The 72089-nt window shown below is 41.3% G+C and overlaps 2 protein-coding genes and 1 pseudogene across 3 annotated transcripts; 2 read left to right on the plus strand and 1 right to left on the minus strand.

The window, feature by feature from the left end:
* Positions 1–5774: 5774 nt before the first annotated feature.
* LOC124141391 lies at positions 5775–7949 on the plus strand. Its single transcript, XM_046509399.2, has 3 exons — positions 5775–6115; positions 6653–7049; positions 7459–7949. Exons 1-3 carry the CDS (start codon positions 5830–5832, stop codon positions 7904–7906), a joined length of 1131 nt encoding a protein of 376 aa, XP_046365355.2. The 5' UTR covers positions 5775–5829; the 3' UTR covers positions 7907–7949.
* Positions 7950–14119: 6170 nt separating this feature from the next.
* LOC124141327 (complement C1q tumor necrosis factor-related protein 7-like) lies at positions 14120–16280 on the plus strand. 2 transcript variants are annotated; one of them, XM_046509302.2, is made up of 2 exons: positions 14120–14464; positions 14994–15432. In XM_046509302.2, exons 1-2 carry the CDS (start codon positions 14167–14169, stop codon positions 15263–15265), a joined length of 570 nt encoding a protein of 189 aa, XP_046365258.2. In that variant the 5' UTR covers positions 14120–14166; the 3' UTR covers positions 15266–15432. The 2 variants fall into 2 exon arrangements, with proteins under 2 accessions (XP_046365258.2, XP_046365257.2); XM_046509301.2 differs by lacking the exon at positions 14994–15432 and adding an exon at positions 15848–16280 and having other exon boundaries at positions 14126–14464.
* Positions 16281–27719: 11439 nt separating this feature from the next.
* Positions 27720–28936, minus strand: LOC124141392 (annotated as a pseudogene).
* Between the last annotated feature and the right edge of the window lie 43153 nt (positions 28937–72089).

Raw genomic sequence — 72089 nt, forward strand, 5'->3', positions numbered from 1 at the left:
CGCACACCCACATCCAACCATCACACCCACATCCAACCAACACATCCACATCCAACCCTCACATCCACATCCAACCCTAACATCCACATCCAAACCTCACATCCACATCCAACCCTCACATCTACATCCAACCCGCACACCCACATCCAACCATCACACCCACATCCAACCCACACAGCCACATCCAACCATCTCAACCACATCCACTCCTCACATCCAACCCTCACATCCAACCCCACAACCACATCCAACCCTCAAACCCACATTCAGCACTCACATCCACATCCAACCCTCACATCCATATCAAACCCCACAACCACATCCAACCCTCAAACCCACATTCAGCACTCACATCCACATCCAACCCTCACATCCAACCCCACAACCACATCCAACCCTCAAACCCACATTCAGCACTCACATCCACATCCAACCCTCACATCCATATCAAACCCCACAACCACATCCAACCCTCAAACCCACATTCAGCACTCACATCCACATCCAACCCTCACATCCAACCCCACAACCACATCCAACCCTCAAACCCACATTCAGCACTCACATCCACATCCAACCCTCACATCCACATCCAACCCTCACATCCATATCCAACCCTCACATCCACATCCAACCCTCACCAACCACTTACATCCACATGCAACCCGAACACCGACATCCAACACTCACACCCTCATCCAGCACTCACGCCCACATCCAGCACTCACACCCACATCCAGCCATCACTTCCACATCCACACCTCACACCCACATCGAATCCCACATCCACATTCAGCACTCACATCCACAACCAACCCGCACACCAACCTCCAACCAACACACCCACATCTAACCCTCACATCCATATCCAACCCTCACATCCACATCCAACCCTCACCAACCACTTACATCCACATGCAACCCGAACACCCACATCCAACAGTCACATCCACGTCCACTCCTCACATCCACACCCAACACTAACACCAACATCCAGCACTCACACCCACATCCAGAACTCACACCCACATCCAGCAGTCACATCCACATCCAGCACTCACACCCACATCCAGCCATCACTTCCACATCCACACCTCACACCCACATCGAATCCCACATCCACATTCAGCACTCACATCCACAACCAACCCGCACACCAACATCCAACCAACACACCCACATCCAACCCTCACATCCACATCCAACCCTAACATCCACATCCAAACCTCACATCCACATCCAACCCACACATCCACATCCAACAATAACACCCACATCCAACCCTCACATCCACATCCAACCCTTACATCAACATCCAGCCCACACATCCACATCCAACCCTCACACCCACATCCAACCATCAGTTCCACATTAAACCCTCAAATCCACATCTAACCCGCACACCCAAATCCAACCATCACATCCACATCCAACCCACACATCCACATCCAACCCTCAAACCCACATCCAACCCACACACCCACATCTAGCACTCACGCACATACACAGCCCACACATCCACATCCAACACTCACATCCACGTCCACTCCTCACATCCACACCCAACACTAACACCAACATCAAGCACTCACACCCACATCCAGCAGTCACATAAACATCCAGCACTCACACCCACATCCAGCCATCACTTCCACATCCACACCTCACACCCACATCGAATCCCACATCCACATTCAGCACTCACATCCACAACCAACCCGCACACCAACATCCAACCAACACACAAAAATCCAACCCTCACAACCTAACATCCACATCCAACCCACACATCCACATTCAACCATCACATCCACATCCACTCCTCACATCCACATCAAACCCTCACATCCAACCCCACAACCACATCCAACCCTAAAACCCAGATTCAGCACTCACATCCACATCCAGCCCTCACATCCACATCCAACCCTCACATCCATATCCAACCCCACAACCACATCCAACCCTCACATCCGACCTCACAACCACATCCAACCCTCAAACCCACATTCAGCCCTCACATCCACATCCAACCCCCACATACATATCCAACCCCACAACCACATCCAACCCTCACCAACCACTTACATCCACATGCATCCCGAACACCCACATCCAACACTCACATCCACGTCCACTCCTCACATCCACACCCAACACTAACACCAACATCCAGCACTCACACCCACATCCAGAACTCACACCCACATCCAGCAGTCACATCCACATCCAGCACTCACACCCACATCCAGCCATCACTTCCACATCCACACCTCACACCCACATCGAATCCCACATCCGCATTCAGCACTCACATCCACAACCAACCCGCACACCAACATCCAACCAACACACCCACATCCAACCCTCACATCCACATCCAACCCTAACATCCACATCCAAACCTCACATCCACATCCAACCCACACATCCACATCCAACAATAACACCCACATCCAACCCTCACATCCACATCCAACCCTTACATCAACATCCAGCCCACACATCCACATCCAACCCTCACACCCACATCCAACCATCAGTTCCACATTAAACCCTCAAATCCACATCTAACCCGCACACCCAAATCCAACCATCACACCCACATCCAACCCACACATCCACATCCAACCCTCAAACCCACATCCAACCCTCACGTCCACATCTAGCACTCACGCACATACACAGCCCACACATCCACATCCAACCCTCACATCTACATCCAACCCGCACACCCACATCCAACCATCACACCCACATCCAACCAACACATCCACATCCAACCCTCAAACCCACATCCAACCCTCACACCCACATCTAGCACTCACGCACATACACAGCCCACACATCCACATCCAACCCTCAGATCTACATCCAACCCGCACACCCACATCCAACCATCACACCCACATCCAACCCACACAGCCACATCCAACCATCTCAACCACATCCACTCCTCACATCCAACCCTCACATCCAACCCCACAACCACATCCAACCTTCAAACCCACATTCAGCACTCACATCCACATCCAACCATCACATCCACATCCAACCCTCACATCCATATCAAACCCCACAACGACATCCAACCATCACATCCAACCCCACAACCACATCCAACCCTCAAACCCACATTCAGCACTCACATCCACATCCAACCCTCACATCCACATCCAACCCTCACATCCATATCCAACCCTCACATCCACATCCAACCCTCACCAACCACTTACATCCACATGCAACCCGAACACCCACATCCAACACTCACATCCACGTCCACTCCTCACATCCACACCCAACACTAACACCCACATCCAGCGCTCACACCCACATCCAGCACTCACACCCACATCCAACAGTCACATCCACATCCAGCACTCACACCCACATCCAGCCATCACTTCCACATCCACACCTCACACCCATATCGAATCCCACATCCACATTCAGCACTCGCATCCACAACCAACCCGCACACCAACATCCAACCAACACACCCACATCCAACCATCACATCCACATCCAACCCTCACATCCACATCCAAACCTCACATCCACATCCAACCCAAACATCCACATCCAACCATCTCAACCACATCCACTCCTCACATCCACATCCAACCCTCACATCCAACCCCACAACCACATCCAACCCTCAAACCCACATTCAGCACTCACATCCACATCCAACCCTCACATCCATATCAAACCCCACAACCACATCCAACCCTCAAACCCACATTCAGCACTCACATCCACATCCAACCCTCACATCCAACCCCACAACCATATCCAACCCTCAAACCCACATTCAGCACTCACATCCACATCCAACCCTCACATCCACATCCAACCCTCACATCCATATCCAACCCTCACATCCACATCCAACCCTCACCAACCACTTACATCCACATGCAACCCGAACACCGACATCCAACACTCACACCCTCATCCAGCACTCACGCCCACATCCAGCACTCACACCCACATCCAGCCATCACTTCCACATCCACACCTCACACCCACATCGAATCCCACATCCACATTCAGCACTCACATCCACAACCAACCCGCACACCAACCTCCAACCAACACACCCACATCTAACCCTCACATCCATATCCAACCCTCACATCCACATCCAACCCTCACCAACCACTTACATCCACATGCAACCCGAACACCCACATCCAACACTCACATCCACGTCCACTCCTCACATCCACACCCAACACTAACACCAACATCAAGCACTCACACCCACATCCAGCACTCACACCCACATCCAGCAGTCACATCCACATCCAGCACTCACACCCACATCCAGCCATCACTTCCACATCCACACCTCACACCCACATCGAATCCCACATCCACATTCAGCACTCACATCCACAACCAACCCGCACACCAACATCCAACCAACACCAAAATCCAACCCTCACAACCTCACATCCACATCCAACCCACACATCCACATTCAACCATCACATCCACATCCACTCCTCACATCCACATCAAACCCTCACATCCAACCCCACAACCAGATCCAACCCTCAAACCAAGATTCAGCACTCACATCCACATCCAACCCTCACATCCACATCCAACCCTCACATCCATATCCAACCCCACAACCACATCCAACCCTCACCAACCACTTACATCCACATGCATCCCGAACACCCACATCCAACACTCACTTCCACGTCCACTCCTCACATCCACACCCAACACTAACACCAACATCCAGCACTCACACCCACATCCAGCACTCACACCCACATCCAGCAGTCACAATCACATCCAGCACTCACACCCACATCCAGCCATCACTTCCACATCCACACCTCACACCCACATCGAATCCCACATCCACATTCAGCACTCACATCCACAACCAACCCGCACACCAACATCCAACCAACACACCCACATCCAACCCTCACATCAACATCCAACCCTAACATCCACATCCAAACCTCACATCCACATCCAACCCACACATCCACATCTAACCCGCACACCCAAATCCAACCATCACACCCACATCCAACCCACACATCCACATCCAACCCTCAAACCCACATCCAACCCTCACACCCACATCCAGCACTCACGCACATACACAGCCCACACATCCACATTCAACCCTCACATCTACATCCAACCCGCACACCCACATCCAACCATCACACCCACATCCAACCAACACATCCACATCCAACCCTCAAACCCACATCCAACCCTCACACCCACATCCAGCACTCACGCACATACACAGCCCACACATTCACATCCAACCCTCACACCCACATCCAACCATAACACCCACACCCGGCGCTCACATCCATATCCGACCCTCACACCAACATTCAAACCTCACACCCACATCCAGCACTCACATTCACATCCAACCCTCACACCCACATCTAAACCCTCACACCCACATCCAACCCTCAAACCCACACCCAGCACTCACATCCACATCCAACCCTCACATCAACAACCAATTCACAGAACCACATCCAATCCTCACACGCACATTAAAACGTTAGTTCCAGTTTCTTCGAACCAGTGAAGAAATACTAAAAGGACTGATACTTGATTCTTAAGACTCACAATTCACTTTCTTTCAGAAAACACGAACTGTGTTATCATGTGACATCAGTCTTGGTCGCACGCGTGCATTTTTTAAATCTTTTTAGTGAAGTTGAAGTACAGCATAATCAGACAGGAGTGTCACCAGGTCAACACTTTGACATTGATAACCTTACAATAGGCGCACCCCATACAACAAACAATCCTGAAGGTACATATATGCCCAGAGAGCAAAAGAGCAGGACGACACCTAGATTATTATATCCACGTCGAGGTACCATGTCTTTGGGAGCTTTATTTGTGTGTCTTTTGCAACCATGGTCGCTTTCTGGACTTATTATGCCAAGTACAGATACGTCAAGTTTGCTAAATGACGTCGCCTCTCTGAAACAGAGTGTGGCAAGTCTTCAGTCGACCACCAGGCAGTTGCAGAAAGATCTACAGTCAACTAAAAGTGATTTGCACTCGGCTAAAGACCAGGTTTCAAAGTTGTCCAAAAATGTTGGTGAGTTATCGTTTACACTTAATTACATAAAAGAAAGCTTAATCATTTAATATTTTAAGACACAAGTGAGGCCAAGTTTCCTTACGAGCACGAGAACATTAACCTATAACCAACAATCGATTAACTACTACTTCTTTTCAAGACTTAACTGAGCAAATGATTGTGCCTCATATGACATGAAAAGAATATAATCCATAAAGAATATTTTGACATTAGGGCCCTGAAATGCTGAAATGTGTTTCATATATATACTCAGACAATCAACACGTTTCACTTATGGAAATTCGGCATTTCTTGAATCTTATTGTTATTAAGTACATACATGATAGACATCATAATCAATGTTAGCATACTAAAAGATTTGGTAATATAATTTGCATCATAAGTAATGTTGTTATAACAAGAGTCAAAGGATAGAATGCTGGTGGTGGTGGTGGTGGAGGTGGTTTGTGTGGAGGGGGTGTCATGCTATTTACATTAGATTTGATAGTATAGAATTGTTATCAGACTCTATCATTCACTTAACTTTTAATGCAGCATCCAAACTCAGAGATGTGGCATTCCACGTCAGCAAACCTGCCCCTGACCAAACAACCTACACTCCTCTGACATTCGGCACCATCCTCTACAACTCTGGTTCAGGCTATAACTTCACCTCAGGAGTGTTCACAGTACCAGTGTCAGGGACCTACATGTTCTGGACTCAGATAGAAATCAATGAGTCAGACGCTTACATGAATGTTTGGATTATGACGGCAGGGAAAGAAGATATTCTGGCCACCGGTTGGGTGTTAACAGACTCGACTATCGATGACGCTGCTGCTTCTGCTAAGGCTGTCAGACGCCTGAAAAGGGGCGAGGAGGTGTGGGTGGAGATAACGGTGAAACACACACTAGTTGAAAATGCCGCATCATACTTTGGTGGCGTCCTGCTGTCAGTTCACTAAGCACAAGTCTACATTAAAGCATTATGACTGCAAAGGTGTGTGTGATTACCTGTTCCAAAGTCATTCAGACCTGAATAGGTCCCCAGCAAATTGTATTGAACCTAAGAGGCAACCCAATGGATTGGCTGGTCAGAGTCAGGGCTTTAGTTGATTGCGTGTCAACCCGACGGTGTTGATTAATGTTCACAATATCAATTACTGTGTTATCCATCAATTGTAAACCATTTGTATTGTAATTTTCAGTATCATAACTGATAACATTACAATCATGGAATAGGAAATGAAATTAGGATGCAGGAGAATATTCTACATCAGGGTCGGGCTAGGGTGCTGGTGGTGGTGACGATGTGTGTGGACGGAGTGTCATGAAAACAGTTTTTGTGACACTCTTGTTAGGATATTTACATCATATTTGACTGTCTTTATCATTCACTTAATTTTTAATGCAGCATCCAAAACCAGAGATGTGGCATTCCAAGTAAGCAGGCCTGTCCCTGATCAAACAACCTACACTCCTCTGACATTCGGCACCACCCACTACAACTCTGGTTCAGGCTATAATTCCACCTCAGGGAAGTTCACAGTACCAGTTTCAGGGACCTACTTGTTCTGGACTCAGATAGAAATGTATGATGCAAACTCTCAAATGAAGGTTTGGATCATGTCGAAGGGGCTTATCCTGGCCGCTGGCTGGGTGTTAACAGACTCAAATATTGACGACGCCACTGCCGATGCTCAGGTTGTCAAAAATTTGACGACTGGCGACGAGGTGTTGGTAGAGATAACGGAAAAACACAAACTAAATGAAAATGACGGATCATACTTTGGTGGCGTCCTGCTGTAAATTGACTGACCCAAAGTCTACAATTAAACGTTATGACTGCAAAGGTTAAATGTGTGATGATTACCTGTCCCTGATCCTGTCACTGCCGGTTGGGATTCCGAGATGGTATAGGTATAGATTTAGAAATGGTTCGGGGACTCGGACTGAGTGTGACGTTAAAGAACAATCCTCAAAACAGAGAGTGAATCGGTGTTAAACAGACAAAGCAAGCTGAAAGATTAATACCTTGCTACATAGATAGGATCTCGGGTTGGTTGAATCCGGGGCTCGAACCCACAATATTCAAATCAAGGCAGGGAACGAAATTTAAAAGCTTAGGTTACTATTGCCAAATGGATTCATCATCATCTTCTGGATTACATTCCTCGGTAACCTTATTATACTTTGTTGTTTTCAATCGAACATAGACAAGACAATCCAGTGAGTGATATTGTGAGCAACTATCCACGCCAACAGGGCACATTGACACGCATTCAACCAAGTCAATGAGCCCAACCTTCCGATTCAGTTGGTCGCCTCTTACGAAAAGCATATGTTGCTTTGGACAAAATTAAACACAGAATCCCCGCCGTGTCTTGTCGCAATGAATATGTCTGTTAGAAATATTTACTCATAATAAATAAGCCACGTGAAGATCCGGGGTAGAATAGGTCTTCAGCAACCCATGCTTGCCTTAAAATTGGACTATGGTTGTCGTAAGAGGCGACTATACTTGTTGTAAGAGGCGACCTACGGGATCGGGTGGTCAGGCACGTTGACTTGGTTGATGCATGTCATCGTATCCCAATTGCCTGGACCGATGCCCATGTATAAATCACTGGATTGTCTGGTCCAGGCTCGATTATTTACAGACCGCCGTCATATAGCTGGAATATTGGTTATTCGATGCTGATGTATTTGATACAGTAATCTTTGTTGTTTTGGACCTTACGTTCGCAGTGTTTCGTCGACTGTTTCATCCTGGTTGGTTGGTTGGTTTGTTGTCTAACGCCGCACTCAGCAATATTCTCTGAAGCCTGTGAGTGTCTGTAAATAATCGAGTCTGGACCAGACAATCCTGTGATTTATATCATGAGCATCGATCCACGCAATTGGAATCGATGACATGTATCAACCACGTCAGCGAGCGTTTTATCCTGGTAATGTTTTGATAACGTTTGTAATTATTTTGCTGAAATCAAATTTCAAGTGTATACCCTGCAGTATATAACTGGCGTCAATTCCTTTTGACAAGCGCAGAAATCCATCGACCTACTCTACGCTGTGAAACTTCATTTGAGTTGATACCCTACTGACATAAGCGGCACAACGCCGAAACTGCTGGATAAGACATTTCAGTCAATATGTGACGTTTTTTTTAATGAAATTTAAGTTATTCATTTGGATGTCATGAAACACGTCAACACATAATTATATAGTATTACTTTGACAATTAAACACACATTTTCTCTACAATGAACAGATCATACACAATGAAGAAATGAATATTATCGATTTCATCGAAGAAAATATATTATCCACAAACATTCTTGAAATACTATGCTCAATATTATTGGGGAAAAAAAGAAATTGTCTGCCAGAAAAATTACATTGTTGAAATGTTTCTTTTAGGAAAAAAATCGTTTGGCTCTAAGTTTAATTAAAGTGAGTGAGTATGGTTTTACGCCGCTTTTAGCAATATTCCAGCAATATCACGGCGGGGGACACCAGTAATGGGCTTCACCCATTGTGCCCATGTCGGGAATCGAACCCAGGTCTTCGGCGTGACGAGCGAACGCTTTAACCACTAGGCTACCCGACCGCCCCAGTTTAATTTAAAAATATATGTGACAAAAGCTGTAGCTGAAAACAAATATATGGTCTCTTTACAATCTCAGAAAAGAGCCAAGTTCAGTTGTCAAAACAGTTCAGTTTTCAACTTTGTACACCACCATCCCGCATGACAAACTTGAGCAAATGCCATCTGGAGTCGGCTGAGAAATACTAGACTTCCTCGTTGATAAAATCTGTGTAAAATGTGGGTAAAAGACATTTAGGCAAGTAGAAACATCCCCATGGCTTACTGTTTCATTATGCATATAAATCGGAGTTTCTCCTTGGATTGGTAAAGAATTTGGTCAAGAAATTTAACTTGACCTTCAGCTACATCGATGATCTGATATCAAAAAGCCAATTCACTTCCACTGATTTACCCACCAGAATTAGAAATAAAGGAGACCAGTGATACCGCCTCATCTGTATCATATTTAGATATCTAAATACAGATTCAGAGTGACAAAACACTCTCCACATGACTATATGACCTCCTGAACGCAACACGCCGCCTTTAGTTCACCCCTTCGGCGGTAAACACGTTGTCTTCCATCAGCCATAAATATACAGAATCGACTTTCGTCAGTGAAGACAACCCTCTGCCAGTCACGTCGTTGCCAACGTCGTACAGTCCGGGCCCATCTCAATCGCAGACGACGATGTTGCGCTGTCAATAGCTGTCCTCTGTATGGTCTAAAAGCCCTGATTCCATGAGCCCTGAGTCTCCTGGCCACTGTCTGTCGACTGTCAGGAAGCGATTTCGGTCTGCCTGCTCTTGGCCTGTCAGCGGTCCGCCCTGTCTGTCTGTAACGTTGCATCAAGTTAGTAACGGCAACACGGGAGCAACCGAAGGTTCGTCGTGCAATATGGGCGTGAGTGGCTCCCATCTGTACCATACCCGAGGCTAGTTCACGTTGTTCGACTGTGATTCGTGGCATTTCTTTTGAGTTTTTTTATCACTGTGGATGTCTTACTTGCCGTTGCAATCGTTTTATACCCTCACCCGCACGTGCATTTGCAGTTGAGTGAGTGAGTGAGTGATGGAAAAGTCACCATGAGCAGGAGGATAATTGGAGGTGGGAAAACAAAGCACTTTCGTGACTCTCTTTGGACGTTTGGGTGACATAATAATTTCGTGAGATTTTAAGATTAACAGCAGTTCGAGTTCACACAGAGCACGCACTCACCAATTGCTTATATGCCAGACCGAAAATGTTTTCAATGAGTGAACTGTGTTTGTGTGTTTGTTTGTTGTTTAACACCGCACTCAGCAATATTCCAGCTATGTGACAACGGTCTGTAAATTATCGAGTCTGGACCAGACAGTCTAGTGATTGGCATCATGAGCACCGATCCACGTAATTGGAATACAATGATATGCATCAACCAATACAGCGAGCCTGAGCACCCGATCCCGTAAATCGCCTCTTACGACAAGCATAGTCGCCTTTTACGACGTGTTGCTGAAGCCTGTGAGTGCTTATATGTGTGTGTGTGTGTGTGAGTGTGTTTATGTTTCTCTGTGTGTGTGTGTCTGTGTGTGTGTGCGTGCGTGCGTGCGTGCGTGCGTGCGTGTGAGAGCGTGTGTGTGTGTGTGTCTGATGGGGCGCGCCAGGCTTAGCACTCTTCCAGCTGTATAGCGTCTGTACACATATAATCGAGCTGTCGTTTATCTTTATCTCTCTAGCATGTCCTATATTTAAGCGGTGATATTTAGTCTTTTGTTTCACAAGTCTTTTATGTTGATGAATCATGTCACTCTGTCGCTGAGATATTGGTGATACTGAAATGATAGTGCTAAATGAAAAGACACTGATCACTGATACAGATCCTCATACAGATACGTATGCCTATTGGTGGCTGTGGGTATAAGATGTAGGTTAACAGACAACCACATCAAACTCTCAGACCAACATTCAACCAACACACCCACATCCAACCCTCACATCAATATCCAACCCTCACACCCACATCCATCCCCACACCCACATCCAGCCATGATACCCACCACCAACCCTCACACCCACATCCAACCCTCAAACCCACATTCAGCACTCACATCCACATCCAACCCGCACACCCACATCCAACCATCACACCTACATCCAACCCTCAAACCCACATTCATCACTCACATCCACATCCAACCCGAACACCCACACCCAACCATCACACCCACATCCAACCCTCACATCCACATCCAACCCTCACATCCAACCCCACAACCACATCCAACCCTCAAACCCACATTCAGCACTCACATCCACATCCAACCCTCACACCCACATCCAACCATAACATCCACATCCAACCCTCACAACCACATCCAACCCTCACCCACCACTTACATCCACATGCAACCCGAACAACCACATCCAACACTCACATCCACGTCCACTCCTCACATCCAACCCCACACCCACATCCAGCACTCACACCCACATCCAGCACTCACACCCACATCCAGCACTCTCACCCACATCCAACAGTCACATCCACATCCAGCACTCACACCCACACCCAGCCATCACTTCCACATCATCCCCTCACACCCACATCGAATCCCACACCCACATTCAGCGCTCACATCCACAACCAACCCGTACACCAACATCCAACCATCACATCCACATCCAACCGTCACACCCACATCCAACCCTCACATCCACATCCAACCCTCACATCCACATCCAACCCTCACATCCAACCCCACAACCACATCCAACCCTCAAACCCACATTCAGCACTCACATCCACATCCAGCCCTCACATCCACATCCAACCCTCACATCCATATCCAACCCCACAACCACATCCAACCCTCACCAACCACTTACATCCACATGCAACCCGAACACCCACATCCAACACTCACTTCCACGTCCACTCCTCACATCCACACCCAACACTAACACCCACATCCATCACTCACACCCACATCCAGCACTCACACCCACATCCAGCAGTCACATCCAGATCCGGGGCGGTCGGGTAGCCTAGTGGTTAAAGCGTTCGCTCGTCACGCCGAAGACCTGGGTTCGATTCCCGACATGGGTACAATGTGTGAAGCCCATTTCTGGTGTCCCCCGCCGTGATATTGCTGGAATATTGCTAAAAGCGGCGTAAAAACCATACTCACTCACTCACTCACATCCAGATCCAGCACTCACACCCACATTCAGCACTCACATCCACAACCAACCCGCACACCAACATCCAACCAACACACCCACAACCAACCCTCACATCCACATCCAACCCTCACATCCACATCCAAACCTCACATCCACATCCAACCCTCACATCCACATCCAACCCTCACATCTACATCCAACCCACACATCCACATCCAACCCTCACACCAACATCAAGCCATCAGATCCACATCAAACCCTCACATCCACATCCAACCCGCACACCCACATCCAACCATCACACCCACACATCCACATCCAACCCTCAAACCCACATCCAACCCTCACACCCACATCCAGCACTCACGCACATACACAGCACACACATACACATCCAACCCTCACATCTACATCCAGCCCGCACACCAACATCCAACCATCACCCCAACATCCAACCCACACATCCACATCCAACCCTGAAACCCACATCCAACCCTCACACCAACATCCAGCACTCACGCACATACACAGCGCACACATACACATCCAACCCTCACATCTACATCCAACCCGCACACCAACATCCAACCATCACCCCAACATCCAACCCACACATCCACATCCAACCCTGAAACCCACATCCAACCCTCACACCAACATCCAGCACTCACGCACATACACAGCCCACACATTCACATCCAACCCTCACATCTACATCCAACCCTCACACCCACATCCAACCCACACACCCAAATCCAAACCTCACGACCTCATCCAAACCTCACACCCACATCCAACCCTCACACCCACATCCAACCCTCACACCCACACCCGGCGCTCACATCCATATCCGACCCTCACACCAACATTCAAACCTCACACCCACATCCAGCACTCACATTCACATCCAACCCTCACACCCACATCTAAACCCTCACACCCACATCCAACCCTCACACCCACACCCAGCACTCACATCCACATCCAACCCTCACATCAACAACCAATTCACAGAACCACATCCAATCCTCACACGCACATTAAAACGTTGTTTCCAGTTTCTTCGAACCAGTGAAGAAATACTAAAAGGACTGATACTTGATTCTTAAGACTCACAATTCACTTTCTTTCAGAAAACACGAACTGTGTTATCATGTGACATCAGTCTTGGTCGCACGCGTGCATTTTTTAAATCTTTTAAGTGAAGTTGATGTACAGCATAATCAGACAGGAGTGTCACCAGGTCAACACTTTGACATTGATAACCTTACAATAGGCGCACCCCGTACGACATACAATCCTGAAGGTACATACATGCCCAGAGAGCAAAAGAGCAGGACGACACCTAGATTATTATATCCACGTCGAGGCACCATGTCTTTGGGAGCTTTATTTGTATGTCTTTTGCAACCTTGGTCTCTTTCTGGACTTATTATGCCAAATCCAGGAGGAAGTACAAATACGTCAAGTTTGCTAAATGACGTCGCCTCTCTGAAACAGAGTGTGGCAAGTCTTCAGTCGACCACCAGGCAGTTGCAGAAAGATCTACAGTCAACTAAAAGTGATCTGCTATCGGCCAATGAACAGGTTTCAAAGTTGTCCAAAAATGTTGGTGAGTTATCGTTTACACTTGAATCACATAAAAGAAAGCTTAATCATTTAATATTTTAAGACACAAGTGAGGCCAAGTTTCCTTACGAGCACGGGAACATTAACCTATAACCAACAATCGAATAACGACTACTTCTTTTCAAGACTTAACTAAGTAAAGTATTGTGCCGCATATGACATGAAAAGAATATAATCCATAGAGAATATTTTGACATTAGGGCCCTGAAATGCTGAAATGTGTTTCATATATATAAACTCAGACAATCAACACGTTTCACTTATGGAAATTCGGCATTTCTTGAATCTTATTGTTATCCAGTACATAACATAGCCATCATAATCAATGTTAGCATACCAAAAAAATTGGTAATATAATTTGCATCATAAGTGATGTTGTTATCACAGGATAGAATGCTTGTGGTGGTGGTGGTGGAGGTGGTTTGTGTGGAGGGGGTGTCATGCTATTTACATTAGATTTGATAGTATAGAATTGTTATCAGACTCTATCATTCACTTAACTTTTAATGCAGCATCCAAACTCAGAGATGTGGCATTCCACGTCAGCAAACCTGCCCCTGACCAAACAACCTACACTCCTCTGACATTCGGCACCATCCTCTACAACTCTGGTTCAGGCTATAACTCCAAATCAGGAGTGTTCACAGTACCAGTGTCAGGGACCTACATGTTCTGGACTCAGATAGAAATCAATGAGTCAGACGCTTACATGAATGTTTGGATTATGACGGCAGGGAAAGATTCTGGCCACCGGTTGGGTGTTAACAGACTCGACTATCGATGACGCTGCTGCTTGTGCTAAGGCTGTCGGACGCCTGAAAAGGGGCGAGGAGGTGTGGGTGGAGATAACGGTGAAACGCAGACTAGTTGAAAATGACGCATCATACTTTGGTGGCGTCCTGCTGTCAGTTCACTAAGCACAAGTCTACATTAAAGCATTATGACCGCAAAGGTGTGTGTGAGTACCTGTTCCAAAGTCATTCAGACCTGAATAGGTCCTCAGCAAATTGTATTGAACCTAAGAGGCAACCCAATGGATTGGCTGGTCAGAGTCAGGGCTTTAGTTGATTGCGTGTCAACCCGACGGTGTTGATTAATGTTCACAATATCAATTACTGTGTTATCCATCAATTGTAAACCATTTGTATTGTAATTTTCAGTATCATGACTGATAACATTACAATCATGGAATAGGAAATGATATTAGGATGTAGGAGAATATTCTACATCAGGGGCGGGCTAGGGTGCTGGTGGTGGTGACGATGTGTGTGGACGGAGTGTCATGAAATTAGTTTTTGTGACACTCTTGTTAGGCTATTTACATCATATTTGACAGTCTTTATTATCCACTTTACTTTTAATGCAGCATCCAAAACCAGAGATGTGGCATTCCACGTTAGCACACCTGCCGCTGATCAAACAACCTACACTCCTCTGACATTCGGCACCATCCTCTACAACTCAGGTTCAGGCTATAACTCCACCTCAGGGAAGTTCACAGTACCAGTGTCAGGGACCTACATGTTCTGGACTCAGATAGAAATGTATGATTCAAACTCTCAAATGAAGGTTAGGATCATGTCGAAGGGGCTTATCCTGGCCACTGGCTGGGTGTCAACAGACTCTAATATTGACGACGCCATTGCCTCTGCTCAGGCTGTCACACATTTGACGACTGGCAACGAGGTGTGGGTAGAGATAACGGAAAAACACAAACTAGAAAATGACGGATCATTCTTTGGTGGCGTCCTGCTGTTAATTGACTGAGCCCAAGTCTACAATAAAACGTTGACTGCAAAGGTTATATGTGTGATGATTACCTGTCCCTGATCCTGTCAGTGCCGTTTGGGATTCAGAGATAGTATAGGTATAGATTTAGAAAGGTTCGGGGACTCGGACTGAGTGTGACGTTAAAAAACAATCCTCAAAACAGAGAGTGAGTCGGTGTTAAACTGACAAAGCAAGCTGAAAGATTAATACCTTGCTACATAGAAAGGATATCGGGTTGGTTGAATCTGGGGCTCGAACCCACAATATTCAAATCAAGGCAGGGAACGAAATTTAAAAGCTTAGGTTACTATTGCCAAATGGATTCGTCATCATCTTCTGGATTACATTCATCGGTAACCTTATTATACTTTGTTGTTTTTAATCGAACATGGACTAGACAATCATGTGAGTGATATTATGAGCAACTATCCACGCCAACAGGGCACATTGACACGCATTCAACCAAGTCAATGAGCCCAACCTTCCGATTCAGTTGGTCGCCTCTTATGAACAGCATATGTTGCTTTGGACAAAATTGAACACAGAATCCTCGCCGTGTCTTGTCACAATTAATATGTCTGTTAGAAGTATTTACTCATAATAAATAATCCACGTGAAGATCCGGGGTAGAATAGGTCTTCAGCAACCCATGCTTGCCTTAAAATTGGACTATGGTTGTCCTAAGAGGCGACTATGCTTGTCGTAAGAGGGACCTACGGCATCGGATGGTCAGGCGCGTTGACTTGGTTGATGCATGTCATCGTATCACAATTGCGTGGACCGATGCCCATGTATAAATCACTGGATTGTCTGGTCCAGACTCGATTATTTATAGACCGCCGTCATATATCTGGTGATCATGTGTCGATTACACGTGTGGTTTTCATTGTTTCAGGACGATTGATGTACTGATATAAACTTCCGGGCACACACCCATGGATGATTGACGAGAAAATGAAACATACAAGAAAAGGTTTTTCGATGCTGATGTATTTGATACAGTAATCATTGTTGTTTTGGACCTTACGTTCGCAGTGTTTCGTCGACTGTTTCATCCTGGTTGGTTGGTTGGTTTGTTGTCTAACGCCGCACTCAGCAATATTCCAGCTATATGACGGCGGTCTGTAAATAATCAAGTCTGGGCCAGACAAACCAGTGATTGACATCGTGAGCATCGATCCACGCAATTGGAATCGATTACATGCATCAACCAAGTCAGCGAGCGTTTCATCCTGGTAATGTTTTGACAAGCGCAGAAATCCATCGACCTACTCTACGCTGTGAAACTTCATTTGAGTTGATACCCTACTGACATAAGCGGCACAACGCCGAAACTGCTGAATAAGACATTTCAGTCAATATGTGCCGGGTTTTTTAATGAAATCTAAGTTATTCATTTGCATGTCATGAAACACGTCAACACATAATTATATAGTATTACTGTGGCAATTAAACACACTTTTTCACTACAATGAACAGATCATACACAATGAAGAAATGAATATTATCGATTTCATCGAAGAAAATATATTATCCAGAAACATTCTAGAAAATACTATGCTCCATATTATTGGAAAAAAAGAAATTGTCTGCCAGAAGAATTACATTGTTGCAATGTGTCTTTCAGTAAAAAAAATCGTTTGGCTCTTAGTTTAATTTAAAAATATATCTGGCAAAAGCTGTAGCTGAAAACAAATATATGGTCTCTTTATAATCTCAGAAAAGAGCCAAGTTAAGTTGTCAAAACAGTTCAGTTTTCAACTTTGTACACCACCATCCCGCATGACAAACTTGAGCAAATGCCATCTGGAGTCGAGTGAGAAATACTAGACTTCCTCGTTGATAAAATGTGTGTAAAATGTGGGCAAAAGACATTTAGGCAAGTAGAAGCATCCCCATGGCTTACTGTTTCATTATGCTTATGAATCGGAGTTTCTCCTTGGATTTGGTCAAGAATTTGGTCAAGAAATTTAACTTGACCTTCAGCTACATCGATGATCCGATATCAAATAGCCATTTCACTTCCACTGATTTACCCACCAGAATTAGAAATAAAGGAGACCAGTGATGCCACCTCGTCTGTATCATATTTAGATATCTAAATACAGATTCAGAGTGACAAAACACTCTCCACAAGACTATATGACAAGACGGATGACTTCAACTTTCCAATAGTCCTTTTCTTTCATGTCCAGCAATATTCCAGCAGCTCCAGCCTTTGGTGTTTACATTTCACAGCTTTTACGATACAATCAAGCATGTTCTTTCTGACAAGATTTCAGAGAGTCGCGCGATTCTTGCTCAGGAGTTGCTTGATCAAGGTTACAACATTCAAGGTCTCAGTAAAGCTTTCAAAGGAAGACATGTGGAGGACTTTCCAAATTTGAAGCATCAGTGACAATGCTGTCCTATGCAATTCCCTAGTTTGACTTGTCAATGTGTTCCCGTGTTGTTTGTAGGTGAACAATTGACTTGCCTTTGGATGTGTTTGTGACGGGTGCCACAGGTGGGGGTATCCTCATCTTTTTCACCTGGTATCATTACTATTATTCATAAACACATACTCATGATATAGTCAGAATCGTTCAGTCGACTCTGCTTTTGACATCTGAGACCTGCATCACTTGGGGTTTTCCTCCCACATTAAGCTGACACGTCGTGATATAACTGGAATAATGTTAAAAGCGGCGATAAACCTCACACACACACACACACACACACACACACACACACACACACACACACACACACATTTAGAACATCGTTACTAGTTAGCGTTATTATTAGTACTTTAAAAAGAGTATCATTTTAAATTTTGTTGATATTTAACATGGAGATGTGTATTTTATTATTATAAATATATTATTCATTCCATGTTCAGTAAAACAAGTTCAACCAGTTAACTTCTATTCAGTCAAACTAAAAAGTCTCTTTTTCGGTAATGTTTTTGTCTTCTTTCGTGTCTTTCATAATAGAGTACATCTCATTGGTGCCTACAAAGTCTTTTGTACCAGAGTGATTCACTATTTTGAGCAACCAAAGCAACCCATGGATTGGTGAGATATGACTTGCATGAGGAGCTTTTCACATAGGACGAACCATTCCAAGTGTGTTGGAAAAGACATATATCAGATATTAAAGTTGAACAAATCAAATTTCTTGTGATTTTTCCCTCTTTTAAATGTGGCACGTTTGAAACTTTTCACATGCTAATACCATTCAGAAGACTCATAATAGCAGACAAAAGTATTGAATATTTGTTTCGAGCACTCAACACCAACCAATCCAAGCACCATAGTCGATGGTTTCGCATGACAACAGACCAGAGGCAGTGGCAGTTGCGAAAACGACGTACGTACAACTATATTCGATTTGCTTATGGTAGGGCGAGGGTTTGGAGGTGCCGTCATAAACGTTACGCTCAGTGTTATGTACAGGAAGTTGACAGATTTCGAGGCGGAAGTGTCATGGTGTGGGATTCTTTCTGTGGCAATGCACGTTCTAGGCTTCTTGTCATCCGTGGCAACCTCAACGCTGCTGCTTACCGCGACCAGGTACTGGCACCAGAACTTCTACCTTTTATGGCACCACATGGACCCGGTTTCATCTTCCAACACGACAATGCCAGACCCCACACACCAATTGTGACAAGGAATTTCCTTCAGAATGCGGGAGTCAAGGTCTGCCGACCTCAATCCAATCAAACACTTCTGGGATGCTCTTGGCAGAAGTCTGCGCACGCTTCAGAACCAACCACAGAATTTGCAAGATCTTGGCACCATTTTGCAGCAACAATGGCGTCGTCTTCCCAATCATGTGTTCACAAGCATCACAAGGTCCATGCGGAGGCGTTGTGTGTCATCAGATTCTCGTGCTTGGGACTTATGATTTAAACTGTTGATGTTATTACCGAATACCGTAGGTGCATGGAACAAATTATGGTTACCACCGTTAATTAAAATCCTTCTTTCGACATTAATGATTAACAATTACCTTCTCTGATACATTTGTCCGTTGTATATCATATATGGGATTACTTTTAAAAATGTGAAGTTTTTAATTTCACTCAGTATATACAGGAATTTTCAAATGAATAAAAAATAACAGTCTGCCATGTCAATATCTGCACGAAATAAGTCAACAAATACATTGACATCCAACATCTATGTCGGGATTTAGAGGGTGAGATGTGCCCCTAATTGGCTCCCTTGCTTGGGGACCCTTTCTGCTGGTACGGGCTTGGTGTCCCATACTCGCCATAACTGTCTGCTTGATACTGGGAAGTACCTCCCTGTGGTGATCCCCGAGCATGTTTCCTGATCTGCTCAGTGGTCAGATAATCCGCACTCTGCAACAGGTGCTTGTGTTGTGTGTCCTTGACTCGCGCCCCCTGTCCACTCCCAACAGTGCTGTAAGTCGAGAGCGCATGTGGCGGCAATCTTTAGTCTTGTTCCCCCGGCACCGGTGGGATCGGCGTTACAGGTTCATTTTTTACCGGTGGTGTTTTCCCGGAAGAACCCACCTCCTCACTCTACTGGCTCCCCTCTGATCTTGGAGAAAGGTGGTAACGTCTTTGTAGGGTGTCGTCCAACTTCGGATCCAATTGGACCGATGGTCCCCTTTGGACACCGGAAACTATTGCCCTGGACGGCTTGTCTTGCTGCAGACCCGAGTAACTCTTGCCCGGGCCTTGTAGTGTTGGAGCAAGTTGGCCAATAGTATTTTCCTCAAATCCCCTGCTTCTTGTCCATTTTTAGCCTCACATTGACGTCGTCTCTCCATAACTTCCCCCACCCTCAACTGACCCGTGAAGATTCCGGGGTAGAATAGGTCTTCAGCAACCCATACTTGCCGTAAAAGGCGACAGGCGAGTGGTCAGGCTCGCTGACTTGGTTGATACATGTCACCGATCCCAATAGCGTGGATCGATGCTCATGATGTCAATCACTGGATTGTCTGGTCCAGACTCGATTATTTTACAGACCGCCGTCATATAGCTGGAATATTGCTGAGTGCGGCGTTAAACAACAAAACAAAAGAAACAAACAAACTCAACTGTGCCTGGTCCTGTGCCCTACCCCTTTGGTTTTCTTCCTCTCCACCGATATCATATAGGTCCGACCTAATGGCATAATTGAGTCTCACTCCTTTATTCTCCATCCTCCAACAGTGAAGTGAATGCTTTATACAGTGACAAAAACTATCTACAAGAATACAATATTTATCTAGACTAACAAAATACCCTTAATCCTAATGAAAATAACAATACTGTTCCTATAATCCTAATGAAAATAACAATACTGTTCCTATTTTCCCTTACAATAGACCCCTATGCTATTTGTTATGACATATACAAACTCACGAACTTACATGTCCGTGACGAAAATAGGGGACACTCGCGAGGCAATGTAAACAAACATGCGTTGCGAGCTGTCACCAACTGTCACACACACAGGCCCCTGAAGCAGGATAGTAATATACACATGCACAAAAGTTAAGCGCCACCCACCATATTTGTGAGCTGTTACTTTTGGCACTTAATGATGACTATTATAACGAGATGTACGATTGTTATAAGCCGTATATGTAAACCTCATGTGAAGCAAAAGTTGTCCCAAAGCAAGTTTATCTTGTGTTCCAAAAGAATATGAGCAGAAAGGAATTTTACCGAAGATCAGAAATTGAAGGATTAGAAAACATTGAAAAACGTTTTTTGTCATGTCACTGTCATGATATCAGCAGACCATATCAGGTGCCACATAGACACCCTAGGGAGTGCAGAGTGTATCGCAAGACAGAAACGTCAGTAACGTGTGTATGATTCACGGACATTGACTACAGCTTCAATCCTAAGCCTCATACTCATTAAAAGTCGTTGAATGCTTCTCTGAGGCAAACGGATCCATTCTTCATGAAGTGCGGCGAGATTTTGAACTGGGGGATCACGATGTCTGATTTTCCGGCCAAGCATGTCCCAGAGATGCTCAATCGGATTTAAATCCCGACTACAGGCCGGCCAAGGCAGAGTGGCAATAGCTTCTTGACGCAAAAAAGCCAAAACTGTCCGACATCTGTGTGGTCTAGCATTGTCGTCCATGTAAACAGGTCTTGTCTGAAGAGGATGGGTTGTCAAAATGAGGGACTACCACTGGACGGAGAATGGCATCTTGGTATTGTTGGCCATTCAGGTTTCCACGAATTGTCACGAGCGGAAGTTTGCAGCCGAAGGAAACACAACCCTATATCATGACAGACCCCCCGCCACATGCTAAGGTCTGCTGGATGTTCCTTGGTGCAAAACGAGTGTTACGTTGCCTCCAAACACGTATTCGACCATCAACATTTCGTAGCAGCATTCGACACTCGTCAGACCAATGGATCCTTCTCCAGTTGGCCACGTTCCATCGACTACAGGCACAAAACCATATCAGACGATTCCGCATGTGCCTCTCAGTCAGTTGAGAACGTTTTACTGGTCTTCTGGCGTTATAACCAGCCGCTCTGAGGCGACGACTTACGGTCATCGCCGAAAGTCTCTGATGGGTAAACCACTGCAGTCTTAAATCTGTTGAAGTGGCAAATGGATTACGTCTGACTATCCTGAAAAGACGTCTATCCTCTCTGTTAGAGGTCTTTCTTGGCCTACCAGACCTATGCCTGTCATTGACATCATTGGTTTGACCATGTTTGACAATCAAACGAGTGATAACACTGTGATGACGACCCATTTGTCTTGCAGTGGCCCTGCATGACATGCCAGCATTTTTCATGCCTATCACTTGCCATCTTTCAGCGTTCGTTAACTTTCTCCTCACCATGGCTAATTTTCAACCTCTATTGGAAGGGGAATCTCACACAGGGGCAAAATGCAACCACGTGTCTGAAACTTGAATTTCACTATTTATAGGGTAAGGGAACTGCAGCAACACGTAAAGCACGCTTTCCTTGTGGTATCTTGACAAATGTGGGTTCATGAAACTATTGAAGCCTAATTCAGTCATACATCATCATATTTTGTATTTCTGATTCCCACACTTGAAATCAAGAGACTAAGAATATGGTGGCGCATAACTTTTGTGCATGTGTATATTACTGAAACACCGGACCCATATATATAAATAGACAAGGTACGTCACTCGCCATCTTGGCCGGTGTTGACATATACTGAATCGTTTAAAATAAAGGGAAATTAACGTATGTCATGTTCACAATACCCCCCGACCTACCTCCACATACGCACTGCATGTCACAAACCTTCACTTTTTTGCAATTTATTGCCTATATCGGGTGATTTTATCGAGATATTGGCTCAATCGCATCTGTCGGTAACGGAAGTAAACAAAATCTCCGCGCTAAATGGAGTCGAGCGCTCTGATTGATCGGCGCGAAAACTACAACACACGCACGTGTATCATTCATGGAAACTGCCATGCCAGTTTTGAATGGTTATCAACTGTTGGCGTACAAACTAATAGATGAAGGCAATAATCTTGTAGTGTTAGGTTAGGCTGGCACTGGTAAATCAGTTTTAATAAGGGAAACACAGTGTCGTCTCCTAAGTAAAGGCAAAAAAGATTCTGTAGTGGCAAGTACTGGTATTGCAGCCACTCAGTTTTCCAATGCAACAACACTGCACACATGGGGTGGACTGCAAGTTTGCCATTTGACCAATGATGAATTGCTTAAGAAGATATCTCCACGGAAGTTTCAAGATATCAGAGACAAAGAAGTGCTCATAGTTGATGAGACAAGTGCAAAGATTTTTGAGCAGGTAAAGTTTACATTATCATTTTGTAATTTAAGATGTAACTTGATAGCACCAGTATCCATACTTATGACACAAAAGCAGTCATTCAGTGTGGTTTATGTAGTTGTAATTTGAGATCTTTTGTTCAGTAACACAATGTTCAATTAATGTACAACATAACAGACTTACGTCACATTCAGTTGTCAATAACTACATTAGTGAAATAATAACAATTTATCCAAAACATATAATGTGTTAACAACAAACATTTGTTTCATTTTCCACTTTTGTGTTTTCAGCTGGAATTCCTCTGCAGGAGCGTCAGACAGCTGGAGCTCTATTTTGGAGGAATACAAATAGTTTGTGTCGGTGACTGGTTTCAGATCCCACCTGTGCCTATTAAATCCACAAATGACCCAGGCAAGCATCCAGTGTATGGAAGGCTGTTATGAAACATAAGATTGTTTTGACAAAGGTCTTAAGGCAGACTGATTTGCAGCTTATCACAGCCATCAATAAGATGGAGATGGGGACACCTGCAGTTTTGTATGGTACCAACTTTGAGGTTGACTGGCACAATGCTTGTACAAGCTGACAGGAGAGATGACACTCTACAAGTCAGTTGATACTGGAAATGTTGTCAAGTTGAAAAGCCTTACAGCCAAAAAGACATTATTTCTCAAACTTGAATGTCCGGTAATTCTTCTTCGGAATATTGGCAAAGGTTTCATTAATGGCATGCAAGGAATCATCACAAAGCTGGAATCAGATGGACCTACTGTCAAGTTTCAAACTGGATCACTAAAACTTCAGAGAGAAACATTTTTAGTTTTTAATGTGGAAAGAAACTGAAGCTGAGAGGTACCAATATCCTATTGCACCTTCATTTGCAGTGACCATACATAAGGCTCAAGGTTTGACAATTCCTCGCTTAATAGTTGACTGCAAGAATGTTTTCAGTGCTGGTCAAGCAGGTGTTGGCATTTGGCGGGCTGTTAACACTGATGGACTGCAAGTTCTACACTACACACCAAAATCCTGCGAAAGACATCCAGAGGAAGTGTATAACTTTTTCAGCCAGCCTGGACTGCCACTGAGTGATGATGTTTCGTGTTGCAAACATGTATGTAATATTGACAAGATCAAAATTTAGCACTTACAATGATGAAATTAAGTGTCCCTTTTCATATTAAATTACATCATAATCTCCCTTGTGTTCTTCTTAAGGAGTCAAAAGAGCAAAAATTCAATTTCTGCTGTTCATGGACTATGTATAGATATGTATCCAGTATCAACCTGCATATTCAGTATTATTACTGACAGTGTTGTGCGTTCCTACCCTGTTCTAAATATTTTGATTGTTCCATCTAGGTTCCATTTGACTGTGGCCACACTGGTGATGTTGACATGCATGGGGACTTTACAATGCCCTCGGACGACTCAGACTATGATGACTGTGACCTGCAGACGATAGCCACTTGGGAAGATGTATCTGGTGTTCAAGCAGAGGTAATGTGCAACACACACACTTTCAAAGCCAACATGTGACAATATCAGCAGTCATATGCTGCATATGGGCTCTTCAATCATATTACTTATCAAATATACGAATAAACCCTGTCATTGTGGAAAATATGCCTTTCAATTCTTTATTCAGTGGAACATGTAGATTTACCTAGGTACAGTTCTAAGCAGCCATGATTTATATGTAAGAAAAATGTACATATGTCACCCTTTCACCAGGAGTAGTTTCCATCAAGATTAAACTGGGTTCCACTGCATGTCACTTATTTTGTGTTTATTTTTTAAAATGTGAGATATGCTGCAGGAAATATATATTTCTGTTACATACATGTTAGATATATTTCTGTATACAGCCTGTAGAAACACCAGACAGCGTCAGTCATCACTACACTGAAAAAGAAGTGCATTCAATTGTAGATTCTTTTAAAAGTGTCACCACTCCAGGACAACAACAAAAAATGACAGCATTGAATATTTCAAAGGTTTTCCAAAGAAACTGATATCCATTTTTGATGTCCAGCACAGTAAACTGACAGACATGAGGAATGAGGCAACAACAGGTAAAGTTGTGAAAGACCACACAGTTTACCTTCATAACTTCCTTGCCTACATGAAGTCAAAGTCATATGAAGACTGTTGTGAAGCATTATTTGCACCCTTACCAGTTAATAAGCTGCTTGCTGGAAATATGGTCACTCACATCAGAAAGGCTGTCATGAAGGAATCAGAGTGTGCTGAAAAGGGGGAAGGTAGCACAACACCAGAGATTCAAATACCAGTATCCGGACACTGTAAAATTAGATATGTTGGGGGTTTTGCTGTGGCCAAAGTCAAACACAGATACATGAAAATAGTGAGCTATGCCCTAAACTCTTGTATTGTTTTGGATACAAACAGTTATCTCAAGGTGGATCTGTTGAACTCTATTGTGGTTCCCCATTCAGAAATAACTGAAACAACAAAATATCCCACAAGTCTATCAGAGGTGTCCCGCAAACAGAATCTGACCTTTGGTCTTACCAACATTTCTGATGATGCTTTTTCTTGGCACTTGAAAAAAAGAGAATACCCTTGTATACAGACACTAACTGGAAGAAGTACAAATCAGATCTTTTACAGCATATTCACAAAGCTGTGCAATGTGACAAGGACTTACTTGAACAGTTTTGTGCTCTGTTTCGTCAGTTTGATCTGTCCTGGTTTCAATCAGAGCTGAAATCTGAAATGGACATCAGAGATATTTTGTGTGACATTGTTTAGGGAAGTGCTATTCTAACTGAATAGTGTTAGTGTTACAGACGATGAATTCACGAAAAAGCTACTTGATGAACGAGAAAGGAAGAAGACTATGGAACACTGTAAGCAAGCTCTCTTGAACCAGCCATCGAAATCATCCACAACCATTCTCTCCATGGCAGTTCTGCAACAGGATCAAACACCTAGACATGAATGCTCACACTTAAAACTCAAAGCTGCAGTAATGCAGGAAGCAAAACAGCTTTCTTGTTTTACTAAAGAGAAACTGGTTATTTTGGGTTGTGCTTGTGGAATGAAATTGAGCAAACTTATGAAGAAAGACCTATTGATTGCTGCACTGTCTGAACACATCATGTCAGCAGAGGGTTTCACTCATCCGGATAAACTAAGAAGGGGCAGTCAAAACACAGATGAACCTCAAGCCAGTACGAGTCAGTTGAGCACGGATACCGACATGGCTGACAGTCATAAAAAGAAATAGGATCAGAACATTGGCAAGGGAAAAGAAACTGCAAAAGGAAGGGGGAAGGGAAAGGCAAGGAAAAGGGAAGGGAAAGAAGAGTACTTCTGGAAAAGAAATAGAGATTGACCCAGATTTCTGTGGGGAATGTGCAGTCATGTATCACGATGAAGACGAAGAGCCTTGGATTGGTTGCAGCAAGTGTGGCAGATGGTATCATCGATCATGTGTTGGGCTAGCTGATGAGAAGAAATGGGCAGAATTTTCTGAGGAAGATGTTACATGGCATTGTCCAAAGTGTTTATAGCATGATATCAAGACTGATTCCTAGCTAACCTTGTTAGGATACTTACAGAAATATATGTAGTGAGACGCAAATGCTCTAGGAATGATGGATGATAAATTACTAGCTATTAAGGACATTTATTATCTGTGTACTTTAAGTGGAACAATTGACAACATTGTCGGCACTCATTTTACTTACTTTACCATGTTACATTCTAATTTCTTCCACAAATGAGTAAATGGCAATGCACAATCAGCTTGTGACATTTTCCGAGTTGCTGCATTGGCTTTCTTGGAAATGGTGCCTTGGCCAAGTATTATGCTATTGGTAGCCCTCCTTTATTGGTCATAGTTGGGATTGGCTCCAAAACCATGGTACAGTCCACGCTGTTGGGAGAAGTGGTTCTCAATGATGTCACTGTTGATGTACTGTGGTGTCAAACTGATCTTGAGCTGCTGTGTAGTAATGAGGGCAAGTTTGGTAAATCAAGAAATTAGGAACTGGATGTCCTCTCTTGTCTCTCAAGATGCTTTGTAGTTTCCATGTCTTCCCACTTTTTAAACCAGCAAAGAATAACTTTTACCTGCTGAAGTCTAACATCAGTAGGGTTAACTATGGGACGTCTGTCGTTGAAAATGTGGATAAGAGCACTTGTTTGCTCTAGCAGAGACACAGCCCCATCAAGTACAGATGCTCCATCTCCATGGTGCTGCTGGTAGGAACTCATCAGGTTCAACATGTCGGCATCAAGTACCTCCTCAGCTAAGTGGTTTCGCATGATGTCAGCTTTGTTTGGGTGGATGTGATCATTGGAAAGCCTATGGTGAATAGACAGGCCATGTTGCTGATCCCACTCATAACTGTCGATCCACATCTTCCACACAATGGGCTTGCCACTGATAGTTAGCTCCCAGGAATGACATTTTTCAGGTCCACTTTTAAGCAAGCTATTCCGGATCTTCTTAAAGAGATGAAATGGGTCTGCCAGATATATTAAAGGATTGTCACTGAATGGATTGTGGATTTCCATGTCGTGTTGTCCAGGTAACCCTTGAAAGTGCATTTTGATGTAACTCCTGTTAGTAGACGCTCCATCAATAGAGACATACAGTGCATGGAACCCCCATCGTTCAAGCGATGGCATTATGTCCCAGAAGGAAGAGTATATTTGTGGAGCATTGGCCTGGTTGGTTGGGACGTGAGCTATTGGAAAGCGAAATCCTGGGAACCCATGAAATACAAACTGTAATACATGTTTGGCAATGTTTGCAGATCCAGAGCCAGGTGTTCCTGGAATATCTGAAAAGCCACCTTTCTTGACAATTTGTACATCTTCCTGTATTGACATTTCATCCAAAACAAGACCTCCACAATTTCCCTGCTGAGGTATGTTCCTGTGGTGGGCCTCCATGTACATGCATCTTCATTTAGCCCCGCATGTTGTTGTACTACATTTTTGTACCTTAATAACGTGGATACTGACGGCAATATAAGACACCCACTCTTAAGCAAGTTCTCATATGTTTTTGGACTGCGAGTCCACACTGTTAGAGACATTTGTATTACGTCACTATTACTATCCCATCTTCTAGCATTGTTATCTGAAACACTGGAATTTTAGAGTTGGGATTTGATAAGATTCAACTGACTATTGTTTATATGAGGAGGCTCGTTGGTGATAATGTGCTCAACCCTCTCATGAGAGATGCCCACAACACTGGCAATATGTCGAGTGGTCGATCGTCGAGCAGCCATCACCTGTCATGCACCCAGGTAATGTTTTCCAGAATGGTTGCTGTTGAAGGCCTTCCTGGACGCGGGTAATCGTCAAGGCTCTCTCTGCCCCGCTTGAATTCCGCAGCCCATTTCTTTAAAGTGGAAAAGGAAGGGGCATAATCCCCTAAAGTTTTTTGTTTGTTTTTAGTTTGTAGATTTTATTTAGCTTCACTACATTCGACATTTACTTAACTAAATGATTAGAAATTCGGTTCCGTTTCCAATGAGTCATATTCATTGTGAAGGAGTTTTTAATCAGGACATAACATGATATTTTTTATCCGAATTTTGTACCCAACCCTTTAATATTACAAACATTTAATTTAAATAAAAAATGATCTCCTTACTAGGTTTACTACCTCTGTTTCCGTAGTCTACCTGTTTGAAAGTTTAACACTTCTGAGAAGACATGCGCCACATGATCCATGAAATACACAAATTTGCATTTATTTACAATTCCTGACACAATAAGTAAATAAAATTATAGAACTTTGTTTTGTAGTCGTTACGGCTATTTTATTAATATCCATACAAATTAATATTTTATATGTATATCTGCTTATTTGCTGAAAGTGGAAAAGTGTCTAAAACATACGTGATCCAATCATTGTTCTAAATTAATTTTATTTTTTTGCCATTGAATTACCCTGGTATTGTATGGTTGGTTGGTTTAACACCGCTCTCAGCAATATTCCAGCTCTATGACGGCGGTCTGTAAATAATCGAGTCTGGACCAGACAATCCAGTGATTAATATCATGAGCATCGATCCACGCAACTGGGACCGATGACATGCATCAACCAAGTCAGCGAGCCTGACCACCCGATCCTGTTAGTCGCCTTTTACGGCAAGCATGGGTATTGTATGGACATACATGTATATTGTCACGGTTTTGATGCTGGGACTTTCTTACAGGTTAATATCCATTTACATCAATAATAAGAGCGACATGAAATGATTATAAATTCTTGATTATGATATATTGGAATTTAGTGTGGCCTTTAATCTGTAATCTCATTCTCCAACTTTGCAGCTTGTAACACGTATATGTTGTAACGGCAGTGAGATGCTCAAGTGTTTGCTTCTATGGCATTCTTAAAGATAATCATTTTCACATATTCTAATAGTTGATACACATACACATTAGTACATAAATAAAAGTTCTAAAGTACCAAATGTCTTTATCCTTCCATTTTGTACATTCCTTTACCGTATCTGTCAAAACTGTTACATTTCTATTTTTAGTGAAATGGTCCACATTTACATCTTTAGAATACACTTCCCAATCTCTTGAGGTCATGTATAAGCTTTAAAGTCCCAACCGGACTATAAATAGCGCGGTATTTTGCGAGATCTAAGTGTTTGACAGACGTTGCGAGTAATCGGTGACCCAAAATCTTGAATAACAAAAGAACGAGACAACATTCACATCCAAATCTTGGCAAACAGATTTGCCCTACACCAGTCAATGTAACAAAAGTCACACGATATAAAAAAATATTACATTCGATCTGATGTTTGGTCGTAAAAAATCATCGTCTGTGAAACAACTTTGCACAACAGAAGTGGGAGGAGTTAGCCTTCGGTCAGCTGACATCTACTGCGCGAGCGAATCTAATTATAGTAAACCACGTGGCGAACTCGCACATGGCACAACTTCTCGAAGTGTCTGTTTACTTGCAACGACTCGTCATGATATGGCTGAAATATTGCCCATGTGACGTTAAATAATAACTCACTCACTCACTTGCAACGAAACTGCCAAGAAACTACCAAATGGCATTACACAGACGTTAAGTTCAGTACCACAATGAACACATATCCATATACAGTTTACGATTGTTTTATGCAGGTATGTTGTGAAGTTGCAAATGTCAGAATGGAAACTATTTTGACTTGCATTGAAATGTCACATCCGCATGAAACAATATGTGAGTCAGACCCAACAACTTTTGACACGGGAATTCCAAATAAATTTATCTAGATCTAGCTACTGAAGCCTTATAATAGTTTGCTTATATTTCTTTCACATTTATGCACCAAAAGGACAAACACGACAGGTCAGGTCATTGTAAAGGGTGCAGGCTAAAACGGCACCTCAGCCAAACGTCACCGATTTCTCTGGCGAAAACGGCACCGCATTTGGCGTAAACTTTGTAAAAGCGACATTACAAATTAACTTATACAAAATAAATAAAAGTCATAATGTCGACAATATGTGGTTTATTTATACTCAAATCTATAATCTTTGGTGGACATGTTAATAAAACAGTTTACGTTTATACAAAATATGAAGTAATTCTTGATTCTATTTCTACAAATCAGATGATCAATTTGAAATATGTAAAAAGTGCTTGTTTATAGAAATATGCAGGTTATAAATAGTCGATGTTTACTTCAGGAGACGTCTTACCTTTCAACGTATTTAGCGTATTTATCACCACGTATGTTCCACATAATCCATATTTAGAATATACAATGTATTTGAATCCACGAGCGCATGCATGATTCAAAACACAATCAGGCATAATTTCACGGCGCACACTAGTCCGAATTATCATCGACAGTTTCGTACAGTCACGAGTCAACAGTCTTGAAAAGATCCCTCGATGATTCCTCAAAGCATTCCTTCTGTCCAACATCGTACAACAGTTCTTGGATATAGTTTTGAGGACTACCACCACCTACGTCCCCTATAATCCCGATTAGGAATGTTTGGATATAATCCACGAACATGGTTCAAAACACAATGGGGCATAATTTCCCGGCGCACACAAACAACAGTTTCGTCCAAATGGTCACGATTCAACAGTCTTGTCTTCTTGGAAAGATACCTTGGATTCCTCCATGCATTTCGTCTAGCCAACATCGACCAACAGTTCTTGTAAATAGTAGGCATCCTAGTCATTTGCGTTAACTTACATCCTGGTGAATAATAACAGAGCCACTTATAGATATACGATTAAAAAAAAAGATTTTATTGAAAATAAATATCAAAACATACACGCATTACATGAAAATGACTTTGAAAGTGTTGAGAATTAACTGTCAACTTGAATGAAAGGGGGGTAACTCTTGCCTTTGTCTCTTGTTGTGGGCATTTTCACTCACCTGAAAAAAAAAGACAAAAACATATTTAAGTATGGAAATAATGGAAGCTATATTTTCATTTAATATGTTTGCACCTCTATACACACTCAGAATCATTATGAATACACATAAAGTATTATTTAAAGAACACTATAAAAACACCAAACTGTACAAACAAGTCCATGGTCCATCACTGTATGAAGCTCAGGGGCGTCTGCGTCACACAAATATGATATTTCTTTACAACTATTAATGAATGACCTGTTCACCATTACACAGTGACCTCAGAAGAATAGTATTAACTTATGTTATAGCAGTTGATTACTCATGCACCTCCAATGAATGAATATGAATATATTGTTTGGTAAATTATTCAGATAATGTAGGACTTCACATCCCATATAGAATGTAACATAGTATAAATGTTTGTGTAAAAAAATGATAGATTGAAGTACCCATGGCCCATCAATTAGTGCATCCTCTCACCAAAACAGTTACCAAAAAGTGCAATTTTTAAACCTAAAAAAAGGTGCAAATGTCAAGGTGTATATTCACAAATGTTTTTCATATTTATCCCATAGTGAAATTTTTTTGGTGTGTTTCAGAGTCGTTTGAAAGTCATAAAAGAATATACAAGAACCTGTTACCATCGACATTATTTAGTGATACTTGTTTCAGCGTTAGAAATTGGCACTGGTCCTGTGGTCCAAGGCAAACTGCCCAATAATGACTGCATAATTAGCAATAGTAGAAATGTGACCTTTTTTAAGGGATTTGCTATAGATAAAAAATACAAGTGGACTAAAAGTGCTAGTTTCTAACGCCGTTTCCTGTACAGTTTATTCCTTCCTTTATGCCTGTATATCATGTTGATCGTACCTATTTGTATAACAAACCAAGATAATGTAGAAGGAAATGGCAATCAATTTACACTGCAAAAGAAATAAAACGCAAATTGATTTTACATATTATAAATGATAAACGGATGTGAATCTGTTGTTAAAAATTGGCACACATTGTCATTGACGAAGGTTCAGACAGTATATATTAAAGGTGAAGGTCTGGTATTGTGTCCCATGGAAGCAATCATATTGAAATGTGGCCTGGGGAATGTCCACCCATTGTTTCTGCAATGGTTCTGCCAACTGAGGTTCTCTGATTCTGGTCCTTGAGCCATTGCCTTCCTATAAATGTTTGATTGGGTTTCAATCTGGAGACCTCGAGGGCCATGGCAGGACCTGATGTGATTCCTGATAAAAAGCTGTTGTCTGTCTTGCCATGTGAGGTCGTTGTCTTGTTGGAAAATGACGTTCGCTTGTTGCATAATGTGAAGGAAGTGTGGCCGAACAATCGCATCCATGTAAAGTTGTGCTCTTAAATTACCACGAACTTGCACAATGTCTGTTCTACTGGTGTAGGAGATGGCTGTCCACATCACACAAGCACCTCCAAATATGTGAACTTCCTGTATGCAATTTTGTTCAGAAAGTTCCCCGTGACGCCTGTAAACATGATGTGTAACATCCGCACAACGAAGAAAAGAACTTTTCCCCATCACAGTTGTGGCATTTCATGTTGCGGCAGACGATGCAGATCCGTCTATATGACACCTCAAACTTGTGTAGAAAGAATACCTTCAGCGTGTACACAGTTCCTCACTGTCTGGGCTGACATCCTGGTATTTGCGTAGTGGTGGCTGTGCAGCGATAGAAGATAACAGGTTTTGTACATGAGTCCGTATGATTATAACATAGAGCTTAAGCCTTAAAAATGTCAAATTGAGGCTAGTCCTTATACCTGAACTATTGGGCAGTTTGCCAAGGACTACAGGACTAGTGGCAGTTTCTAACGCTGCAGTGTAGGTTCTGTCATGTAAGTGATGTCAACACATCAATCTGTCCTGTGTTCTCGTTGTGATAGTGGTCAACGTGGGAAGGTCACTTGTCCTGTGTGTGGGATAACGGTTCCACAGTCTTGTAATGGTGATTTGTCCACATAGCATCAAACTGGCTACAGCTGAAGATGATTCTCCTGTTGGCAGTTAGCCGATGGCCTTGTTGTGTTCGTCTTCAGTCAGTCGTGGCATTTTCCCTCTGTTCAGCAGCTGTAGAATGGAGATGGCATGCAAAAGATATCCCAAAGTTTTCCGATCACAACAAGTAATGTTGCATGTGCAGGTCACGTTGAAGGGTTTTGGCACAAGCCTCTCACATGGTTGTGTTTTTTCATTTGTTCCATCTATTCTACAGTACCTCATTGTTACCACTGAAAATTAATCCCAATTCAATGGAAATATGGCTATTTCATTTTACTTATTAATGTTGTATGGATGTCAGGAAGGCTGTCACATTTATGATTGGTCATATGTAACTAGTCCGCAGGTCTTTTCAGACTAGAAGGTTGACTAGCATACTGCAGTTGTGGAGGAAACAATTAGCCTAGGCATGGATTAACACACTAGTTAACTATAGTATTGGGACGATACACCGATGCATTGGTGAATCGCGATTTTTTAATTCTCTATACGAGTATCAATCACAATCGCATACGAAGTTAAAAGTATCGATTCTTACCTTAAATGTTTTAAATAAATGTTACACAAAACACTCATTTCTAGTGAAAATAAGTAGTGAAAACTTATTTCTTTTCATCCATTGCACCATCTTTGACAATGCCAACTGTAAATTATTAGTTATTTAGTCATCCTGTCTATGACAAACATGGCTCCAGCACCACAGAAAAGTGCAGATGCAAGTATAGATACATGTATCGTATCGTGAGCAAGGTATTGTGAGCAAGGTATCTTGATACGTATCGGATTGCACACTTGCTGTATCGTCCCATCCCTAGTTAACTATTTGGGGTGAACATATAGTTCTTTCAAATAAAACAAGTACCACATACATATCATATTTGCTTCTTTATGTCTCATTGCTTATGCAATGGTAAGTGCATATTCCTCTCTTCTCAAACATTCATCATGAACACATTTATTGTGAAAAAATGTTCATACTACACTATTTCAATCGTCTCTGTATTTAAGTTGTTATTTACAAGTAAATACCCATGCTGTTAAGTAGAAGACCCATATACCAAAGACGTAACTTGAATATATCTGTGCAGTTGATACCTTTCACTGCACGTTGTTTTTGTGTAATAATATCATTGGTGACAATTATTACACATTGCATGAAAGGAAGTAAGTATGTATCCTTCTGGAAACAATTATATACACATTCAGTGACTCCATATCACTCCAGTGACAAACATTCGTAATATACATTCTATTTACAATGAGGTTAAAGATGAACTAGATCAAGGTGATAGAGATAAATTATATAGTGATCGGAGTTTGCTTTGAACACCCTTATCACATCAGTCAAAAGCAGTATTGCACATTATATATATATACACATTAAAATCGGTGAAGATGAGCAAGATCCAGGTTAAAATATGAGCAAGATGATATAGTGATCGGGGTTCGCTTTGAACACCCTTATCACATCAGTCCAAAGGAGTTCCACACAAAATGAGAATCCAGAGAAGTGTTCACATATTGAAGATGAGCAAGTTTCAGGGTATTCAATAGGCCTAATGATATAGTGATCGGGGTTCGCTTTGAACACCCTTATCACAGGAGCCCAGCATATAATTACAACTAAAATATGGCACCAGGAAAAGTGGTAATTGACAATAAAGTTGAAATAAAAATAAGAGCAGCTTATCAAATTAATTTTTAAGCAAGTCAGCGTTAAACTTCAAAGAATTTTTGTTGAATTGCGTATTAAGCAATGTGATCCCCTCAATAATTGAGTTTACCTGTCTTAGAAGCTCACGATCATGATCTTCATAACTACCTGGCATGGAACATCCTTTGTACCAATTGTACCTTATGACAGAATAGTATGGTACACCAATTAATTTTATGTTGCAGCCCTGGCTAAAGGCATATCTCCTCATGTCCTGGAAAGTACTTATGACCTCACGAGGAACTGAGGTGCCTGGAGTGAGTATACCTATCATTTGGGTAAGTCCAATCTTTTTTGTGATATCACAAGTACCACTCCATACATATATAGCGGTATTCTTTCCATGCTTGTGTATGAGCTGTGGTAGCTCCCTTTTTAGAAGCTGAAACAATGCCTCTGTCCTGCCACCAGCCTTACACAGGTTTCCACTGGAACACCATCAGGATCCTGGACCCTCTCCAACCGGAAACCCTTGCTGTCCGACAGCAACATCGGAAAGTGGTGACACCATTTTTGCGGGGGTGGCCGGACCGGATTGGAGCCAAGATATCTGATGATGTCAGTGGAATCACTTGGGAAAAAACTCATGGTTTATTATGATAAATTTATTAAAAAAAAGTTTCTATTCACTTAAAAGAGATAATTATTAGACTAATCCTCCTATAATGGTAGTTACCTTAATCTTTTCTAATAATATGTGAAGGCACAGGATCTGGAACAAAAACAGAGACAATTAACCTTCCAGTATGCTGTTATCTTAGCTTAGCTTCATAAACGCTATTAATATGTTATAACCTTATGGAATATCTACAAATATAATTAATTTCACTCACCTTTTAAAAACTAGCATGTGACAGCAATATGATGATATCTGAAATATAAAGAAATTGGTGTTTGTTAGCACTGCATGAACGTAAATGATGATATTATTATGGCATGATTAATAAAACCAATCACTTGCATACAATAGTCATTAAGGCTATTCACAATCAATATACTTACACGTGTGTAAAATAACATGACTTTAGTTGTACACCTATTCTGGCATTGTGTATGACATATGACATGTATAATAACATAGAATATACAATGCCTAAATGTTCACAATAATAATTATGAAGGAACAAGGGAAGTGCTAGTGTGTGGGTACGTTAAAGGATAAGCAAACATTCATATTCAATGTGTGTGCAGTATAAATGACCTCGGCCAACATAACCGGTGCTAAATTGAACATGTCCAATGAGGTAATTAATGTGCTTCTCCGAAAATGTGCAAAGTAATAATTGCATATCATTCACCAAATATTTTACTTTAGATTGGAGAGTTGTTTTGTTGATGAGGAGAATTGGGAAAGGAAACAACAATATGCTTTGTGTAATCCAACACCAGGATGATGGCACGAGGTGCAATTTTAATATTATTCCAGTGTTACCTATTAAGAATCAAATACCACATCTCCCTGGTGCCAGTCCTTTTCTATACGAATGGAGCTGATGTCTTCATATCCATCGTATTTAATGGCAAAGGGCATGTAATTCCTTGCATCAGACTCATCATCATCTGCATAGTATGGCATTGCACCTGGAGCACTGGCCTGGAGTACAGTACCTCTGTACCACCTGTAGCTATTCCCTGTACTTGACTGAAGTCTGTGGCGTATGTTTTTGCCAACAGGGTTGGGCATTTCAGAATTTAATTTCATTCTTTTGTTAGCACCTTGACCAGTATTAGATTTGTCATAGGTTCTCAGAATGGACCGCTTGGTAACATTAATTTTCTTTTGACGTGTATGTGGTGACACAACAGTAGATGATGATGGAAGAGAATGGACATTTTCAGAATGGACTTGTAAAATGTGTTTTAGTTTCTTTTTCAGAGCAGCTGAATCAAAATGAACCTTTTTTCAGAGAGGAAGTAAGTTTTTTCGTGGAATTCCTTTGGCCTTGACGACATCACGATAGAAAATTATTTGTGCTTAGAGAAAGGCTACTTGCTTCTTTTCATTCTTGCTAATGACAGCATGATCAACATCCTCTGGGGTACTGCAGTGGCCTCCTTGGGTGGCCACACACTGCGTTGCTTCCAAACGCTTGACTGCATTACGGTGTTCTCGATTGGTCTCTGCCCGTTTCTTTTCCTGAAGACGTTGTAACCTCTGCTTATGAAGGTTCTCACGACGTTGCTGCCACACGTGTCGAAAATTCTTCATTTGCAGGCGGGCTTGCTCCAGCTTGAGGTGACGATCTTCAGGAGACAGAGACTGCAGCCAAGCGCATGGTTTGTTGTATGCCCAGAGGATGTTGGCTTCCAGGTGGGGAGTGCTGGCATCTGGCTGGAAACGCCTGAGATGTTTGAGAAGAGCAAATTGGCTTTCTCCAATACTGTTTGATTTTGGTACAGATGATGACTCTGTTCGGACTTTAAGAGTATCATCTGCATGACATCCTGATGGCAATTGATTGGCAACAAGACGACTGAAATGTACAAATGAGTCCAAGACATTCTAAAGTGAGATAAAGTGTTTTCGGAATAGGATACTGAAAGAAAAAGAGGGATTTTGTTGCGGAAAAGATGGCCACATGATGAAATCAGGTTGTAAGATTAGAGATGGATTTTCTGAAATTTGCTGAAGGTATTGCTGCATTTGAACAAAATGGGGATTCAAATTAAGGATATGATGTGCTGTTTTCTGACTTACAATAAGATTGTAAAATGGGTTTGATATATATTCATTAAAAAAGGGAAGAGCATAAACTTCAGCAAGGAGGATGTCATTGGAAAGATTTTTTTTGACAGCTTTGATGAGGAGATTTTCATGAGTGATATTGGCCAGGAACTGCGTAAGGTGATGTTTGTGGTGGATTGTTGCTGCGGCATTATGGAAAGTGATGTTGAAACGATTATGCTGAAATTGTTTAAAATGGATAGGCAGGTTGTTTGTTTTCACCTAAGAAATGAAGTCGGCAGAGAGTCCAGCAGCAGGATGGCCTTTGGTGTTTATGAGGGATGATACTGATCGTATGACTTCGTCAGCACGGCTATTATCTTTTTTTTGGTCCAGGCTAAAAGATCTTTTTAGAGTGTTTAGATTTCCATCATCAGTAAGAATTTTTTCATATTGGGAAACTGCAAGAGATGCTGAGTCGGCAAGGCCTAAAAGGACATGTAAGTGACAAAACCATTGATTTATATTGACGGTTTGAGCTTTTTCCGTATCGGTCATTGAGATCCATCTATTTTCTGATTTTGACAATATGGTTTGTCTAATTTCTTCTTATTTCTTTTTAAAAACTTTGTTGACAATATGTTGATCTGTCATGAGATTTTTAAAGTTGAGAAACATTTCTTCATATAATTCTTTTGGATCATTCTTTGATGAAAGAAGCTTTGAAAAATCCTGGAGAGCTGGTTCAATTGGGTTGTTGTGTCACCACATACAGTTTCAACCATACACATGGCCATGCTGGGCAGCGATGAAGTGGACACTTGATACCCATCGAAATGACGCTGGTGATAACTCGTGCCATCAACATGCAAACAGCTGTTGGGATGATTCATCAATACCTCAGCAACTGGCAATTTTTCCAACAAGGTTGGCTTCTTTAAGAATATTGCCAATAGGTAGTTTTGGGGTGTCAATATTGACCAGACCTTCAGGTACGGTTTTAATTGTATCAGCCATGTGGTGTGAACTGACACCGTTTGCGCCAAGGTGCATGATAACTGCTCTTAAATTATCACTATAGATGCCATCATTGATGAAGTTGAGATTATACGTTTCGTTTAGGGCACTGTGAACTTCATTCATCAGTTGAGTAATGGTTTTGTCCTGTTCTTTCATTTTATATTCGGCACTCGTGAAGAGCAACCTCCTCGTGGTGAGTGCTGGGTAACGCTAATCGCTCTTCCCCCGTGTGGAACCGGGGCAGAATATTTCCACAGCCTCCCATTGCTTGTCGTATGAGGCGACTGAAATGGGCAACCTGTTTGCCGTGGGTTGCGTCCCTGTGTCGGCGGAGGACGGGAGTCTGGTAGTTGAGGGCTCTGGTTCCAGGAACTGTGTTCCTTTGCCCAACACACTACTTCGACCCTTACTTCGCCTAGACGGGTGGTAAGATGGGCCCGGTCTTATCAATCGGCTGGTCATGCCAGGCCCTGTGCGTATTATTGTAAATGCACACCTGTGTTGTATTTTTATGTATATTTTGGTCTTGGCCGTACATAACTTGTGTGAATTATCAATTTTGTATTGAAAAATTGCCTAGAGTCTTACGCCAGAAGGCGGTGGCTCATGGGCCAATCTGGCTATATATCAACCTCTAGGTTCTATGTGACTTCAGATTACTGTCAAGGGCCGAACCAGCCTGGACTTTAAATTCTGTTTGTCACAAATAGCTACCTATGTTTATATTGCTTGAGTATAACACCTTTGTAACCCTGGTGTTGTAGATTGGTTTCCTCTGCAGCATCGTCCTTGTTGACACTCGATGGCGGGTGGGGAGCAGAGATGTCGAATTACATACTCACACCATGTCTCACAACAAATCCCCTGGTTCTTTCAAAGCAAACAAACGTCGTCATGTCGATTCTGTTTCGTCTGACGATGAGGTTTCGCCTATTGTTGCAGATTCTTGGCCACGATTCATTGTTATCGCATCGGTCGATGAAACTCCTTTAAAACTAAATCCGTTTGCCATATCAAAGGGCATCCAAAGTACTTGTGGTGAAGTGAAGAACGTTACACGTCTTCGTTCTGGTTCCATACTTGTGGAATGTGCACGGAGACAGCAATCTATCAACTTGCTGGGTCTCCAGCAGTTTGTTAACACGCAGGTTGCTGTCTCAGTGCACAGGACATTGAATTCTAGTCGTGGTATCGTGCGTGATCGAGCACGATGTCTTTCAGAAATGACAGAAGAAGAGATTGCAGCAGAACTTAAGCATCAGGGTGTCACCGCTGTCAAGCGATTCACACGCAAAACGGAAGATGGAAATATATTCAAAACTCAAACATATCTTTTCACATTTTCAACATCTACTGTTCCATCATCAATAAAAGCTGGATACTTTAACATCGGAGTGGAGGTTTATGTTCCAAATCCACTCCGGTGTTTCAAGTGTCAACACTTCGGTCACGGGGCCAAATCTTGCACGGCCAAGACAAGATGCTCCCGTTGCAGTGGTCCTCATGAGGGCACAGAGTGCACAAATGAGATCAAATGTGCTAACTGCAGCGGTGAGCACTTGTCGTCATCCAAATCATGCCCGATTTTCGATCATGAATCGAAAATACTAAAAATCAAACATACAAATAACATTTCCTACTCTGATGCTAAAAAACTCCTTGTTCCCTCTCAGACTACTTCAAATAAATTATATTCAGCTGCAGTCTCTTCTCCGAGTCAAGGTCACAAAATCACCATGAGATCCACTCATTGTCAAACTGAAATCTCTTGGGTCCACAATGACCAGATCATCATTGATGACGCACCTGAATTGTCTCCGGATAAGCCATCAACAATGACGTCTTCGTCTCAAACGGAAAACTTTCAAACTTCGCATATTCAACCAACTGAACCAGAAATTATAACGGAAATCGAATCAGTTCAGGGCGAAGCCCATCTATCTAAAAAACAGACCAAAAAGCAAATGAGGAGAAAGGCCAGAGCACTCCAGCACTTGGAGGAGCCTTCTCCTGATGCGTGCCCTGTAGCGGTTCATAATTCTTATGAACCATTGGACATGGAGGTCACTCCTTCTCTCCCAGTACATGGGAATGTTCCTTCTACTCGTTCACGTCTCCCAGTTGAACCTCCATGAGTGGAGCCACTAATTTAATACAATGGAATTGCAGAGGACTTAGGAACAATTTCAATGATCTACAGTTATTATCACAAGATTTTAAACCATCAGCTTTTAGCTTACAAGAAACCTACCTGAAAAATACAGATAAATTTGATTTTCGTCAGTACAATTCGTATCATTCGTTTTCACCTCCAGGTGACAAGGCGACAGGTGGCGCTTCCATTTTGGTGAGGCAGGATGTCATCCATAGCCCCGTCACTCTTAAATGCAACCTTCAAGCTGTTGCTGTCCGTCTGTCTTTACATATAACTTTCACACTTTGCTCTTTATACATTTCACCATCGTCTCCTCTTCAGCAGTCTGATCTTCAGGATTTGTTTGATCAGCTCCCAAGACCCTGTGTCATTATGGGTGACCTGAATGGGCATAACCCTCTGTGGGGTAGCAGAGATACCAACAACAAAGGGAAACTCCTGGAAGACTTCATTTCAAATAATAATTTATGCATATATAATGATGGTTCAGACACATATCTACATCCCGCTACTGGAACTTATTCTGCTCTTGATTTGTCACTCACTGATCCAAATGTATATAACGAATTTGAGTGGTCAGTCCACAATGATCTATGTGGAAGCGACCATTTCCCCACGATACTTTCTGCTATTAACCCGAATAATGAGCCACCTGTGTCAAGGTGGAATTTTAAAAGGGCCAACTGGCCATTATTTCAGTCACTTTGTACTGACAAATTGACATCTGACATTTTCATTAACGTCCCTGATCCACTTCAGTTATTCACGGACACGCTGAATAATATTGCTGATGTAACTATTCCTAAGTCCTCTGTTAAACCACACATTCGTAAACCATGGTTTACAGATGATTGCAAACAGGCTAGGAAGAATAGGAGGAAGGCTGAAAAATACTTTCGCCGTCACCCTACAGTTCACAATTTCAATAATATAAAGATAAATTGTGCCAAGGCTCGACGTACGTTCAAACAAAATCGGCGACAGTCTTGGAGAAACTTTGTATCAAAGATTAATTCCCGTACACCAATGACAAAGGTGTGGAACATGGTACAAAGAATCAAAGGGAAGGGTTCAAATTCTGGCGTTCATCATCTTAAAGATGGTCATGGTCTACTTACTGACAAAGTGGACATCGCAAATAAGTTGGGTGAAACTTTAGCCAAACACTCTTCATCAGCCAATTATAATCCCAAATTTCAGAAATATAAAAATCAACAAGAAAAGAAAACTATTAACTTTAATTCGGATAATGGTGACGACTACAATGAAGTATTTTCACTACATGAGCTCAATACTGCCCTAACGCAAGCTCATGATACCGCAACAGGAGCTGATAATATCCACTATCAGCTCCTTAAACATTTACCCAATCCATGTCTAGAAACACTTCTAAATATTTTTGATCATATTTGGACAACTGGACACTTTCCTCCTTCCTGGCAAAATGCCATTGTTATTCCTATACCGAAACCTGGTCGGGATCATACTGATCCATCAAACTATCGACCTATTTCGTTAACTAGCTGCGTTTGTAAAACCATGGAACGCATGGTCAATAACCGTTTAGTATGGTTTTTAGAAACCAATAATCTTATTAACAATATTCAATGTGGTTTCTGCAAAAATCGAAGTACTATTGACCATCTGGTTCGTTTAGAATCATTCATTAAAAATTCCATTGTAAATAGCCAGCATGCTGTATCAATCTTTTTTGATCTTGAAAAAGCTTATGATACAACATGGAAACATGGTATTTTAAAAGATTTACACGACTTTGGTTTCAGAGGCCGTTTGCCTCATTTTATATCGCAGTTTTTAACGGACAGACAATTTCAAGTTCGTGTTGGATCAACCCTGTCTGATCATTATAATCAGGATCAGGGGGTTCCACAAGGCAGTATTTTGTCTGTTACATTGTTTAGCATAAAAATAAATAGTTTAACTAAAGTATTAAATGACTCAATTGATGGGTCTTTGTTTGTAGATGATTTTAATATCTCATGTCGTGGTAAAAATATGCGTACTATTGAACGCCAATTACAGTTGTGTCTTAATAAAATTCATAAATGGTGTCTTGAGAATGGCTTTAAGTTCTCACAGACCAAGACCAATTGTATCCATTTTTGTCGGAAATATAAACCTCATAAAGATCCTGAACTCTTTTTAGATGGCACTCCAATCAAGATTGTAAAAGAAGCCAAATTTTTAGGATTAATTTTCGACCATCATCTAACTTTTTTGCCACATATTAAATATCTAAAGACAAAATGCCTGAAGGCCTTAGATTTGCTAAAAGTCGTCTCAAACTCAAAGTGGGGAGGGGATCAGAAAACCCTTCTTCACTTATACAGATCTCTTATTCGCTCTAAGCTGGACTATGGCTCCATTGTGTATGCTGGAGCTTGTAAGAGTAATTTAAAAAAACTGGATTCAATCCACCATCAAGGATTAAGACTTTGTCTTGGTGCTTTTCGAACTTCTCCGGTTGACAGCCTCTATGTAGAGGCTGATGAACCTTCCTTAAAACATCGCCGTATTAAATTGTCTCTTCATTATGTTACTAAATTACGTTCGAACCCCTCTAATCCTGCTTATGACTCCGTTTTCTATCCCCTGTATGAAAATCTATTTCAGAAGAAACCGAAACTGATCCCTCCACTTGGAATCCGGCTCAAATCCCATATTACTAATGCAAATCTAGATCTGGATCTTATCTCTCCTTCCCGGCTTTTGTCTACTCCTCCCTGGCAGTTGGTGAGGCCAGAAGTAGACATTTCACTGACACGCTTTCTAAAATCTGACACAAATCAACTAGTATATCAACAGGAATATTTACAACTGAGAAGCAAATATGACACTCACCGTTCAATTTTTACTGATGGATCCAAGGACGGTGGCAAAGTAGCAAGTGCCACTGTCGTTGGATCCAAGATTATATCGTCTAGAATACCAGACAATAGCTCTATTTTCACTGCTGAGGCCAATGCTATCCTTACAGCCTTGGTATATATTCAACGACAGTCTTCATGTAAACAGTTCATCATTTTTTCGGATTCTCTTTCTTGTCTTCAGGCGTTAACTAAGGTATCTTCTACTCATCCGATTATTTTACATATTTTAGAACTATACAATGATCTTTCAACTGGCCAATGCGACATCGTATTTTGTTGGTTGCCGAGCCATGTGGGCATAACTGGAAATACCATGGCCGATGCTGCTGCAAAGGCGGCGCTCAACAAGTCTGTGACACCACTTCTGCTACCATATAGTGATTTGAAACCTGCAATAAGATCTTACATCCGTGATCTAATGCAACAGAAGTGGGACACCCAAGTAGACAATAAATTACATGCCATTCAACCCAATATTGGTTACACCTACTTGGGTTGTCAGTCCAGATTTGATGAGGTCGTTATGCGACGATGTCGTATTGGCCACAGCAGATATACTCATGATTATCTATTGAAAGGTGAGGATCCTCCGTTTTGCATCCCTTGTGATGAAAGAATCACAGTCAGGCATGTCCTGCTTGACTGTATCGATTTTTCCATCACAAGGGATCAATATTTCAGTGTCAAAACAGTTAAGGACCTTTTTAACAATGTTAATTCATATTTAATCCTTAACTTTTTAAAAGATATTGAACTAGTTCACAAATTTTGATATGTATTTTATGAATCGGTAGTGTATGATTATTAACAGAGATTGTTCGTGGCTATGCCCTTGACGGGGGTTGACGTAGCGTAAAATTATTGTCCCCCTGAGAGGGTATGTAAGACCACCTCTTTCAATGTATATTTATATCTACCTCTATTTTAACTGCAGAATATTTGTTGATTTTAATCTCTGGCTAAACTTGCAACAATCACCGGTAACTTGGGTAAAGGTGTAAATCCTGCTGGGGAACCATGCAGGTAGCAGAGGTACAGTAAGTCCCCTTGGTCCCTAGTATGGTGACCTTCACCTTGTTGCTGGTGATCTATAGCCCCATTTTTATATTGTGTCGTATCCAACTGTTCAAATAGTTTTAATGTTCTACAACTAGTTTTAAGTCAATCTGTGATATACTGCTAGTTATTCTACTGTCCTTCGTCGACAGTTTTTTATTAATCTTGTCCAACTCTTTCAAGTCACATTATGGCTGAAATATTGCCGACGTGACTTTAAATTAAACTCACTCACTCACTCATTTTATATTCCATGACTTGATTGGTTTCAGCTACTGATTGAACTTGAGCACAAGGAAGTGAGATCTTTTCATTTTAACCGAACAATGGTGTTCAAGTTTTTTTACTTTTTTATTTAGATGAGCAATTTCCACCTCTTGTTGTTTTTTTCAATGAAATGATAGTTTTGTCTTTATGGTCCACAGCCGTTGTCAAGTGTGTTTTTTTCAGAAATAATGTTTCTTATTTCTAAAATCATCTGAGTTATTGTTGAATCCTTCCTTATGAGAGTACGCTGTACATTTTTGGGATTTAAAGATTTCAGTTGTTTCTCATTTGCATGAAGCCTGGTATTTAGGGAATCAATTTTTTCATAACAACAAGAATATTTATTTTCAAGTTGTAAAATGTGGTTTTCCAGATTTGATATTGTTAATTTTTGCTGGATGTTTTCTTCTAAAATTTCTGTGGCAGTCGATGAAATAAAATCTAATTTGAGCTGAAGTCCCTGGTATTCTTTTTTTATTTTTCAGTTTCAATGATGAGACATTCATTTTGCATTTCAAGTTGTTGTGATGCAGAAGAGGAGGGGGAAGGAAGACATTTTGAAAAAGAAGGGGCAGGCGATGATGCAAAAGGAAGATTTTTGAAGCTGTCAATATCTGTTTGATGATTTCTAATTTTTTCAGTTTGAATTTTGTGAACACTATTGAGATGATATAAACAAAGCTGTGAAGATATTTCATTTCCCTCGGATCGAAAAAGATTTACATATTGTGCAACTGTTTCATATGTGAGGGATCCTTTGGATGCATGATAACGCAGTTCCGTGGCCATTTCATTGGTTAAAAGCGTACTTGTCATCTTCTGTAATTTATGTAGATTTGAAAATGCAATGCCTTGGCCAGCAAAGGCATTGCCGATGATGTCAGGATCTTGACCTTCACATAACCATTCAACTGCTTTGTGATTATTATTTTTTTAGATTTAATCTTGCTCTTTAGTTTTGTCACTGGAGGTTAAACACCAGACCAATTTGGTTTAAGTGTTAGCGGCAGAGATGTTAGTGTGCGGGCTAACACCTTACCGTTTCTTTCAATAGATTCTATAAGTTTTTCTAGATGCCCATATGTAATGGATTGAGAACAATGCCATTCACCTTAAAAACAAAACAACGTCTACTGCACTCTTGCATAAGCGAAGTATTAGTGTACAATATATATATCACATTTACATAAATTCATTGCAATATGTTGTTGATCTTGTTATTGGTTTCTTTTAACCATTATGCTTGGGGCCAAAATTTATTTTAGCATATTTCAATAATGATATTACCAACTGAATGTATGTTTGCCTAATCTTGTAATAATACCATTTCACATTGCAATTACATACAGTAATACAAGTAAAATCAGTATGATATATTTAGGTATATGTCGCAACAAAAAACAATAAGTATTTTCTATTTTCTATATTCTTATTACGAGTGGCAACTGAATATATTCCTTGCATAATTGATACTACAAATATTACTTACAATGCTAATAGGGGGAATTCCTGAAAAGTTATTAATAGTTACTATACGTGCGGGAGCAGTTATTTTAACGTTTTGAATTTGGTACAGTAAAGGTAAAATAAGGTTCAAACCGAAGCAAAGTTTTTCAATTTAATATTCTATCATAACATGAAAGATACATTAACAGTCAGTGTTAATTCAAACTAATTTATTTCACATGCTCACTGCAAACATTTAGGACCCAAATGTCGTAACTGTTCTATCCCGAAAAAGGCATAACAGTACATGAAATACATATGTATTATTCATCTAAACTAATGTTTAATGTTACTAATAAAGTATTAAGTGCAACAATTTCAATGCAATACTTACGGGGTATCTGTAGATCAGTTGTTAGAAGCTCTATTTCTTGCCACGTCCACATGCTGATTGAGTATTCTTCTCGTGCCACCCTTGGTGACACTCGTTTATATACCCAAGCAAAGTTATACAGGGCATGTCACTTCCGGTTAATTATATTGCTCAGTATTAATTAAATCCGTTATTATTTAAACATCTAAAAAGTCACTCTTACCGGCGATATTCACGGTTTATTTCGCTGGATTTTATCAACTGTCTTTATCTTCGAGATTGTTATCCTGAAGATTTTCTTATGATTTAACAGTAACGATTTCGGGAAAATAATTATTAACATAAACCGATGGTAAACTACAGGGTCATAAAGTTACAGATTCAGAAAAGTAAAAAATATTCCCTTTTTTTCATGGAAATATTCTTTTTATTAACACAAAGAATAATTCCGCATGCATTAATAAGTACGGCCGACGTGAATGATCGATCAGCACTAACGGACGCCATTACAGCCAAGTCGGGAGCGGACGTGGGATGGGCAGTCTGCATTTGGATGTTACTGACATGTATGAAGAAGCTGGCCTATGCTGATTTCATTATAATTATGTTAAGTATGGCTATTATTTCTTATGAAGAATGTTTATCTGTCAGATGAGTGTATTTTTAAGGAGGATTCAAGCTTTTATTTCAAGCCTATTTGCAGTTTGTAAAGCCCGCTCACGACGAACCGGGGAATCCCGTAACGTCATTATGATGCCTAATGATATTCACAATTTACTACATTTACTACATTTATGATTTAGTTTCTACAATCGCGTTACCTATTCTATTGACTAGATTTCCATAAAGAAAGTAGATAGACAGGGGTACATACCTGGAAAAATATATAAATCACATCAACATGAATTGATGAGTCGAGGAAGAATGTCTTCCCTCGACAATGGCGTGACATAAAGTGGCATTTGAAAGTGTCCACGTCATCCCCCAGGTATCAGCACGAGATACTGCTGGTAAGACAACCACGAGTAGGATTGAGAGATGAAGCCTCCATAAAATGAAACAGATAACTCTTGGCAACTAACCGTAAATAAATCCGGCGACACTATGTTCTTTCTATTCACTTGAAAAATATATAGTGTCGTCTCATATTCTCGCGGTATGCCGGGTTTCTTGACTATCAAAACATCTACCAGAAATTTTGTCAGTAGATAATGTCTTTAGCAAGAGTAAAAATCAACCTTCAGAGAATGAAATTCATTGCAATTTTCTATGTAAACATAATTTCATCCAAAAATGTTGTCACGTGAAATTGGTTACTATCTCGGTAATACTGACATTTAGTATTCTTAATGTAGATGCATCAAGATAACACAAGTTATCTCCCTTAGTTGTTCAATCTGAAATTTTTGTAAACTTATCAATTAAAAAACTACCGACATTCTCTTGTATATAGGTCTTTTACAAACACGCTCTTTTTTTGTAGATAAAGAAGACATCTTGCCGCTGTCAAGTGCATCCGGACTAAATCCCGAATCCTAGAATCTCGAGATGTGGATTTCCAATGTATAATAATTTTTTGTGCATTTCTCAATAAACAATTAAACATATGTATGCTTTGTTTTTTTACTATATTCATCATATACCTACATATGATGAATCACTTTTGAGGTGAGGTGAATGTGGTTTTACGGCGCACTCAAGAGTATTTCACTTATACGACGACGGCCAGTCGGAAAGGAAAGCAGGAAAAAGCAGGAGGAAAGCCTGAATCACCAGGGTGGCTACATGATGCAGTGAAACCTTTGAGCATCGACTGGGACCAAGGATGGTACTGCAATGCAGCCTCCATCAGGACATCGTCAGGAGTCATGTGATCTTCCCATTCAACACGAACACCTTAACTCTAAGATTAACCTTAGCTGTTTTGTGAACACTTCTATCTGGGAGATTGACGAACCAAGAGTCTCAGTTATATGCAAATTAACTTTCACGTAAACGACTCTAGTTTGAACCTCAACCAACGTCTGTGATAACACTTGAGGAAACTTGCTTATAATTGTGACCCTTTGTTCTCCAATACGCTACTTAATTACAACACTTTTGATGTTTGTATATCACAATATGCATGGATAATTATAACTGATTGGTGAACTAAGGGTTTCAGTTATATGCAATTATAATTCACAAATACCATAGTTTGTGTATGTCAACATGTCTTATAAACAAAACCAAATCATATTCATTTTTCATGTTTTTTCAAAAAGATGAAGCTTGATTCTTACACAAAAACAGAAGCATTCATTCCCTGGATAAGAACACAAATTCTAATTTTTCATATTACCGGTAATTTCACACGATCTCACCTTTAAAAACACACACACAAAAAACAGAAGCATCTGTACCCAGGATAAAAACACAATTTTCATATTACTGTCATTTTACCACAGTCTTTCACACGATGTGTCCTTTAGAAAATACACGATATATTAATTCAGACTCTTCACAGAATGTTTCCTCGTAATCAGAGGTGACCATCTTGTGGTGGCTGGAAGTTCCTTTCTTCGACTTCGTCGCCCTCCAATGACTCTCACATTTATACCGGAGTTCACTGTTTGTTCAGGTGAAAAGGGCGAAGCGGACTAGACGAGGCAGGTAAATAAGTCCTCAATAGCTCCTTCTGGACTCGATACAGATTCCATGAGAGGGGTGACTGTCACATTTATACCCGAGTCCACTGTTTGTTCAGGTGAAAAGGGCGAAGCGGACTAGACGAGGCAGGTAAATATGTCCTCAATAGCTCCTTCTGGACTCGATACAGATTCCATGAGAGGGGTGACTGTCACATTTATACCCGAGTCCACTGTTTGTTCAGGTGAAAAGGGCGAAGCGGACTAGACGAGGCAGGTAAATATGTCCTCAATAGCTCCTTCTGGACTCGATACAGATTCCATGAGAGGGGTGACTGTCACATTTATACCCGAGTCCACTGTTTGTTCAGGTGAAAAGGGCGAAGCGGACTAGACGAGGCAGGTAAATATGTCCTCAATAGCTCCTTCTGGACTCGATACAGATTCCATGAGAGGGGTGACTGTCACATTTATACCCGAGTCCACTGTTTGTTCAGGTGAAAAGGGCGAAGCGGACTAGACGAGGCAGGTAAATATGTCCTCAATAGCTCCTTCTGGACTCGATACAGATTCCATGAGAGGGGTGACTGTCACATTTATACCCGAGTCCACTGTTTGTTCAGGTGAAAAGGGCGAAGCGGACTAGACGAGGCAGGTAAATAAGTCCTCAATAGCTCCTTCTGGACTCGATACAGATTCCATGAGAGGGGTGACTGTCACATTTATACCCGAGTCCACTGTTTGTTCAGGTGAAAAGGGCGAAGCGGACTAGACGAGGCAGGTAAATATGTCCTCAATAGCTCCTTCTGGACTCGATACAGATTCCATGAGAGGGGTGACTGTCACATTTATACCCGAGTCCACTGTTTGTTCAGGTGAAAAGGGCGAAGCGGACTAGACGAGGCAGGTAAATATGTCCTCAATAGCTCCTTCTGGACTCGATACAGATTCCATGAGAGGGGTGACTGTCACATTTATACCCGAGTCCACTGTTTGTTCAGGTGAAAAGGGCGAAGCGGACTAGACGAGGCAGGTAAATATGTCCTCAATAGCTCCTTCTGGACTCGATACAGATTCCATGAGAGGGGTGACTGTCACATTTATACCCGAGTCCACTGTTTGTTCAGGTGAAAAGGGCGAAGCGGACTAGACGAGGCAGGTAAATATGTCCTCAATAGCTCCTTCTGGACTCGATACAGATTCCATGAGAGGGGTGACTGTCACATTTATACCCGAGTCCACTGTTTGTTCAGGTGAAAAGGGCGAAGCGGACTAGACGAGGCAGGTAAATAAGTCCTCAATAGCTCCTTCTGGACTCGATACAGATTCCATGAGAGGGGTGACTGTCACATTTATACCCGAGTCCACTGTTTGTTCAGGTGAAAAGGGCGAAGCGGACTAGACGAGGCAGGTAAATATGTCCTCAATAGCTCCTTCTGGACTCGATACAGATTCCATGAGAGGGGTGACTGTCACATTTATACCCGAGTCCACTGTTTGTTCAGGTGAAAAGGGCGAAGCGGACTAGACGAGGCAGGTAAATATGTCCTCAATAGCTCCTTCTGGACTCGATACAGATTCCATGAGAGGGGTGACTGTCACATTTATACCCGAGTCCACTGTTTGTTCAGGTGAAAAGGGCGAAGCGGACTAGACGAGGCAGGTAAATATGTCCTCAATAGCTCCTTCTGGACTCGATACAGATTCCATGAGAGGGGTGACTGTCACATTTATACCCGAGTCCACTGTTTGTTCAGGTGAAAAGGGCGAAGCGGACTAGACGAGGCAGGTAAATATGTCCTCAATAGCTCCTTCTGGACTCGATACAGATTCCATGAGAGGGGTGACTGTCACATTTATACCCGAGTCCACTGTTTGTTCAGGTGAAAAGGGCGAAGCGGACTAGACGAGGCAGGTAAATAAGTCCTCAATAGCTCCTTCTGGACTCGATACAGATTCCATGAGAGGGGTGACTGTCACATTTATACCCGAGTCCACTGTTTGTTCAGGTGAAAAGGGCGAAGCGGACTAGACGAGGCAGGTAAATATGTCCTCAATAGCTCCTTCTGGACTCGATACAGATTCCATGAGAGGGGTGACTGTCACATTTATACCCGAGTCCACTGTTTGTTCAGGTGAAAAGGGCGAAGCGGACTAGACGAGGCAGGTAAATATGTCCTCAATAGCTCCTTCTGGACTCGATACAGATTCCATGAGAGGGGTGACTGTCACATTTATACCCGAGTCCACTGTTTGTTCAGGTGAAAAGGGCGAAGCGGACTAGACGAGGCAGGTAAATAAGTCCTCAATAGCTCCTTCTGGACTCGATACAGATTCCATGAGAGGGGTGACTGTCACATTTATACCCGAGTCCACTGTTTGTTCAGGTGAAAAGGGCGAAGCGGACTAGACGAGGCAGGTAAATATGTCCTCAATAGCTCCTTCTGGACTCGATACAGATTCCATGAGGGGGGTGACTGTCACATTTATACCCGAGTCCACTGTTTGTTCAGGTGAAAAGGGCGAAGCGGACTAGACGAGGCAGGTAAATATGTCCTCAATAGCTCCTTCTGGACTCGATACAGATTCCATGAGAGGGGTGACTGTCACATTTATACCCGAGTCCACTGTTTGTTCAGGTGAAAAGGGCGAAGCGGACTAGACGAGGCAGGTAAATAAGTCCTCAATAGCTCCTTCTGGACTCGATACAGATTCCATGAGAGGGGTGACTGTCACATTTATACCCGAGTCCACTGTTTGTTCAGGTGAAAAGGGGCACTCGTGAAGAGCAACCTCCTCGTGGTGAGTGCTGGGTAACGCTAATCGCTCTTCCCCCGTGTGGAACCGGGGTAGAATATTTCCACAGCACCCCATTGCTGGTCGTAAGAGGCGACCAAAGTGGGCAGCCCGTTTGCCGTGGGTTGCGTCCCTGTGTCGGCGGAGGACGGGAGTCTGGTAGTTGAGGGCACTGGTTCCTGGAACTGTGTTCCTTTGCCCAACACACTACTTCGACCCTTACTTCGCCTAGACGGGTGGTAAGATGGGCCCGGTCTTATCAATCGGCTGGTCATGCCAGGCCCTGTGCGTAATATTGTATATGCACTCCTGTGTTGTATTATAATGTATATTTTGGACTTGGCCAAGCATACTTTGTATGAATTACCAATTTTTGATGGAATAAATTGCCTAGAGTCTTACGCCAGAAGGCGGTGGCTCATGGGCCAATCTGGTACTTTCGACCTCTGAGTTCTGTATGTCTTAAATTTCTTGTCATGGGCCGGACCAGCCTGGCATTTTATTTGTTAGACAAATGCAGCTATTCATGTTGTTCTTACTGGAGTATACCACCTCTGTATCCCTGATGTTTGCATGTTGGAGATCCGGTGCAGGAAAACATCGCTCTTTGTAGCACTCCATGGTGGGTGGGGAGCAGGGGTGTTGAAACTTTTTTCTCTCATTATGGATACCCCACATAACACTGGTTCTCGTAGCAAAAACAAGAGAAGACATGTTGACGTAGATAATATTTCATCTTCTGATGGGCACTCGTGAAGAGCAACCTCCTCGTGGTGAGTGCTGGGTAACGCTAATAGCTCTTCCCCCGTGTGGAACCGGGGTAGAATATTTCCACAGCACCCCATTGCTGGTCGTAAGAGGCGACCAAAGTGGGCAGCCCGTTTGCCGTGGGTTGCGTCCCTGTGTCGGCGGAGGACGGGAGTCTGGTAGTTGAGGGCACTGGTTCCTGGATGATGTTCCTTTGCCCAACACACTACTTCGACCCTTACTTCGCCTAGACGGGTGGTAAGATGGGCCCGGTCTTATCAATCGGCTGGTCATGCCAGGCCCTGTGCGTAATATTGTATATGCACTCCTGTGTTGTATTACAATGTATATTTTGGACTTGGCCAAGCATACTTTGTATGAATTACCAATTTTTGATGGAATAAATTGCCTAGAGTCTTACGCCAGAAGGCGGTGGCTCATGGGCCAATCTGGTACTTTCGACCTCTGAGTTCTGTATGTCTTCAATTTCTTGCCATGGGCCGAACCAGCCTGACATTTTATTTGATAGACAAATACAGCTATTCATGTTGTTCTTACTGGAGTATACCACCTCTGTATCCCTGATGTTTGCATGTTGGAGATCCGGTGCAGGAAAACATCGCTCTTTGTAGCACTCCATGGTGGGTGGGGAGCAGGGGTGCTGAATCATTTACTTTCACCATGGCAACCAATCACTCTGGTTCAAACCGCAACGAAAAGAAAAGACGTTTTGAAGCTGAGACTTTCTCATCTGATGCTGCTTCTGTTCAACAAAATTCAAATTGGTCACGATTTCTTGTAGTTGAATCTGGAACTGAACACCCTTTAAAAATGAATCCCTTTGCAATTTGCAAAGCCATTGAAGGTATTTGCGGAGAGGTAAAAAATGTTTCACGGCTCCGGGGCGGCTCTCTTTTGGTGGAGTGTGCACGGAGACAGCAAGCTATCAATCTTTTGAATTGTACAATGTTTGCAAACACTGCAGTAGCTGTCTCTGAGCACAGAACGCTAAATTCAAGTCGAGGTATCATCCGCGACAGAGCCCGTTGTCTGGCTGAGATGTCAGAGGACGAAATACTTCTTGAATTAAAGGAACAACATGTCACGTCAGTGAAACGTTTCTCAAGAAAAGATGGTGAGACCTTCGTTCCTACAAACACATATTTTTTTACCCTCTCCCTTTCAACCATACCCCAATCAATAAAGGCAGGCTATTTCAACATCGGAGTGGAGGTGTATGTCCCCAATCCACTCCGATGTTATAAATGTCAGAAGTTTGGACATGGGTCCAAGACATGCAATCGATCGTCTGTTTGTTGCCGCTGTGGTGGCAATCACGACGGTTCTGATTGTACAGCTGAACTTAAATGTGTTAATTGTAATGGCCGACATGTTGCATCTTCCAAATCCTGTCCACTGTGGAAACTTGAAAAGGATATTTTGACTGTCAAATGTCAAAATAATTTGCCTTATCTAGATGCTAAAAAACTTGTTGCCAGCCGGTCTCCTCCATCAACACAAACCTATGCTGCAGCTGTCTCTCGCCCTTCCACAACTAGATCCATAGAATGTCAAACAGATTTGACATGGACAAATTCTGAACATCCAATGCCTATTACGACAACATCTGAAAGCCAGACACCTCAGTTAGCTAATACAGCATGTGCCCCTTCTCCACCATCTAAGATTATGAGTGAAACTTTGACTCAATCTTTAGCAGCTCCAGAAATGTCAGCTACTGTACAAACATCAGCTGACCCGTCAAGAAAACAAAAGAAAAAACAAAACAGGAAAATTACAACAAAGATCCCGACTCCTACTGAAACATCTGTAGATGTTCACAACTTCTTTGATCCTTTAGAGATGGATGTTACTCCATCCTCACATCACAACAACAGTTGTGACTCCTCTTCACATTCACGTGAGCGATCTCCTGTGGAACCGCCATGAATCATTTAAATGTACTTCAATGGAATTGCAGAGGGCTTCGGCACAATTTTAACGAACTACAGTTATTAACAACTGATTTTATTCCATCAGCAATTTGTTTACAAGAGACGTACTTAAAAAATACTGATAAATTTGATTTAAGGAAGTATAGTTCCTATCATTCTTTTTCTCCTCCGGGAGATAAAGCTACTGGAGGTACTTCTATGTTGGTGCGGCAGGGCGTTGTTCACAGTCCTGTTCCGCTTGACACGAATTTGCAAGCAGTTGCAGTTAGACTTACACTGCATATTGCCTTCACACTTTGCTCCTTATACATTCCTCCATCTTCAAATCTTCAGCGTAATGATCTACAAAAACTATACGACCAGCTCCCCAAGCCCTGTGTCATCATGGGTGATCTAAATGGGCATAATCCTTTATGGGGAAGTTCAACCATTAATCAAAAGGGAAAAGTGATCGAGGATTTTGTTTCCGATAATGATCTTTGCATCTTTAACGATGACTCGGACACCTACTTACACCCTGCAACTGGTACGTATTCATCATTAGATCTGTCTTTGACGGATTCAGTTTTGTTGAATGAATTCTCATGGTCCGTCCATGATGACCTATGTGGGAGTGACCATTTCCCCACGGTGCTTAAACCCATTCATCCCGTTGATGATCCACCTTCACCTCGATGGAATTTTGTGAAGGCTGATTGGCTTTTATTTCAATCTTTATGCAAAGATAAATTACAACCTACGTCTTTTCAGAATGTTATTGACCCCATTCAGTTGTTCTCAGATCAACTGAATGAAATTGCTGATGAATCAATACCTAAGTCCTCTATCAACCCACGTGTTCGTAAACCGTGGTTTGATGCTAATTGCAAACAAGCTAGGAAATGTCGTAAGAAGGCTGAGAAGTACTTCCGTAAACATCCCACTGTCCATAATTTAAATATTGTAAAAATTTCAAATGCCAAGGCAAGACGTCTATTTAAGCAAAATAAACGTCAATCCTGGCGGACTTATGTCTCAAAAATTAACTCTCGTACCCCTATGTCCAAGGTATGGAACATGATTAAAAAGATCAAAGGCAAGGGATCAAATTCTACAGTTAACCATCTGAAGGATGGCGATACTTTGTTAACTGATAAATCTGCCATTGCCAATAGCATTGGTGAAACTTTATCTCATCATTCTTCTTCATCTAATTACGCTCCTGAATTTCAAAAATATCAGCTTCAACAGGAAAAGAAAAAAGTAAATTTTACATCTGATAATGGTGAAGATTACAATGAGGTATTTTCACTACATGAGCTATATACTGGCTTAGGGCAAGCTCATGATACAGCAGCAGGCGCTGATAATATTCATTATCAGCTACTGAAACACTTGCCCGAATCATGCCTTGAAACTATGTTAAATATATTCGATGATATTTGGACATCTGGGATGTTTCCAGCTTCATGGCATAAAGCCATTGTTATCCCCATTCCCAAACCTGGGCGGGATCATTCTGATCCATCAAATTACCGACCTATCTCTTTAACTAGCTGTGTTTGTAAAACGATGGAACGCATGGTAAATAATCGATTAGTGTGGTACTTGGAAACAAATAATCTTCTTACCAATATACAATGCGGTTTCCGTAAAAACAGAAGTACTATCGATCATTTAGTGCGTTTAGAATCGTTCATTAAAAATTCCATTGTAAATAGACAACATGCTGTATCGATCTTTTTCGATTTAGAAAAAGCATACGATACAACATGGAAACATGGTATTTTAAAAGATCTTCATGATTTTGGATTAAGAGGCCGTTTGCCTCATTTCATATCACAGTTTTTAACAGACAGGCAATTTCAAGTCCGAGTGGGTACAACCCTGTCTGATCATTATAATCAGGATCAGGGTGTCCCACAAGGCAGTATTTTGTCTGTCACTTTATTCAGTATAAAAATTAACAGTTTGTCAAAAGTTTTAAATGATTCAGTTGATGGATCACTTTTTGTGGATGATTTTAATCTATCTTGTCGCGGTAAAAATATGCACACAATTGAAAGGCAATTACAATTATGTCTTAATAAAATTCACAAATGGTGTTTAGAAAACGGGTTTAAATTTTCCAAATCAAAAACTAATTGTATACATTTCTGCAGAAAATATAAGCCACATAAGGACCCTGAACTGTTTCTGAATGACACTCCTATCAAAGTTGTTAAGGAGGCCAAGTTCTTGGGACTTATTTTTGATCACCACTTAACTTTCCTTCCACATATAAAATACCTAAAAGCTAAATGCCTGAAGGCACTCGATCTATTGAAAGTTGTTTCCAATTCAAAGTGGGGAGGGGATCAAACAACCCTCTTACACTTGTACAGGTCACTAATTCGTTCCAAACTTGATTATGGCTCCATCATCTATGGTGGAGCCTGCAAAAGTAATTTACAAAAACTAGATACGATACATCATCAGGGTCTGAGGCTTTGTCTTGGAGCCTTCAGAACGTCTCCCATTCACAGTCTCTATATAGAAGCAGATGAGCCTTCTCTTAAACAACGCCGACTAAAATTATCTCTACAATACATCACTAAATTATATTCTAATCCGTCAAATCCAGCTTTTGAATGTATATTCCATCCTCTCTACGAAGATCTTTACAATAAGAAATCGGCACTCCATCCACCACTCGGAATTAGAATAAAATCTGCAATATCAGCTTCAAATATTAAACTCCAAGATATAGCTCCTACTCAACTTTTCTCCTCTCCTCCTTGGCAAATGGTAAAGCCAGAGGTAGACCTGACATTAACCAAACTTAAGAAATCAGATACTAACCAATTAATATACCAACAAGAATACCACCAACTTAGAAACAATTATGACACTTATAAATCTATATTTACCGATGGATCCAAGGATGGTGGCACAGTTGCTAGTGCCACTGTCATTGGATCCAGAACAATCTCTTCCCGTTTACCTGATAACAGTTCCATATTCACTGCAGAAGCAAACGCCATTTTTACAGCACTTAAATATATCAGTAATCAATCTAAACATAAACAATTCATACTGTTTTCAGATTCTCTTTCATGTCTTCAGGCAATTAAAAATATGTCTTCAAAACATCCACTTTTAATCCAAATTCTTGAGTTATTTAATGATCTTGCTACTGGCCAATATGACATCGTCTTTTGTTGGTTACCAAGCCATGTTGGTATTAAAGGTAACACAATGGCCGATGCTGCTGCAAAAGCAGCCCTCAACAAATCTGTGACACCACTTCTGATCCCATACACTGATTTTAAACCCATGATTCGATCTTACATCCGAGATCTTATGCAACAGAAGTGGGACGCCCAAGTAGGTATCAATAAATTACATGAAATTAAACCAAATATCGGTTACACCTACTTGGGCTGTCAGTCCAGATTTGAAGAGGTCATTATGCGACGATGTCGTATTGGCCACAGCAGATATACGCACGAATATTTATTACAAGGTGAGGATCCTCCGTTTTGTATCCCTTGTGATGAAAGAATCACGGTCAAGCATGTCCTGCTTGACTGTGTTGATTTTTCCATCACAAGGGATAAATATTTCAATGTAAAAACAATTAAGGACCTTTTTAATGATGTTAATTCTCGTTTAATATTATGTTTTTTAAAGGAAATAGAGCTTTTTCATAAATTTTGATGTGTTCCATGTATTGTTTTACAAATTGGTAGTGCGAAATTCATAACTTAGATTGTTAGTGGCTGTACCCTTGAGGGGGGTTGAAGTAGCGTAAAATTATTGTCCCCCTAAGAGGGTATGTAAGTCCCAAATCATTCGAAGTATTTTTCTGCACACTAGGCTTTTAAACGTAGTATCTTCGTTATTTTAATCTAAGGCTTAACTGGTACACTGTCGCCAGTGACTGAAGGGATGATATAAATCCTGCCGGGGTCCATGCAGGAAGCAAAAGTACTGTAAGTCCCCATGGTCCCCAGTATGGTGATCTCCCTTCAGTTGCTGACGATTTCTAGCCCATTTTTAAATTGTGATGTTCATTAATGCTTACTGCGTTTTAATATTCTCAACTAGTTTTAAATCAAGTCTGTGATATTCTAGTTATTCTACTGTCCTTCGTTGACAGCTTTTTATTCAGTTTAAATATATGTATCATAAATGTATCATAAATGTACTTTCTCGTCACGATATGGCTGAAATATTGCCCATGTGACGTTAAATAATAACTCACTCACTCACTTTATGGGGAAGTTCAACCATTAATCAAAAGGGAAAAGTGATCGAGGATTTTGTTTCCGATAATGATCTTTGCATCTTTAACGATGACTCGGACACCTACTTACACCCTGCAACTGGTACGTATTCATCATTAGACCTGTCTTTGACGGATTCAGTTTTGTTGAATGAATTCTCATGGTCCGTCCATGATGACCTATGTGGGAGTGACCATTTCCCCACGGTGCTTAAACCAATTAATCCTGCTGATGATCCACCTTCACCTCGATGGAATTTTGTGAAGGCTGATTGGCCTTTATTTCAATCTTTATGCAAAGATAAATTCCTACCTACGTCTTTTCAGAATGTTACTGACCCGATTCAGTTGTTCTCTGATCTACTGAATGAAATTGCTGATGAAGCAATACCTAAGTCCTCGATCAACCCACGTGTTCGTAAACCGTGGTTTGATGACACTTGCAAACACGCTAGGAAATGTCGTAAGAAGGCGGAGAAATACTTCCGTAAACATCCCACTGTCCATAACTTGAACATCGTCAAAATTTCAAATGCTAAGGCGAGACGTCTATTCAAACAAAATAAACGTCAATCCTGGCAGAATTATGTCTCAAAAATTAACTCTCGTACCCCCATGTCCAAGGTATGGAACATGATCAAAAAGATCAAAGGCAAGGGATCAAATTCTACAGTAAACCATCTAAAGGATGGCGATACTTTGCTAACGACTAAATCTGATATTGCCAATAGACTTGGGAAAACGTTATCTCAACATTCGTCTTCATCTAATTACGCTCCAGCATTTCAAAAATATCAGCTCCAACAGGAAAAGAAAAAAGTAAATTTTACATCTGATAATGGTGAAGATTACAATGAGGTATTTTCACTACATGAGCTATATACTGGCTTAGGGCAAGCTCATGATACAGCAGCAGGAGCTGATAATATTCATTATCAGCTGCTGAAACACTTGCCCGAATCATGCCTTGAAACTATGTTAAATATATTCGATGATATTTGGACATCTGGGACGTTTCCACCTTCATGGCATAATGCCATTGTTATACCAATACCCAAACCTGGGCGGGATCATTCTGATCCATCAAATTACAGACCTATCTCACTAACTAGCTGTGTTTGTAAAACGATGGAACGCATGGTAAATAATCGATTAGTGTGGTACTTGGAAACAAATAATCTTCTTACCAATATACAGTGTGGTTTCCGGAAGAACAGAAGTACTATCGATCATTTAGTGCGTTTAGAATCGTTCATTAAAAATTCCATTGTAAATAGACAACATGCTGTATCGATCTTTTTCGACTTAGAAAAAGCATACGATACAACATGGAAACATGGTATTTTAAAAGATCTTCATGATTTTGGATTAAGAGGCCGTTTGCCTCATTTCATATCACAGTTTTTAACAGACAGGCAATTTCAAGTCCGAGTGGGTACAACCCTGTCTGATCATTATAATCAGGATCAGGGTGTCCCACAAGGCAGTATTTTGTCTGTCACATTATTCAGTATAAAAATTAACAGTTTGTCAAAAGTTTTAAATGATTCAGTTGATGGATCACTTTTTGTGGATGATTTTAATCTATCTTGTCGTGGTAAAAATATGCACACAATAGAAAGGCAATTACAATTATGTCTTAATAAAATTAACAAGTGGTGTCTAGAAAACGGGTTTAAATTTTCCAAATCAAAAACTAATTGTATACATTTCTGCAGAAAATATAAGCCACATAAGGACCCTGAACTATTTCTGAATGGCACTCCTATCAAAGTTGTTAAGGAGGCCAAGTTCTTGGGACTTATTTTTGATAACCACTTAACTTTCCTTCCACATATTAAATACCTAAAAGCTAAATGCCTGAAGGCACTCGACTTATTGAAAGTAGTTTCTAATTCAAAGTGGGGAGCGGATCAAACAACTCTCTTACACTTATACAGGTCACTAATCCGTTCAAAACTTGATTATGGCTCCATCGTCTATGGTGGAGCCTGCAAAAGTAATTTACAAAAACTCGATACCATCCATCATCAAGGCCTGAGGCTTTGCCTTGGAGCTTTTAGAACGTCTCCCATTCACAGTCTCTATATAGAAGCAGATGAGCCTTCTCTTAAACAACGCCGTTTAAAATTATCTTTACAATACATCACTAAATTATATTCTAATCCGTCCAATCCAGCTTTTGAATGCATATTCCATCCTCTCTACGAGGATCTTTACACTAAGAAATCAACACTTACTCCTCCACTCGGAATCAGAATAAAATCTGCAATATCAGCTTCGAATATTAAACTCCAAGATATAGCTCCTACTCAACTTTTCTCATCTCCTCCTTGGCAAATGGTAAAGCCAGAGGTAGATCTTACATTAACAAAACTAAAGAAATCAGACACTAACGAATTAATTTACCAACAAGAATACAGTCAATTAAGAAACACATACGACACTTATAAATCTATATTTACAGATGGATCCAAGGATGGTGGCGCAGTTGCTAGTGCCACCGTCATTGGATCCAGAACAATATCTTCACGTTTACCTGATAACAGTTCCATATTCACTGCCATTTTTACAGCACTTAAATATATCAGTAATCAAGCTAAACATAAACAATTCATACTGTTTTCAGATTCTCTTTCATGCCTTCAGGCGATTAAAAATATGTCATCAAAACATCCACTTTTAATCGAAATTCTCGAATTATTTAATGATCTTGCTACTGGCCAATATGACATCGTCTTTTGTTGGTTACCAAGCCATGTTGGTATCATTGGTAACACAATGGCCGATGCTGATGCAAAAGCAGCCCTCAACAAATCTGTGACACCACTTCTGATCCCATACACTGATTTTAAACCCATGATTCGATCTTACATCCGCGGTCTTATGCAACAGAAGTGGGACGCCCAAGTAGGTATCAATAAATTACATGAAATTAAACCAAATATCGGTTACACCTACTTGGGCTGTCAGTCCAGATTTGAAGAGGTCATTATGCGACGATGTCGTATTGGCCATTCAAGATATACACATGAGTATCTTTTAAATGGTGAGGATCCTCCGTTTTGCATCCCTTGTAATGAAAGAATCACGGTCAAGCATGTCCTGCTTGACTGTATTGATTTTTCCATCACAAGGGATAAATATTTCAGTGTCAAAACAGTTAAGGACCTTTTTAATGATGTTAATTCTCATTTAATATTAAGTTTTTTAAAAGAAATAGAACTTGTCCATAAATTTTGATGTGCTTAATGTATTATTTTATAAATTGGTAGTGCTAATAAATAACTTAGATTGTGAGTGGCTGTACCCTCGAGGGGGGTTGAAGTAGCGTAAAATTATTGTCCCCCTAAGAGGGTATGTAAGTCCCAAACCATTCGTAGTATTTTTATGCATACCAGACTTTTAAATCGTAGTATATTTGTTAGTTTTATTCAATGGCTAAACTTGCATATAATCGCCAGTGACTGAAGGGATGGTGTAATTCCTGCCAGGGTCCATGCAGGAAGCAAAGGTACTGTAAGTCCCCATGGTCCCTGGTGTGGTGATCTCCCTTTAGTTACTGACGATCTCTAGCCCATTTTTATATTGTTTTGTTCCTTAATACTTAATTCTTTTAAATGTTCCGCAACTAGTTTTAAAATCTTATCTGTGATATTCTAGTTCTCATACTGTCCTTCGATGACAGATTTTTATAAAGTTTAAATATATGTATATTTCATCACTAATTTCTCGTCACGATATGGCTGAAATATTGCCGATGTGACGTAAAGCATTACCTCACTCACTCATCTTCTGATGATGAATCTTCTCCAACCAACAGTGACTCATGGCCAAGATTTCTAGTTGTTGAAGGCATTGATGGTCTACCTCTCAAGATCAACCCTTTTGTAGTTTCAAAGGCTATTCAAGGAATTTGTGGTGACGTTCAAAACGTCACTCGTCTTCGATCTGGTTCTCTCTTGATAGAATGCTCCAAGAGACAACAATCCATAAATTTGTTGAATGCTCATCATTTTGCCAATACTGCAGTTACAGTATCTATCCATAAATCTTTGAATTCATGCAGGGGCATTGTCCGCGACCGAGCGAAATGCCTGTCTGACATGTCAGAAGGGGAGATTGCTGAGGAACTAAAGTCTCAAGGTGTTACAGCTGTAAAACGCTTTACACGAAAAGATCATGATAGTGTTGTAAACACTAACACTTATTTATTTACATTCGCTCTTTCGAGGCTCCCAACCTCAATCAAAGCTGGTTATTTTAACATCGGCGTGGATGTGTATATACCACATCCGCTGCGATGTTTCAAGTGCCAACAGTTTGGTCATGGCGCCAAGTCCTGTCGTGGCTCTGCAGTCTGCTCCCGTTGCAGTAAGAATCATGACAGCTCTGATTGCACAGGTGACATCAGATGTGCGAACTGCAACGGTGAGCACATGTCCTCCTCCAAACAGTGTCCAGTCTTTGAAAGAGAAACAAAGATAATAAAGATCAAATACACAAACAATATTTCCTTTTCTGATGCAAAGAAATTGGTAAAGGAACAACCTCATAACGGTTTACAATCCAGATCTTACTCTGCCATAGTCTCCTCTCCTAAGCAAACTGTTGATCATGCTTGTCAAACAGATATTTCCTGGGTCTCGGATCAACAGACAATGTTATGTTCCACTACAGAGGAATTAACGTCGTCGTCTGAAACTCAGACTGATAGCCAATTCACCCCTTCCTCTCTGGAGCCTGAACCTGAACCACAGCCTAAGCCTGAGATTCAACCACACCCTGAGTCTGAGACTGAGCTTGAACCTCACCTTTTAACAAGGAAAGAGAGAAAACAAATGAAAAAAAAGGAATTAAGGACCCTGAAACATCTGAAGGCGCCTTCAACAATCCCTGTCGAGGTTCACAACACCTTTGAACCTCTCGATATGGAAGTGTCTCCATCGTTGTCGTTACAGCGTATGGGACCTTCACCCCGTTCCCGTTCTCCAATTGAGCCTCCATGAGTTGCTCTCAAAACTTTATACAATGGAATTGCAGAGGACTTCGTAAGAATTTTAATGAGATACAAGTACTAGTTCAAGATTTTAAGCCGTCAGCTATATGTCTCCAAGAGACATATCTTAAACATACGGATACATTTGATCTGAGGCAGTATAATTGTCATCATTCTTTTTCTCCTCCGGGTGACAAAGCCACTGGAGGCTCTACTATTTTAGTCAGGCATGACATCATACATAGTGATGTTCCTTTAAATACAACTCTTCAAGCTGTTGCTATCCGCCTTACCTTGCACATTGCATTTACTTTGTGCTCTTTATATATTCCACCTTCGTCTACACTTCGACTGTCTGATCTTCAGCATTTGTATGATCAGCTCCCTAAGCCGTGCATCATCATGGGCGATTTAAATGGGCACAACCCTTTATGGGGAGGTACAACTACAAACAATAAGGGGAAAGTTATTGAGGATTTTCTATCTGATAATAATTTATGTTTATTTAATGACGATTCCAGCACCTATTTACATCCTGCCACAGGAACTTACTCTGCACTCGATCTGTCCGTCACTGATTCAAATATTTACAATGAGTTCAAATGGTCTGTACATGATGACCTTTGTGGAAGTGATCACTTTCCTACTGTCCTACAAGCAATGACACCGAATGATGACCCACCTTCGTCACGGTGGAATTTTACAAAGGCAAATTGGTCCTTGTATGAAACATTATGTGCTGAAAAATTAAAACCGGATCATTTCACTAATGTACCAGATCCCATCCAGTTGTTTTCGAGTCAACTCAATGACATTGCTGACCAAACAATTCCGAAGTCCTCTGCAAATCCTCACATTCGTAAACCATGGTTTACCAATGAATGCAAACAAGCAAGAAAGTGTAGGAAGAAAGCGGAAAAATATTTCCGTAAACATCCTACAGTACATAACTTGAATACTGTTAAAATAACTAGTGCCAAGGCACGACGTGCTTATAAACATAATAAGCGTCAATCTTGGAGGAATTATGTCTCCAGAATTAATTCACGCACACCCATGTCCAAGGTGTGGAACATGGTTCAAAAAATAAAAGGTAAAGGTTCTAAATCGTCTGTACACCATCTTAAAGACGGTGACACATTAATAACTGATAAATCTGCCATTGTAAATAAACTTGGCGAGACTCTTGCCAAAAATTCTTCATCATCAAATTATGTTCCCGAGTTTCAGAGATATCAGAAACAACAGGAAAAGAAAAAGGTTAATTTCGATTCAAATAATGGTGAAGACTACAATGAAGTATTTTCATTGCATGAGCTACATAGTGCTCTTGAGCAAGCTCATGATACTGCTGCAGGGGATGATAATATCCATTATCAGTTACTCAAGCATTTGCCCGAATCATGTCTTGAGACGCTTTTAGATATATTTGACCACATATGGACATCAGGGAATTTTCCTCCTTCATGGCATAATGCCATTGTGGTACCGATACCAAAACCTGGCCGGGATCATACTGATCCCTCAAATTACCGCCCTATATCGTTAACCAGTTGTGTTTGCAAAACCATGGAACGAATAGTAAATAATAGATTAGTATGGTATTTGGAAACCAACAATCTTCTTAGCAATATTCAATGTGGTTTCCGAAAAAATCGAAGTACTATCGACCATTTGGTACGATTAGAATCCTTTGTTAAAAATGCTATTGTAAATAAGCAACACGTAGTATCAGTTTTCTTTGATCTTGAGAAAGCATACGATACTACTTGGAAGCATGGCATTCTAAAGGATTTACATGATTTTGGTTTAAGAGGCAGGTTGCCTCATTTTATATCACAATTTTTAACAGACAGACAATTTCAAGTCCGAGTGGGTTCCACCCTGTCTGACCATTATAATCAGGATCAGGGTGTCCCACAAGGCAGTATTTTGTCTGTCACCTTGTTTAGTATTAAAATTAATAGTCTGTCCAAGGTTTTAAGTAATTCAGTGGATGGTTCACTGTTCGTGGATGATTTTAATGCATCTTGTTGTGGTAAAAATATGCATACCATAGAAAGGCAGTTACAAATCTGTCTCAATAAAATTCATAAGTGGTCTCTCGAAAACGGGTTCAAATTTTCTATGTCTAAAACGAACTGTATACACTTCTGCAGAAAATATAAGCCGCATAAAGACCCTGAATTATTTTTGAATGGCACCCCTATCAAAGTTGTAAAGGAGGCCAAATTCTTGGGACTCATCTTTGATAGCCATTTAACTTTCTTACCACACATTAAATCACTTAAAGCTAAATGCCTGAAGGCGCTTGATTTATTGAAAGTAGTATCAAATTCCAAGTGGGGAGGGGATCAGACAACCCTCCTACACTTATACAGGTCACTGATCCGTTCCAAACTTGATTATGGCTCCATCGTTTATGGTGGAGCCTGTAAAAGTAATTTAAAAAAACTTGATACTATCCATCACCAAGGACTGAGGCTTTGCCTTGGAGCCTTTCGCACTTCTCCTATTCCAAGTCTGTCTGTTGAGGCGGATGAGCCTTCTCTTAAACAACGCCGTCTGAAACTATCTTTACAATACATCACTAAATTATATTCCAATCAGTCAAATCCAGCTTTTAATTGCGTATTTAACCCTCTTTACGAAGATATTTACAATAAGAAAACATCTCTTGTTCCACCCCTAGGAATAAGAATTAAATCAGTCGTTTCTGCTGCGAACATTAACTTTCAGGATATAGCTCCCACAAAACTTTTTTCATCACCACCTTGGCAGATGGTGCGACCAACTGTAGACCTCACATTAACAAAACTTAAGAACTCTGATACAAATCCACTTATTTATAAACAAGAATACAATCAATTACGACACACTTATGACACATATAAATCTATATTTACAGATGGATCCAAGGATGGTGGCGCAGTTGCTAGTGCCACCGTCATTGGATCCAAAACAGTATCTTCACGTTTACCCGATAATAGTTCCATATTCACAGCAGAAGCGCACGCAATTTTAACAGCACTACAATATATCAAGAAGAAATCAAAATATAAAGACTTCATTATTTTTTCAGATTCACTTTCGTGCCTTCAGGCTATTAAAAATATGTCATGTAAACATCCATTTTTAATTGAAATTCTTGAGTTATTTAATGATCTTGCGACTGGCCAATATGACATCGTTTTTTGTTGGTTACCAAGCCATGTTGGGATTGTTGGTAACACACTGGCTGATGCTGCCGCAAAAGCAGCACTCAACAAATCTGTGACACCACTTCTTTTACCATACAGTGATTATAAACCTGTCATTAGATCTTACATCAGAGATCTAATGCAGAAGAAGTGGGACACCCAAGTTGGTATAAATAAATTACATGCAATAAAAGCGAATATCGGTTATACCTACTTGGGTTGTCAGTCCAGATTTGAAGAGGTCATTTTAAGACGATGTCGTATTGGCCATTCACGTTATACTCATGAATATATTTTAAAAGGTGAAGATCCTCCATTCTGCGTCCCTTGTGATGAAAGAATCACGGTCAAGCATGTCCTGCTTGACTGCATTGATTTTTCCATCACAAGGGATAAATATTTCAAGGTATCATGTATCAAGGATCTTTTTTATCAGGTAAGTAGTCATTTAATTATTGCTTTTTTAAAGGAAATCGAATTACTGCACAAATTTTGAATGTTATAGTTTGTAATTAAATAAATAACTTTTATAATTGGTAGAATTATTCAGTAACTGAGATCGTTAGTGGCTATATCCTCGAAGGAGGTTAAAGTAGTGTAAAATTATTGTCCCCCTGAGAGGGTCTGTAAGACCACGTCTTTCAAAGTATGTTTATTTCTGCTCGTTTTTAGACGTAGTATATATGTTCATTTATTCTGGCTAGATTTGTCATTAATCGCCAACAGCGGTAGGGATGATGTAAATCCGGCTGGGGTCCATGCAGGTAGCAAAAGTACTGTAAGTCCCCATGGACCCTAGCATGGTGATCTACCTTCAGCTGCTGGCGATCTATAGCCCTTTTTTATATTGTACCGTTATATATAGTGATATCTTTTATAGTTGTATGCTAGTTTTAAATATTAATCTGTGATATTCTAGTAATTTTACTGTCCATCGTTGACAGCTTTTTATGTTGTATACATTTATGTATTATTAATGTACTTCTCGTCACGATATGGCTGAAATACTGCCGATGTGACGTTAAATCTTAACTCACTCACTCACTCAGGTGAAAAGGGCGAAGCGGACTAGACGAGGCAGGTAAATATGTCCTCAATAGCTCCTTCTGGACTCGATACAGATTCCATGAGAGGGGTGACTGTCACATTTATACCCGAGTCCACTGTTTGTTCAGGTGAAAAGGGCGAAGGGGACGCAGAAGACATCTCCCCCAGTATGATGCACTTGGTTTGTACCCCCTTCACAACTGGGGTTGAAACCATGGATTGAGTGGTAGGCGAGGCAGGTAATAAGTCCTCAATAGCTCCATCTAGACTCGATGCAGATTTCATGAGAGGGGTAGGCAGGGTTTGTAAGGGAAGATGTTTCCCGTGTAGGTGCGGGTAGGGTTATGAGATGCTCTATGAACTATAGACTATTTTATTGAATCAAGTGTTATGAATAGCGAGCAAGCTCACACCTACTGAACCAGCCAGCTCTCCTCACCCCACTGCGTCTAGTGACCTAGTTTTGTTGTGCGTATACGGCGAATAGTCATGATAGCATTTTTAGACGAGGTGATTCGATTTAGAATATGTTAAAAGTGAAGGGCGCGTTATTTATATCGAGAAATATTATCAAGTGGCGTGATGGCGCAGTTTGATTTTTGTCAATGTCTACCATTAACCCGGGTGGGGTTGTCTCCCTTTGATCATGTCTCTCTCGCTATCAGTCTGCAGCCGTGTATGATGGTTGGATGAATATTGTTTAACGTCGCACTCAAGATTATTTCACTCATATGATGACTCCGAGTCAAACAGTCCATGCGTTATTCCCGTAAATGCTGAGCGCCAAGCAGTTAAACAACATGTACCAACTTTAAAAGTCTTTTGGGTATGACTCGGCCGGGAATCGATCCCGTAACCTACCGCGGAGTTACTGAGGACCTATTCTACCCCGGGTGCCCCACGGGAGGCAGCAGTGTATGTACAAATAATCTGTATGTAAATATATAAATATGAATATCATATATATATGTGTTATTTTACTTTTTAGTTCATATATAGAAGTTTTTAAAAGTGAATCTAAGGCTCATAACATTTCCATTCTGATTTGTCAAATATATTTTAGATTGACACGGAATAATGTAATTGCATTAGTTTCAATAATGTCCAAATTTTTTTGAACGCATGTATGATTAGTAATTTATCTAACCCTTAACATGTTGAAGATGAATATATATCCTGCCAATCCCATAAAGTAAAAGTTCTCATCATGTTAAGGGTTAAAAACATAATAATATATTTATCATATTAATTCTAAGAATGTTCAGTTTTTGTATCAAGTATTTCTATTTTCCATCTAACCAACTTATTTTGTTATTATCAACATGTTAAGGGTTAATATGTGTACTGGGGCGGTCGGGTAGCCTAGTGGTTAAAGCGTTCGCTCGTCAGCCGAAGACCCCGGTTCGATTCCCGACATGGGTACAATGTGTGAAGCCCATTTCTGGTGTCCCCCGCCGTGATATCGCTGGAATATTGCTAAAAGCGGCGTAAAACCATACTCACTCACTAATATGTGTACATGATTGAGTAAGTAATACAATACCGATGAGATGCTCTACAAAAATCCCGAATTTTCTATACCATGAGATTTAACTGTTTGGTTCTTGTCAATGTATACCATTAACCCAGGTGGAGTTGTCTCCCTTTGATCTTGTCTCTCGCTACCAGTCTGCAGTGTGTGTACGAATCTATTTGTAAATATATGACTATTTAAGGTGCTAGTGACCTCATTGACCTCTTTAATGTAATGAGACCGTATTGTATAGCTTTTGTATGTCTCCACTCCCACCTGTCATGAACCACAGCTGTGTCTTTAATGTATTGAGACTGAATTGTATAGCAATTGTTATTTTCTCCGGACACAGGTGTGTCTATAATGGTTCTTACTAGACACGCCTATGTCTATAATGTATTGAGATGGAATTGAATAGGTTTTTGTTCACTGCACCCCGCCGCACCCCTATCTCCGCTCCCACCGCTAGGGTTTGTGAAATCATCAGTGAATAAACAATCTACATCTTGTTTCGAGCCTCAACCTTGGAAAAATAGACTGTAACCCACATTGTAACAAGTGCACTCTATAAAAAAAAATAAAACATCGCCGATATAATGAGATCTCAATTTTTTTTAATTTATTTGTTTCACAGTGAACTTATACAATAAGAACAGATTGCTTCAACTATTACAAAGATTCCAATCTTTTAAAATTCGCTTGACCCGGTACACCATGTACAACTTTGCTTTTCACCACTAATCTTTTGTTAGTTGTTTTAAGCCTAGGCTGTTTCACTAGATGTTTGGGTACTCTTAAGCTGTGCAGCAGTTTGCGAAACTCCTTATAACCAACTGGTGTTTTTGACACGGAAGAGTGCAGAATAACAAAACGAATCAGTTTCACGAGGTTTGAACCTTTTAACAGTTTTCCGTCTTGCAACAAAACTTCTAGGTTATCTCTCACT

This window comes from Haliotis rufescens, unplaced genomic scaffold (assembly GCF_023055435.1).
Source record: "Haliotis rufescens isolate VD_foot unplaced genomic scaffold, xgHalRufe1.0.p SCAF_25, whole genome shotgun sequence".
Lineage (NCBI taxonomy): Eukaryota > Metazoa > Mollusca > Gastropoda > Lepetellida > Haliotidae > Haliotis > Haliotis rufescens.

What these genes read in the sequence shown, in the direction of transcription:
- LOC124141391 (XM_046509399.2), top strand. Translation starts at nt 5,830, where the DNA reads ATGCCCAGAGAGCAAAAGAGCAGGACGACACCTAGATTATTATATCCA. An exon ending in AAAGTTGTCCAAAAATGTTG is followed by an intron (nt 6,116 to 6,652) that starts GTGAGTTATCGT and finishes CTTTTAATGCAG; the next exon opens with CATCCAAACTCAGAGATGTG. An exon ending in TACTTTGGTGGCGTCCTGCT is followed by an intron (nt 7,050 to 7,458) that starts GTCAGTTCACTA and finishes CACTCTTGTTAG; the next exon opens with GATATTTACATCATATTTGA.
- LOC124141327 (XM_046509301.2), top strand. Translation starts at nt 14,167, where the DNA reads ATGCCCAGAGAGCAAAAGAGCAGGACGACACCTAGATTATTATATCCA. An exon ending in AAAGTTGTCCAAAAATGTTG is followed by an intron (nt 14,465 to 15,847) that starts GTGAGTTATCGT and finishes CTTTTAATGCAG; the next exon opens with CATCCAAAACCAGAGATGTG.